The sequence below is a fragment of the Xyrauchen texanus genome, chromosome 39, assembly GCF_025860055.1.
Source record: "Xyrauchen texanus isolate HMW12.3.18 chromosome 39, RBS_HiC_50CHRs, whole genome shotgun sequence".
Lineage (NCBI taxonomy): Eukaryota > Metazoa > Chordata > Actinopteri > Cypriniformes > Catostomidae > Xyrauchen > Xyrauchen texanus.
In genome coordinates this window covers 32896729-32967672 of record NC_068314.1, presented here as the reverse complement: position 1 = coordinate 32967672, position 70944 = coordinate 32896729, and the positions used below count along the sequence as shown (strand labels likewise).

The following is a 70944-nucleotide window of genomic DNA, read 5'->3' as shown; positions in this document are numbered from 1 at the left end:
ATCGATGTAAGAGTGAGGCACTTACAGTGAAAGTGAATCGGACCCATTTTTGGAGGGGTTAAGGCAGAAATGTGGAGGTTATAATTTTATAAAAGCACTTTCATTAATTCGTCTGTTAAAACTTGTGTATTATTTGAGATGTAAATTTGTTTAAATAGTAATTTTTACAGTCGTTTTATGCTTTACTGTTGTCATGGCAACGAAGATGTAAAATTGGAAATACTTTACACAGAAAAGGTTAGTGAGTGATTTTATCACAGTTAATTCATGTTAACATGCATATTGTTTATGTCTTGTGGCTATACTTTTGAAACAGTGAGCATTTTAACGTTTAAAGATTGGTTCCCATTCACTTCCATTGTAAGTTCCTCACTGTGACCAAAATTTTTGCTTTTTTTTTTTTTTTAAAGAACGGAAAGGCAAGTCTTAATGAATTGTTGAGGTAATAAACATTATGGCAAAAATGCTGTTGATTGAGCTTAACTTGACTGAACCTGGAACATTACCTTTTGTGTTCCACAGAAGAAAGACAGTTATACGAGTTTGGAAAAACATAAGACTGAGCGTAAATTATGAGTTTAAATGAAGGAATTTTCCATTTTAGGTGAACTGTGCCTTTAAGCTTTTGTAATGCACATCTTGTGTAAGGTGAAGCATTACTACAGTTTGCTGCTGTAGATTGAAGTATACATCCCTCCCTCAAAAATCCTTCAACATATACAGTATTTTCCCACTGAGACATTCTTATGTACATAGTGGCTTTGTCAGAAAATAATATATTATTTTTGAAAAGCAGTGAGGTTTATCAAACTGTTCTGTTGTGTAGTGTTATATTGATTTGTTATGTCTTGCTATGATATAATGTGTGCATTTTTCTGTATTGATCTTACAAAGCACAATGTTGTGTTGCATTTTCTTGTGTTTTGTTTGCTGTTGCAGCAAAGCATGCTGTTGAGTTTAGCTCAATTGTTTTGTGCTGCACTGAACTGACCATTATTCTCCACCAGGCTTACTGTCTGTAAATATCAGATGAATAAAATGCAAAGTGGCAAGATGCTATTTATGTAGTTACAAAGTTTCTCTCAGTTTTACAATTACATCCCAGTTTGTGTAAAAAAAAAAAGCAAACAACTTTGAGAGGAAATGTATTCTTGCCAGGCACTATAATGTTGTAAGGCACACAGGAGCTGTTCAGGCACTGCTCACACTGTGCCATTCCATTTCCTGTGTGAATAAGTTACGTTTGATTTGCTGTTGGAACACTGACATTTGGGCACTCTTAATAGCATCCCACATAAAATAAAGGGTGACATTGTTTGTGTTGAAGGAAAGTGCGTCAGTCTAAAGCTATGAAATTATCTTTCATTCGTCTGGGCTTGGACTTCGGAAATCAAATATTGTGCAAATATACCATTTCCTCCTAGAGTCACTTGCAGTAAGCTGCCGAAGGTTGGGTGGTGGCTCTCTGGAGTTCCACTAATAATCCCATTTCATGGGCAGCTGGAAGAGTATGGTAGTGGAGAAGGGATTAATTATCGGCTGGTTAACCAAGGAACTGTTTGAAGGTGCATACTGTAGCCGGAGATATAGTCAATTAAAGAGAATGTCCTTGGATTGTCTGAGGCAGCTGTTGAAAGACATTTGGTCAATAACTACGCATAAACTCATATTCACACAATTTGTTTTCTGCATTTATTATATTCCTTAAGATAAATATCTTTGCAAAAGAAACCATGTTCCTATGAATTGCATGTTATAGATCATTGCAATGCCTCATATTAACTGTTGGAACAAAATAAATGTTTACTCTGTATTCGTTTAGTTTCTATGAAGTGCCTCTGAATTACCAAACTTCACTTCCATGTTGTTCTCATACTTGATGAACTCTCTGTAACCTTGTGCTATCTGCTATGTTTCTAATGACCAGAATATGTTGTGTTTTAATGCTGGTGTGCTGTCCCCCAACAGGCTTAACTAGTTTAACCAGCAAGACTTCCTTGGTCAACCAGCTTCACCAGAGAGATCCTGCAGATTTACCATGTTTTACAGATAAACAACAACAAAAAATTTACTGGAAGAGACATTAAACTGAGTTTCTGACTCACTGTGGTCATTCAAAACCCCAGGGCACATCTAGTAAAGAGTAGGGGTGTAACCCCGGTGTGCTGTCAAAATTCCCCCAATTGGCCATTACCAGTCATGGCCTCCTAATAATCCCCATTCATGAATTGGTGATATAACTCTACTCTCTCCTCTCCACTAATAGCTGGTGTGTGGTGAGCCTACTGGTGTGCTGTGACTGCCGTCGCATCATCCAGGTGGAAGCTGCACAGTGGTTGAGGAGAGTCCCCTGTTCACTATGTAAAGCGCTTTGAGTGTAGTGTCAGAAAAGCGCTATATAAGAGTAACATTCAGCATGGAGAATCAAGTTTAGTTCTACAAACTGTTGTTTGTCATAAGTGCCCATGGTGACACTTACGTTCGATTCATTTATACATATACAGTATAATGGTGCTATAAAAGTAGCAAAACAGTATATGATTGAATGGGCTTACAGTTACTTGTTAATTCATGCAAACTCACCAATGTGCTCACCAACGAAATTTTGGAAAATAAAGCTACCATGTCAAAACAGACAGGCCATAGCTGAGCAGTAACAAGTATAGAAACCTGGATAATGATAACATAATGAGGTTTAGCCAAATGTCCTCTTTAATCATGTTCATTATCTTGTGGCAGTCATTCAATGGGCATCATTCAGGTTCACCAACCAGGTTAATTGGATATTAATAAAATTGTGCAGTGGGTTTGAAACAAAGACAGGTGACTCGAATCAGAGGGGCTTTTTTGCCATGCATTCTAAAATGATTCACCATGGTCAGAAATGAAGTTTCCATCAAAAACAAAATATTTCACTTAAAAAAAAGACAAAGTCCCTTTGAGGCTGCGCATGGGCTCATGAGAATTAGTGAATCATGTACAGTAGGGAACTAGTTCATTTACATGATTCACTAAAATCAATTGAAATTACCTGCACTAAAAGTAAGTGAATGGTTTATGTTAATCAGTTAATTTACTTAAACTGTCCGAAAGAATCAATACATTTAAATTATTTGGATTTCCCAAATAGAGAGGAAGGATGATTTATATGAACACGTTTGAAAACTCACTTGGCTGTAATTCCGCAAGTGCAATAAATGTGATAAAGGTCATGTTTTGTGATGCAACACCGCTAATCGTTGGAAAATGCAGCTTGTTATGAGTTATAAAATATTTAATCTGCCCCACCTAATCATGAGAACATTCTTTTGTGTTTTCTGCCTTACCAGAGGTTATTTACTTACCTTCAGTTGAATTCTGGACATTGATATGGGCTATAATCAACAATCCCATGATAATTGTAATATAATGATCTGACGGTGATTCTCTTCTGAAACATTCAGAGTCTGTCAATGATTAACCGTACAAGAAAAGTTGATGTAAATGATAAACTAAACGGTAAAGAGAGAGAGACTGTGTAGCTTTTGGGGGGGATGGTAGTCAACTTCAGTCTTACTGACAGTAATGGTCCAGGTCCATACTTCGTTTTGTGTGCCCGGTCGTCTGCGGTGCCTTTCAAAGTATACTTTTGTGACCGTGAGCGAATACGAACGCGTTCGAAGCATGCCAATTCCTTCTGCTTTGTGATACTCTTTTAGTACAATCAATGGCAGGTGCATATGCAGAAAATGCGCACAGACGATGAACATAGTTGTTTTTAGTTGTAAGTAATATAATAAAGTGTAGATGAATATTTTAACCCAAACCCCAACCCTAAACCTAACCGTCAGTGGAGTAAAAATGTGATCTAAAGCTCAAAGTATAATTGAAAGCAATAGATTTTCAAAGTATACTTTATTTGACTCTTAAATGCACAGATGCAATGAAAACAAGACACGTGAACATGAAGGGAAACAGGAAGATCACATGACAAGGAAACAGGAACAAAACATGACATGGACTTTTCAAAATAAGAGACATGAAAACAGGAATCAACAGAATAAACATGACAATGTGATACTGGACAATTTCTCTCCAGAAGTTTAGAACTACAAAGATGTCTCATGAGTCTAATTCTACTAGGATATGCTCTTGATGTGCACATTCACTGTTTCTACCTTCGTCTCATGTTGTTCACTGGCTTTTATGTTGCTTCTTGCAATACTTAGTGAAAGCAAAGACACACCGGTTTGTGTTGCCACCTTGTGGACCCACTAATAGATCTGTTCAGGTTGTAGTCCAAAAATCCAGAAGAGAATGAGCATTTTCAAGACATGGTTTCCCTTGGGAGTTTTCTATGGGTTTCACTATAATAAGATCTGTGGTAAACATTACTTGAAGATACTTGGTCCTTTTTGTACTACAACATTAATTACACAAAGTCATACGTCGCATGTGAATTTTGTAGCCAAGGTGTTTTTTTATGTATGTGGCTAACAATTTAGATAACAAGATAGATAATGGTGCGTTCCATTTGTATTCGGAAGTCGGAAATTCCAAGTTCCCAGTAGGAACTTTTAACTGGAATGCCCCCTCAAGTTGGAGTTCTGACTCGGAAACTCGGAGGAACCGCAACAACCCTGACCACAGAATCCAAAATGGCTGCTCAGTGCATCAACAATAAGTGAATCCATAGTAATATATTGTTTATTAGCACTTCTGTTTGTCTGTGTCTCAATAAACTCAGTGGTGCACACATTACTATCCAGCATCTATCTGTGTGCATCTTACATTATCTCTGCAAAATAACACTTTTTTCACACCATGAAATACACAGAATAACAACTGCATCTCCTTTATACTTCCATTATGTTTTTTAGGTGGACTTCTTATTTGTTCTGTAGATGGTTGTATTCCAAAAGAGCAAGCACAACAAAGGTTTGCCAAGATGAGTCTATCTTGGTTTTCTGACTTGTGTACTGGAATGCTGTCAACTCGGGTGTGACGTCATTCCCAGCTCCAACATCCAACTTCTGAGGTAAATGGAACGCACCATAAGAACCACTACAGTTTTCTGTTTCACCAGGCACGTTCACTCTCATGCCTATGGTATCTGTAGTCCTTATCCAGCAACTTGTTAGCAAAACATTTTTTAACATGGTGGCTTCAAATTCATGTTTGAGGTATAACTGAGTGTAATGCATTAATAGGTGGATGTCCAGCAAGTTCAATAAATAAACTTCAATTGGTTCAAAATGCAGCAGCCAGAGTGCTGACTAGAACCAAGAAATATGATCATATTATCCCCATTTCATCATCGTTACATTGGCTACCAGTTACATTTTTTATTAATTTTCAAATGTTGTTAACTACGTACAAAGCTTTGAAACGTCTAGCTCTGCAGTAATTAAGTGACCTTCTACCATGCTTTATTCCATCACGTTCATTATGATCACACAATTCTGGCCTGTTAATAATTCCTAGAATATCCAAATCCAATAAAAGAGGTAGATCCTTTTCCTATTTGGCTCCTAAACTATGGAATAGCCACCCTAACACTGTTCAGGACGCAGACATACCCAGTTTAAGTCTAAAGACTCATCTATTTAAACAAGCATATACCTAATTTATCCTTCAACTCACAATTAGGCTGCTTTAGTTAGGTCTACCAGAACCAGAAACATTTATCATGATCTACAACTCTGCCAAAAATGTAATGGCACCTATGCTAATATTGTTATATTTGTTTCCCTTTCTCAACCTCGGGATTCATATCCTGAGGTTACCAGAGTCAGCCAGATCCAGCTCCATTCCTGCTTGGTGTTGGGCTCCACTGCTACTTCAGGGGATGTTGGGCTCCACTGCGACTTCAGGGGATGAACTGATGCCATCTCCAACCATAAGACACGGGATACTTCATATGCCACTGCCTGAACCTTGGACATAGGATAGACCTCACCAAAATGACCTGCTGGTTGAACTGCAAAGCACCTCACTGATCTCTGTCTGCATCACCTTGGTCTAAGTATGGACTACACAATTAAAACTGAATACATAGACTATCAATGAATTGCCAACAAAAGACTTCATCAGCCAACTAACAAAGGACAATGCATCTATGTGAACTTCTGTAGTTAATCCATGATGAACTTCAAAGACATTAGTCATTAATCTTACAGTTCATGCAAAATCATTGTTTAAACACTGGCCCATAACACTTATTTAGTTTACAAATTTTAAACCATGAATAACTAATATTGGCATTATATTCATGTTGTTTAGGCAGAGGGGAACTTGCCCCCACAGTGAGTCTGGTTTCTCCCAAGGTCATTTTCTTTACCCTGCTGAGGATGAATATTGTGTCACGTGAGTAGTAATAATTCGTTAACATACACGGAAAACATGAAGTATACTTTGGTCAAAAACAAGACTTCACACTGAGCCCTGTGTTTGCAGTGCTTAAATAGTCCATGAAAAGGGTTACAGGTGCATTGTAATCAGTCCCACTGAGGATAATGGGAATCATAGTTTGTAAGAACAGTTAATACGTGGGTTACGGTGCTCTCTGGTGGTTATCGAGTGGAGTGTTCATAACAGAACAAATGTGGGAGAAATAATTTAGTTAGCAGGCAGTTGAAGACGGAATGATATGGGAGTGATTTGTTTTATGATTTTGAAGGTACCCACATACATGGGATTTAGTTTTTTGCAAGACAGACGAAGGCATAGGTCATGAGTGGAGAGCCAAACCCATTGTCCTGGTGTATACTGGGGACTTGGGTGACGATGCCGATCGGCCTGCTCTTTCCGTCTCCTCACAGCTTGCTGTAAAAGGACATGCGATTGGTTCCACACTTCCTTGCTCCACCGGAGCCAGTTGTTGATGACCGGCAATTCCGTGGGTTCTCCTGACCAGGGGAACAAGGGTGGTTGAAATCCCAGCACACATTGGAAAGGATTCATGCCCGTGAATGGTTTCTGTAGTGAGTATTGGGCGTATTCTGCACACAGCAGGAACCGGCTCCAGTCGGTTTGGTTTATATGGCAATACATCCTGAGAAAACATGTGTGATTTCTTGATTCAGACATTCGGTTTGCCTGTTGGATTGCGGATGGTACCCAGAGGTGAGACAGAAGTTGACATTTAATTGACATTTAGTTGACGGAAGAAGGCTGTCCAGACCCGAGCACTGAATTGTGGACCCCAGTCAGATACGATGTCTTCAGGTAACCCGTAGAACCGAAATACTTGATGTAGTAGATTTTCTGCTATCTCAAAAGCAGTGGGGAGCTTGGGTAGAGGGATTAATCGACATGCTGTGGAAAAACAAATGATTACTGTTAAGATTGTGGTGTTACCTTGAGAGACTGGAAGATCAGTGAGAAAGTCAATGGTGACGTGAGACCATGGACACTGCGGGATGGGGAGTGGTTGATGCAGGCCTGCCGGGAGTATTCTGGAAGATTTGGCTGCACATGTGGAGCATTGTTTGACATAAGAAATGGTGTCTGCCTGCATGGTTCTCGATGATCTGTCAACACGAGAAATGGATGCTTTGCCCCCTCCGGCCAATGTCGCCATTCCTCCAGGGCTGCTTTCATGGCGAGTAATTCTCGGTTCCCCACATCATAGTTTTGTTCTGCTGTGGACAGTTTTCGGGAATAGAAGGCACAGGGGTAGAATTTCGGAGGTGACCCATGGCATTATGAGAGAATGGCTCCGATCCACCTCGACTAAGAATAGATCATCTTGATTCAGATGATGCAGAATGGGAGTGGAGGTGAAGCGGACTTTGAGGTCCTTGTATTGCTGATGCAGACCAACAAAGTGTGGTTCCCCCTCCTCTTTGCATGGACATAAGGGGTGCAGCAATCGTGCTGAAGTTCCTGATTAACTGTCTGTAGAAGTTAGTGAACCCCAGAAAACATTGCAGTTCCTTCAGAGAAGATGGTTGAGGCCAATTTAAGACCCTCAGAACTAATGATGTAGCCCAAGAACGACACAGATGTCTGATGGAACTCTGATGAAATATTTCTCTGCCTTGGAGTAAAGCTGGTGTGAGATTAGATGGTGGAGAATGGCTCTGACATGTCCGATGTGTTCTTCCGTGGTATTGGAATAAATTAGAATGATGTCAATGTATACAATCACCCATCGGATTAACATATCTCTGAAGGCATTGTTGATGAAGGACTGAAACACTGAAGGACTATTGGCAAGGCCAAAAGGCATGACCAAGTATTCATAGTGCCTACTGCTGGTGGAAAATGCTGTCTTCCATTCGTCCCCCTCTCTGATATGAATGAGGTTGTAAGCACTGTGCAAATCCAGTTTGGTGAAATACTTGGTGGTTCGTAGCTGTTCCATTGCTGCCGGGACTAATGGTTAAGGGTAACAAAATTTCACAGTGATATCATTGAGAGCATGATAATCAATGCAAGGTCAGAGACCACCATCCTTCTTGACCACGAAGAAGAATACAGCCGCAGCAAGTGAAGTGGGTGGTCATATGAAACCCTTGGCCAGCTCCTCCTCAATGTAACTTTTCATGGCCTTGGCTTCAGGTTCAGATAAAGGAAAAATCCTGCCTCGTGGTGGTGTTGTGCCTGGTAATAGTTCAATAGCACTGTCACTGGAACAGTGAGGGGGAAGTTGTGATGCTTTGGTCTTACTGAAGGCTTCCATCAGATCTGTGTATTCATTTGGTTATTTGGGTAACTCAGCAGTTTTCTATGTGACTGATGCAGCTCCAACAGATATAGGAATTACTGACCTCAGGCAGTTGTAGAAGCATGTGAAATCCCATTATGATATCTGTTTCTCTCTCCAAGAGATCTGTGAGTTAGGTTGCTGAAGCCAGGATAGTCCAAGAATTAAAGGATTGTGTGGTAAGCGAATGATTTAGACGTGTGAGTTCAGTGTGTATGATGCCCACTTGAAGGATGATATCTGTGGTGGTGAATTGAACATGGCCAGTCCCCAGAGGATGTCCATCTAGTACTGCCACAGCCAAGGGAGATTCACAGGGAATTAGTGGTATCTCAAATTCTCGGGCTAATTCTTCATCAATAAAGATGCCTGTAGCCCCTGAGTCGAGTATGGCATGAGTGGTAAATTACTTATTTGCCAAGGAAATTGTTATCGGCACATCAATGCATGAGGTCTCATGGAGAGTTAGAGAGACATTACTCACCACCAGTTTAGATGGTTGTGCTGGTCAGACGGGACAGGTTGCTCATAAAAGTCCAGGTTGACATGGCTTATATAAGCATGGGCTTTGTCTGATGCAGCATTCTCTCGCCTCAGAAGTCAGATGTGCATGCACTATTTGCATGGGCACAGATTCGTCAGCAGAGCATGTCGGCTGATAATTCTACAGGGGAAATTTAACTGGTCTCCGCAAGCGAATGAGATTGTCAATACGTATGTCAAGATCAATGAATTGGCCCAAGGTTCTCCCTTCATCATGACATGCCAACTCCAACTCCAACTCAAACAGCACTTTGAGCGTGTCATCAACCCATACAGTCTGTGCAGTGAGAGTGCGGAATGACAGGGTATATTTGGCGGCTGTGTTTCTTCCTTGTTGGAGAGAGAGCAGCTGATAACCAGCACTTTTCCCTCCCTCGGGATGTTCAAACACCTCGCAAAAGTTGTTGTTTGAAGCTGGTGAATTAAGTGAATTTCGAACCCTCGTAAGACCACACAGCAGTAGCCCAATCCAACACCCTCCCGGTGTAACAAGGACTCAGGTAAGTTGGGATCCATAAGCAGTTTTTATTGAACACACAGATGTAAACGGGCAATGGTCAAGCAATGGGCGAACAGGGCAATAGTAGGCAGGCTGAGAGCGAGGTGAGGCAGGCAGAATGTCGGGGCAGGCAGCAGACAGCAATACGGAGAGGCAGACGAGAGTTCAGGTAGGCAGGTAGCAGTCAATCGTGGTCAGGAGGGAAAGCAAGGTCGGTAAACAGATCAGTAATGAAGAATGTAAACTAGAACGCTCAGTAGTGTAGCCGGAACAAACAAGACTTCGCAGTGAGTGTGTGACTGCGTGTAGCTTAAATAGAGGGAGATGAATGGGGATCAGCTGTGGATTAATTAAGCCCGGTATGTGGGTTGCGGAGGTAATTTAGAATTCAGGTGAATCGGATCTCCGGTGGCCGATCGAGGAGGTGCCTTCGTAGGCGTTTGTGACACCCGGTGAGCAGCGAACATACAAAACAAATGCGACTCTGCTCCGTCGATTAAAGCATAGGCTGTTGGCCCACGAACATCAAGCACTGCATCAGAAATCCCTTACATTTAGAAGGTGTGCCGTCAAACTTATCTGGGAAGGCGAGTCGTGCATTGGTGGTGATGGGATTCGGTGTTGTCAGATTCTCCACTGGATCTGGTTGAGGTGTCAGCGGAGAAGGGTTTGTCATGGGTAGGTGAAGGTTTTGCAGCATTTTCACAATCTCCTCTGTCAACGAGTTCAGCCATTGTAATTGTTGCTGATGAACTGCCAATACACCAGCATGAGCAGAGAGTTTGTTGGAGAGCTAAAACATTTCTGCTGGATCAGTAGGTGGAGAAGTCTTCTGTAACAAAAACTCAGGAGAATCAAACAATAGATCCATTTGCAGCTTGACTTGTAAGGTCACAGAGAATAAACAGCAGGCAGAGGTCAGTATCCAAAATATACAGCAACGTAGGCAAATCCAATAATGTTGGTCACAAAACAGGCAGAGGGTTGAGGCAAGCAGAAAACAATGACAAAGAGTATTCCAGGAACAGATCAAGGTCAAAAGGCAGGCAGCAGAGAATCAAGAAGATAATAACACACAGTAGTTCAAACCCAGACAAACTATAATAGAAAAACACTTGTTTAATAGGAAAAACAAGACTTCGCAATGAGCCCTGTGTATGCAGTGCTTCAATAGTCCATGACATGGGTTACTGGTGCATTGTAATCAGTCCCGCTGAGGATAATGGGAATCGTAGATCGTAAGAACAGTTAATACTTGGGTGACAGCGCTTTCTGTTGGTTATCGAGGGGAGTGTTCGTAGCAAACACAATGACGTCTTAAGCTGCGTTCACACTGCCAGCTACTTTGTCGCTGCATGTCACCAATGGCAGGTGGTTAGGTCGCTAATGGTTTGTATGGAGAGTCTAATCAGCACTGTTTCTTTACAAATAATATTATTATTAAAATATTAGGATCTAGAGGCATACATACGAAATGGATACAACTACCATCACAACTCAGCAAAATACTCAGAAACCAAACAAACGGAAAAAGACATCATCTATCGACACAAACGATCTACAGTCTACAGAAATCGAGGTCAGTGTACTTACTTCAATCAACAACAAACCAGAGTTATTGGTCACACTACACAATGAAATAAAAGAGCTCCGGTCAAGCCTGGAATTCGCCTACAATCAATACAACTAGAAAAACTACTACAAACTAGAACAATCCAACAACTCCCTTCAAGCAACTGTCAAAACATACAGCAAAAAAATGGACTTGGTCATAAAAGAAAACAAAACAATGAAATAAACCATATTAGACATTCTAACTAGAAACATGCGCGATAACCTGATTTTTTCCAGCATTCCCGAAAATCCGGCCGATAACCCTGAAGAAATGATCAAAGATTTTATGGAAACTCAACTCAAACTCCCACCAGAGAAAAAACAAAATCACCTATTATTGTTTTTATTATTATTACTGCTACCACCACTACTACTATTATTGTTATTATTATTATTATTATTATTATTATTATTATTACTAGTATTATACTACTACTACAACTATTATTATTATTATAATAATCTAAGTTTAAATCTATATCTTTCTTTTTCTCTCTCTCCACAACATCACCAGAAAAAATTTAATTAATAATAATGATTACTATTATATGACATTAAATGAACCTAGTCCTTAAACTTATCACAGTACATGTAGACACTACTATATCTATACATCTATAATTAAGTTTGTTTGTTTTGTTTTTTTATTGTTTTTTGTGTTTTTTATGTATATATATATATATATATATATATATATATATATATATATATATATCACTGGTCCCTTGTATAAGCTGCTATGTCTTGTTAATTTGTGTTTTGTTCAATAAAATAAAAAAATTTAAAAAAAAATAATTATAGGATCACGTGAGCTCTACCATCTTCTCTCATATTGGCTGTTGCTCCCGAAAGTTGCTATTCATTTGCATAAAGTTAAACATTTCTTAACTTTGTCGCAGCGCTGGACATGCCCACATCCGGTCGCTAACGGTCGCTCGTGTTGCTGCAAGTCACCAGCTCTCATTGAAAATGAATTAAACGAGGTTGTTTTGTTGCTGCGTGTCTCTTGCAGTGTGAACGCAGCTTTAGTCTAAACTCTGACTTTTTCTGTGTGTTTAGTTTGTATTTCCTAGAATGGGCCATTCTCCATTCATTACATGAATAAGGCTGTCTACTGCTTGTATACTGTTAGTAAAAAACATTAAATGGATGCCCTCTATAAGTCTCAAAAGAGGTGTACTGTTATTGGAGAACTGTGCAAAAACGAATAACACTTTTTTCAAATATCCTGCTCCGCTTCCAAACATTTGTTTTCAATCATGCATGTTCAGCCTGAGAGTCTGGTGGTCATTTTACTGAAATCTCAGTCTCTTTTTCTCACACTCTTTATCTCTCTGTTATATCAGTCAGCATGTAAACTGTTTTAATTATTGATGGATCCAATGTCTTTTATGAAAACAAAATTATATTACAGTCTCAGCCTAAAAGACATCATAGTCTCACCCAAGCCTTAAGAAAGAGATGGGTAAATCATTTCACACAGAAACTCCATCCATACCAATTGTTTGTATGTTCATGGCTCATAAGCTGAAAACACAGTAATGACATAAAAAAGCATATAACAGCAATAAAAGCTGTGTTATTACCACAAGGTCTCTCTCCTTATGGAAACCATTAGCTAGTGTCACAACATTGCTGACGACACCTCTACCGTAGCTCACACACAGCTTTACTATAACCGGTGAGTCTCAGCACACAGCACAGATCTTCAAAGAGCTATTCCAGAGTTCTTACCTTTAAAAGATCTCACATTCTCTTCTATTTTTGTTATTTTTTCCATTTCATGGCGAGCAAATCAGAATCTATACAGCTAAGCATTTTCCATTCTATTAGCAATCGTTATTGATCAAGAAAAATTGTAAGCAGTTTCAAAAACCTCTCAAGAGGACCAGATCCCTTCCTGTTATTATCTCAGATCACCAGATCCCATTATTATCACAATTTTAATAGCATCTTGAACCCTGTTATTGTCAAACACTCTACATGATTATTATGGCCAGGTCAACGCAAATACATTTTCGTTGGAAAGCGAATTGTTTTCGTTGTTTATGCCTCTCATCCACACTAGAACTGCGATTTCCTCCACCTAAAACTGAGGTTTTCAAAAAAAACGCTCTCCATAACCCAATAATATGGAGCATGATGACCTTAGGAAAACGGATGTGGACTATGTCAGCCTCAATCAATTTCTTCATAGTTTATTAACAAATGTTTGAACTCTTTTTGCACTGTTATGTTCTTAAAACTCAAGTATCTCTTGGTTAATCAAGACCAGTGACCGAAGTTAGCATTTTAATACTAACTGTTACCACAGCAGTAACATAAAAAAGAAGTTTACATAGTGCACCAATAACAAACAGCTGTCCTGTAATGTACATTTACCCCTGTTTGACTCACATTTGGATGTCAATAATTGCACTTCAAGTTCTTCCACCACAAGAGACTTTAACAGAGGACAGTAAACGTTTGATAAAGAGTTACCAGAACTGTTTGGCCATGACTACACAAAACCAGGGGTGTAAAGTAACAAATTACAAATACTCACATTACTGTAATTAACTACTTTTCCCCAAGAATTGTACTTTTTAAGTAGTTTAAAAATGGAATACATTTACTTTTACTTGAGTACATTTTAAGTGCTGTAACTGTACTTTTACTTTCCCACCGTCTATGTCTGCTACTTCCCTGTCCTGATTTTATTTGTATCTATCAATATGATTGGCTAGGGAGTTTCAATCAAATCACATGTAAAAAACGTCAACAGCAGCTGCAGATCTGGCGCCAACTGTGGAGAATTCCTCAAGCACAGTTTACAGATATATACAGATTTACAGAACATAACCGGCCGCACCAGGAAGGGATTTTCACAGTGAAAAAGGTGAAAATCATGTCATGCCAATTGCTTAATCGTGTCATGTGAGTTTAACTTGCTCAAGCCAGATATCAGCATTACTGCTACCTCTAATTTGAAGAAACATATCAAGGTAAATTTCATATTTCTGCTTACTAGATTCTGTGTGTCTATAACGTAGCCTGCAATGTTATCAACAGGTCTGGGTGATAAAATGATCTAGATGTTTATCAGAAAAAAGAGAGATGTCCTTGATCAGTAGAGTAGTTTTCTATATTTAGCCTATATTCTACATCTAGAAAAGGGGTGTCCATTGCATTGATCGTGATAGCAAGAGCACCACTGGTTGGTTGATCTAGATTTAATATTAAAGATTGACTTTTTATTTCCTGACGTCTGTCGCTGCGTGCTGTTTGATTGACAGGCGGCTAATGTTTGAGCCCTAATGATCAAATACACTTTATAATTCCGCCAATGCCTGTCTTGATGAAGCATTAATTTAAACACAGTCGTTTATGTCTAAAGTGAACTTAAACAGTGGGACATAAAGTGTATTTTGCATCAAAATGTTGGACTTGAAGTGTACATGTAACCGAGCACTGTCTAGAATGTTATGACATACTGTATAAGGCTATTAATCAAACAACAATAACAAGGAAACGAGAAAACCGCTCACAACTTTTGGCCAATAATGCTTGTTTATTCTGATCATGTGTGAAATTGGCTTTGATTTTAATTTCTGTAACATTGTTTAATATCGTTAGTATATATTAGTTATTTGATTTATTCAGACTTTCTCTGGAATCACTGTGACCGGTAGATTGCTATAGGGTACCATTGTTACCGCAATGTATTAGACCAGGGTGTAGACCATACTGGAGCTTTAATATAGGAGATACCACCTAGGATAACCAGGTAGGGGTAAGCCATATAAAGACTCTCAGTCACTGCTCACTGCCCATCTTAGCAAGTTGTATGGACGTGACTAAGCGGCAATATCGTCTTGTTATGAGACAAGCCAAACCAGACAACATTAGTTAACCCTACAATCACTTACTAAGAATGGGACTGGCTATCTTGTGATCAGGAGGTCTACGTAATTTAATAACGGTCGGCGTGAGACTCCAAAGAGACAATTGAGTACTGATGGAAAGGACAATGAATAGAAGAAGATTTAGAGTAATCAATAACTTAAAAACGTTATATTAAAAGAATGATCAGAAAGTAATTAAAGCTTTAATCTAAATTAGAGGTTAACTTATATTGAAGTCAGATAAATTAATAACAGAATCAATTTGCAAAGTGTAAATTAACAATAATTGCTTTACTTCAGCGCTCAGAAAAGACAGAACAACGCAGAAACCTTCAACGGGCAATTTACTGAAGTTCCACTCTGTACCGATAAGTGTTCCCTGTACATTTGCATAATTGTGCTTTAATGCTAAAACACTGGGTTGAACGTATTTGTTAAAGATGAATTATTAGTTGCTTCAAGAATCAACCTCCTAACTTGTTCTTATGATTTCTAATGAAATACCTCAGGAGAAATACTAATAGAAAACAAATGAGAAAATAAAGAATTAGAGCTATAACATTAATATGGAAAGCATAGCTCAGATAATTTGGTCTTTATTCTTATAAGAATTTAATGAGAAAATGTTTGTTCATTTTAAAATCTCTGAACACTGATTACAGACTTTGGGGTCTTGGTCAATCTGAGCACAGTTTGAGACATTGTAGAGATCTCTTCTGATTTCTGGAGTCTTTGTCTCAGGAGAAGCATGGAGACTTCTGCGAAAAATCTCTATTTGCTTTCCATTTAGTCTCGGTGCTTACTAGCAGAACACGTTGAGATATCAAAGAGATCTCATTTGTGATTTTTCTTTCCTACAGGCGAGCATACACCTGACAGTTCATGATTGTTCATGGATTCCTGTTAAAGGAAGCATTGAATTTATTGTAATGGTAATGTATGTATTATATAAGCTGATAAATCCACATGAATAGTGTTTCCTAAAAAAAAACCTCAACCTAGTGCCTTTAGAATGGACCAAAGTGTTCATTCGTGAATTCATTTTATGTGTCTTTTCATCTGTGGACTCATTTGTGGCCATTTCCTCTCATTATTCTCATTATTCTGGGCTCCTATAAAGAACAAACCAAAGCAATATGTGGGGGAGGCCAAGCATAACTTTTTGCCCTTCTAAATTAATTTAAAGGCTCAGGCAAAACTCACCCCTGTGGCTTTGCAGAAAGACAAAACTTGTTATTCTTTGTTTATAAAGAAAAATGATGTGGGCCAGAAAGGGTATTAGACAAATAAGGATCATGCCATTGAAAATGAATGACTTGAAGACTGATTGCTTGGCCGCTGCAAGTAGCTGCGAGTGTAAACAAGGCTTTAGATACTGTGATAGTTTACTGTAATTTGCATTTATCAGTCTTTCAACTACTGTATACAATTCTGAAATGTATATCCATTCTCTTCAATGGAATCTTCTGGAAAACAATATTGTAATATATATTTTTTAATATGAAATAAGTGTGCTTGTAAAAATCTGGCAGTTATTCTCAGTTGTTGGAATGTGTTAGTAGTTAAATGACTATTTGTAGGGCCAAGGGTCAGGCTAGAGAATAGGGTAGATATTCAGGTTTGTGTTATGTTCATAACATTACTATGCAGACTGCGTGTAAGATGACTAACCCTATCATTAATCAGTCACATTTCACAATTCCAGATTTCAGAATTTCCAATTTCAGAACAAGCAGGATACACACATTGGATCTGGCATCTATTGTAGAAATGTAAGAAATGTATGATCTATACATACTTTAACAAATGTAACAAATAGGGTGATATAGAGTAATTTGGCAGATTTTATGCACATTCGACCACAATTTGTTGTGATTACACTAACATTGGGGACAATCAAATGAGACTTGATCACATGAGAACCCAACTAGAATATATATTTAGAATATATACATTGTATAAAATACTGTATATTAATAATAACGTGGTCTATAACTTATTTAATGATTAAAATGCTTTTAATATAAATGGAGAAATAAAAAAGGAACATTTATAAGAGTAAATAAATGTAATAGGGCCACAAATTCATTAAAACTTCATGTAATTAATTACATGATTTGCCTGATAATTAATACATAATCAAATACATAGCATCACATATGCATATTGTGGCAGCAGACAAGTAAAGCATTTATAAAATAAAAAAAGGCTTTATAGATCAAAATATTGTTTTATTTCCATATCATTGAACATAACCCCATTTTTAATAGTTGGTGATTGTACTCATGTGTTAGATGGGTGCTTTTGGAGCATTGCATATCACTAATTTTTTAGGATCTCTAGTCATAAACTGAGCGTTTTAGGAAGCTGTCAATTTAAACATACTTTGAAACCTTTAAAAACTGCTCACGTTGGTTCTACGAGGCGAGCTACCTGTACAGCTGGAGTTGCGCTGACTGCCCCCTACTGCTCTAATGGTAGAAGCATTCCTTAAAAAAGTATTTACATACAGCTGCATACATTTTTTCATGAATTAGTTATAATATAATTAAATCGCACTAAATTAATTTTTCTCTCCACCCTCTCTACTCTGGGCATCACTGGAACTGTGCTTGGCTGGTTCAGCTATATCTCTCAGATAGGTCCTTCGAGGTAGCCTGCAGAGGTGAGGTATTCAAGCCACATCATTTACTTACTGGGGTACCTCAGGGATCAGTGCTTGGGCCACTTCTCTTCTCCCTATACACAACGTCACTAGGACCCATCATCCAGTCACATGGTTTCTCTTACCACGCAACTCTACTTGTCTTTCCAGCCCAACGACCCCACAGTGACCGCTCGAATCGCTGCCTGTCTGGCAGACATCTCGGCCTGGATGAAGGAACACCACCTGCAACTCAACCCAGCCAAAATGTTGAACACAACATCAACGTGCAGCTGGGTACAACTACAGTATCGCCTTCCAAAACGGTCAGAAATCTAGGGGTAACCATTGAAAACAAGCTACATTTTACAGACCACATCTCAAAGACTGCAAGATCATGTAGATTTACACTCTACAATATCAGGAAGATAAGACCTTTCCTCTCTGTACATGCCACACAACTGCTCGTTCAGTCACTTGTCATAACTAGACTGGACTACTGTAACGCTCTCATTGCAGGCCTTCCTGCATGTGAAATTAGACCTCTGCAAATGATCCAGAATGCAGCAGCACGTCTGGTCTTTAATGAACCAAAGAGAGCACATGTTACACCACTCTTTGTCTCTCTCCACTGGCTGCCGGTTGATGCACATATTAAATTCAAGGCCCTGATGCTGGAATACAGAACAGTCACTGGGTCTGCTCCAGCATACCTGAAATAATTTATGCAGAGCTACGTTCCCACCAGAAGCCTGCGGTCGGCTAAGGAACATTGCCTTGTCGTACCAAAACAAAAAGGCACCAAAACACTTTCCCGGACTTTCAGTTTCATCATATCACGTTGGTGGAATAACCTTCCCAACTCCATCCGTAAAGCTGACTCACTCTCTATCTTCATAAAACGGCTAAAAACACATCTTTTCCAAGAGCACTTAATCAGTCACTAAAAAGAAATATATATTTAACGCGTTAATAACGTGCGATGAATTTAACAAAAAATAAAGCGCATTTAATCGCAATGCTTTCCTGAGAAATTCAAGCGTGTAGTACCACCTGTTTATTCCAGAGGGCAGTAAGTGAAATTTCAGCTGTGTGAGCAACACACAGTTTATTACAGTTAACAAAACATTAACAACCCTTCAGTGGACACAACACAAACATGCATTACGTTCTTGCGTTCAAAACACTTGAAGGAGCGCAAATGCGAACTAAGGGATCTCAAGATGTGTTTAAAGATTGAGTATTAAACTATATTTAACTTGACACAGTGACCTAAACATTTTATTTTTATGACGCAACACACCCGAGACGCGACACAAGCATGTCTGACGCAGGTCATATGGTCTTTACCTCACAAATATTTAATTACCAACAAGGTTAAGGAGGTGTCCTTTAAACTGTTACACCGTTTTTACCCAGTCAATCTTTATTTAAGAAACATGCTCCCTGAAATAGATCCACTTTGCTCCTTCTTTAATGCTGTAGATGAATCTGCCCCTCACCTTTTTTGGGAATGTGTCCACGCTGTAGTATTTTGGAGAAAATGTTGTTTGTTTGTACGTACCTCTATTTTAACTAGTTTTTCTTTGCTTTATAAAGACGTTTTATTTGGTGTTCTCAGTTTTGATAACTTAAGTTAATATTTTTTCTGTAAATGTCTATAAAGCCCCTATTTGCACTTTTTTTTGTAAAGACTTGAAATATTATTTAAATACTCTTTGTACCTCCAACAACTCCAAAGCATTGAAAACCATTGCACTTTGTAATGAATATAAAGTCTTGGCATTATTGTAAAATATATCTGTAGTATTGTGTACTATGTATACCCCTGGCTTGTTTCTAAAAAAAATGTCTGTTTTGTATACTATTCTGACGATAGTGAAACTTTGTAGTATGGCAGTTTTCGTACCACTGTCTCCTTAAGATGATTCACTTATGTTTTCCTCTTTTGTAAGACGCTTTGGATAAAAGTGTCTGCCAAATGAATGAATGCAATTGTAAATGTAAAGACATTAAGAACACAGTGTTGTATCTTTGCCTTTTTGTTTGATTTTAAATTGAATTGTTTGTTTTTCACCTCCGAGCTGGTTGGTTTGGTTCATTGCTTAAAACTGTTTTTATGAAAGAAATTAATGGGAAATATTACTGCACTTACTATTTAGCACTATAACAAAAAAAAATTCCTTGTCTGTCTATTTCTTCTGTGCTAGGTTCTGTACTACTTCAGCACAAATTGCTGGCTACAGTATGTTTCTAATTTGTAAGTCGCTTTGGATAAAAGCATCTGTAAATTACTAAATGTAAATGTAAAAAAATACTTTCAGGGGGCCTGGGCAACTCAGCAAGTAAAGACGCTGACTACCACCCTTGAAGTTGGAAGTTCGAATACAGGGCGTGCTGAGTGACTCCAGCCAGGTCTCCTAAGCAACCAAATTGGTCTTGAGCATTGGGAATTGGGTAATGCAAATAGTGGAAAGAAAAAAAAGCACTTTTGTGCTCTTTTGGAGTTTAGAAAGCAAGGCTGGACCCATCTCTCTGACATTCTTATTGGTCAGTGGATGCCTATGTCAGAGTGCATTGCAGGAAATGTTAAAATGCTCTTAATATTTGGTCGAATGATGTGAGCGTCACTTTCACAAACGTTTGCGATTCCATGCTACATCCTTGCATGTCCCCTTTGAAAATGATGAATTTGTAGTATTTAGGTTTGTTTTTACGCAGCATAAACTTTTGTGTGTATGTGCCCTTACACATTCATACCCATCAAACCTTGCATCTGAGCTTTCTCTAGCCTAGTGTATAGTTACATATAAAACATTCAGAGCTGGTGGTGCTGACTTGGGAGTATTTTACCAAAATGTTTTGCAATACTTCCTGCTTATGCAATTGTCATATTTAATGGAAACACATCAGAGCATTGAGGTCAGAATCTGATAAAATATCTTTCTTAAATGGCCTTGAAAATGTATGAATGTTGCTTTTACACATTCTTTTATAACTTATCAGAATCATTTTTAATGACTAAATGTCAACATAAGCTATATTCCTTTTCCCATATTGCTCATTAAGGGCCATTTACTGTGGCTATAATCTGTGCATTTTACTAAAGCCACATCAGTGAATGAATGCCATTTGAAACAAAATGACACATGCAAAAAAATTTCTCTCCCCTATTTATTGGTGAATAGCCAATAAACTCTGGAAAACAAAAGAAATACACTTGAAATGAAAACATCCTTCATTTACATTGAGTCCACATTTTTGTGATTATTCACATGTATTTCATTTGAATTGTCTACATTCATTGAAAGGCTCATAAACTGCTATAGATACGAACATGCAACAATTGCACATTCTGTACTGTCATTCAGATTCAAAATGAAAGGAAGTGAGTTCAATACATTTCAAAAGATACACCACATTCAGTATGATGATCAAACTAGATACAGATAAAGTTTGATTTCAGACCCACCAAACAAAGTTTAAGATTTCGACAAAATGACATCTTCCAGATGATAACACATAACTCAACAACACACTCTCATGCAGAAATCGTAAGGATTCGTACGCCTTTTCTAAATTTGGCTAATTCGTATGAATTCATCCGACTTTCACTACAGCCAATGACGTCACTGGACATCGTTTCCATCTAATTCAAGAGAATTACTTATTTCTGTCACACACAACAGCTTCCTGTCATGTTTCCACACTCTATTGATTGGTTAGGTTTAGATAAGGGGTTTGTGTAATGCCTTGTGCACAGAACTTGTGCTTATTTTCGCATTTAACATCTGAGCATTTGTCAAGAAATCGTAGGAATTTATATGAACAAAATTGCAGGGAATCATATGAAATAGCCAACTCGTAAAATATCTAAAAATTGTCACGAGATTGGGTTGTAATTCAAATAGATCACTGGGCTATCAGGGTGTACTGTTTGTATTACACAACATTCTTTCCTGTTATCGGCCTCCTGATGCAGCACAATGCATACTACACAATCAAGTGCTAATGAAGAGCACAAATTACATGATATTTCACCAAAAATGATCCCAACCAACATCAAAACTAACTAAAAATAAAAGTTGCCCATGTGACCATGACCATTTTCCGTGCAAAAATGGCGTATTGTGTACGGAAACTCTCAGAGGACAGTAAGGGCATTTCTTTTCTGAAATAGGTTTGTGTTCCCGCCAATAGTTTGCACTCCATTCGAATGTTTTGCATTCCCTCGCAATAAATTAACCATCATAACCAAAAATCATAACCACAAAATGTAGTTACTGTAGTTTTACTACAGTAACCATATTTTAACCATAACATTTGTAGTAAAATCATAGTAATAATACAGTAAAACCATGGTAGTATAATATGGTCACAACAGTTTTACTATTAACACTATATTTAATTTGTGGTACAAGTATGGTTTTAAAACCATACAACCCCAAAAATAAAAATAAAGAATCATATCTTCAGAATCATTTTTGTAATAAAACCATAGTAATAATACCAGAAAAACCATGGTAATAAAAAAATGACCATTCTGTCCCCAAAACAGCAAAAAAAAATAAAAACATGATTACATCAGTTTTATTAGTAACACCATATTTAATTGTAATTTAAGTATGGTGTTTCAAACCAAATGGTTTCAACCCAAAAATTCAAAAAAAAATACAAATAAAAAAAGGAAGGAAAGAAAGAAACCATAGTTTAACCATGGTAATTGTAATAACCACAAAATTAACCATGGTTAATACAGTCATCGTCACTACAATATTACTATCGTAAAAACATGGTTTCTGCCCAAATAAAAAAATTGTTCCCAGAGTCATAGTTACTACAATATTCTTAAAGTAAAGCAAAGGTTAATTTACCAAGGAATGCAAAACTATTTCAGTAAATAAATTCCCTCCCTGTCCTCTAAGGGACTCCGTAAATGTGAGTCTGTTTTAACTTTAACTCGCAAGACAAAATTTGTCCACATTTTACTGCATTACCTTTTGTTACCATCATTGCAAAAATACATATGAAAAAAGACAATTTGTTAATGCGATCTTGATGAATTTACGACGGAAAATGATGTTGTGTGAGCTTTTAAAGGGCAAGTAAAAATAGTACTGCACTGCTTTTTCTTTCCATTATTCCAATAGAATATCAGAGACATTCCTCATATTGAAAGTATTCTCTTCAGGCTCTTCATAATGCCCAGGCATTGGTCCTAGGGTTGATAATCTGTTGTTAAGAAAAAGTCATACAAATTCATACAAAAATGAAAGAAATCCACATGAAGGAATCAGTTAGGATAGTTCCTAATCTAATTACAGAAGGTTGAGTGATGATTCAAAAAGCAACAGGTCAACACACGAGCAATGCAACTCCGAGAAGAATTGGCAAAATAAGGGAGACGTGGTTGACAGAGGTGGCCACTCCAGATCTTGCCCAGCAGTGGTCTTTGTTTTGACCGATGCATGCTGCGTAGGCCATGACATGGGGAATATAATGCTGCTCCTGGACTCCATGAAGAAGATGGGCCATGGGACCTTTGGAGAAGATGGCCACGTCCTCACCCCCATGAGTCTCCGAGCGCAAGGGAACAGCAGACTGTGCCTGATAGTTATTTTGCTCTAAGGACAAAAGAAAGTCAATGGAAGGGATGACGATGCACTTTACATTATTGTTTTTGGGTTTTGTTCCGTCAGTGAAAACGGCAATAAAAATAGACAAATCTATGCAGCAGAGTAGTAATAAGGCAAACAGGAGAAGGCAGAGAGTAATGGGGATGAGAATAAGAAAAGAGAGTTAAAGAGAGAGAGCGGAGACGGATAAGAGAATAAGAGGAAAAATGAGAGATGAGACCAAGTCGAAAGAATAGACATAATTCTATGACTTGTCAAACAGATAGAGAGAGAGAGAAAGAAATATAGGGATAATGGAAAGAGAGAGAGACAGGCAGTTTTTCATTATTCAACTACGTGGCGGTTGACTTGTACTGTATGGCCTTTAGAGTGCCGGCTTTTTGATTGTTTCAAAGCAGTGTAAATATGGAATAAACATGGTTTAAAACACAATTTGTTTTGTGCTTTGCACTGTTGGCTGCTGGGAACGTATAGTGAACATGTCATTTGGGTTAATAATTTGGGCCTATGAAGTTTGTATTAATGTCAATGTTTGAGTTTAAGGGCATTTTTGCAGTGTGGTCTCATAGAATGAAAGTTACTCTATATACATTTCACATGCAAACTGCAGCCAAACATGTAATGAAGCACATAATTTCAGTTTTGCAAAAACATTGCAATGCTACATACATTTAATGAGACAAGGCTGCAAAACACCATAAGATGTTGGTTAATGGAGAAAAATAACATTGGGAGAAAGTCTTTGAAGTTCATCCTGGATTAACTGCAGAAGTGCACATAGATGCATTGTCCTTTGTTTGTTGGCTGATGAAGGCTTTTTTTGGCATTTAATTGATAGTCTATGTATTTCATTTTAAGAGTGTAATCCATCATTTAGTCAGTAGTTTAGTCGTGAAGTGTTCAGCAGTGAGATCCTTTCACAGCGTGTTGAGAGTTAATGTTGTTCTGTGTAATGTGTCTCCAAAATGAGATCCACGTAACCCATTTGTCATTGAGTCTCTTTTAATAATGTGGCAGGGAGGAGGGCGGGGCCGGGTGTTGATTCTACACACCTGGTCCCTTATCAGGCTGATCAAGCCTCCAAGAGGGATAAAGGCCGACTGCGGAATATGGTGCGGGAGAGAGAGATCGTTTACAGGTATGTCCGTCGTGTGTGTTTGTGTCTTTTGTTTAAGTTTATCATTAAAACAATTATTTATATTGTCAAGCCGGTTCTCGCCTCCTCCTTTCCCTTAAATCCCTTTACACTGATGTCGAAATCCGGGAAGGAGGAGGGATGCCCGTCGGGGAGTCCGCGACACTGCCGTCCATGGGATGGAGTAGCCCGACCACCCGGATGCGGTGAAAGGCCGCCGTCCGCGAGGCGAGTGGGGACTGGATTCCCCGACCGCCTGGAGCGATGGAGCCACTGCCAGGGGCGGAGGAGAGCCCTGCCATCCCCCAGAAATACGGAGGGGTCGAAAGAAGACTGCCGTCCACGAGGGGAGGAGGGAAGTGACTCCCTGACTACCTGGAGCGGTAGGGCCGCTGCCAGGGGTGGAGAAGTGTCCCCACGAGTCGCCGGGAACGTGGAGGGGCGTTCTGTCCACCAGGGGTCGTGTGTATGACTCCGGTCTGCCCGGGGAGGAGCGGCTGTCATCCACCTGAGAGGGTGGAGGAGTGATCGAGGACCATGCGACGGTATATCAGAGAACTGGTGAGTAAGTTTTTTTGGGGGGGAATATTTATTTTGTAAAATGTATATTTTCTTAATGTACCTAGTCAAAAGGTCCCCTGTATAATTAACTGTTACTAGTAGTACCTCGTAATAGAGTAGGGATTCATATTCTGATGTTCCAATTGAACTGCCAGTAAAAATGGGCAAACCCCAGAATCTGCTGGACTGCTTTACAAGAGTCAGAGGTCGGCCAGTCGACAACTGCCTTTACCTTGGCTGGGTCAATTCGGATGCCATCAGGCTAAAGGATGAATCCCAGGAATGGAACCGACTGTGCATGAAACTTGCACTTCTCCACCTTGACAAACAGATGATTCTCCAGCAGCCACTGAAGCACCTGCCTGAGGTGTTGCACGTGGTCATAGATATTACGGAGAAAATCAAAATGTCATCAATGTCACGAATCAGTTGACCATGTCCCGGAGCATGTCCTTGACGAGTGCTTGGAAGATCAATTGTCTGACCGTGACAATTAACAGCATTAGCTGGGAGATCATTTCTTTTATATGTAAGCAAAAAGGACATTATATTGAATCGATATTGAATCTAATCTATCGAGAGCTTGTGAATCGGAATCGAATTGAATCGGGAAATCTGTATCAATACCCAGCCCTAATTTTTGCATATACTTTATGCTAAACAATGTTGGTAATGTGTTGGTCACCACTCCAGTAGCAAAACCAGTTGAGAACCACTGGTTAAAAGCATTAAATCAATTATATATCAACATTCCAAGTATCCCAAAAGTACATCCCCAGGCTGTTAAAAAAAATCACCAGGAAGCGATAAGACTGCAATTACATACCATAGTCCACAGTCGAGACATTTTCTCTTCCACTATTAACCAGTTTGAACCCTGGGCCATTTCCATACAGAATGGATGTGAAGGGTTTATTGTCAACATCACTCATCATGGGGGCTAAACCTGCAGAAAGACCATTAAAACTTTGAGTATGAACCCTTTGTTTACATGAACATCAGAAAGTCTGTTGCTAGAAAGCTGCTTAAGACACGAAAGCCCAGTTTGCGTTTGCATATGTGTGAGAGGTGTAGGGTACAATGGGGCTAAAGTCTCAATGGGGTAAAAGGATTTTATTTAGTGTTTTTTTTCTCCCAAAACACAAAATAGCAACAAAAACTACCACGGTACTTTCCTAAACACCTGTTTTCACTATGCACTGCAAAATGTTCCTGATCCATGAGATCTTTGCATGTGGTGTCTAAAGGTTGATTTTGAGGCAATTTGATCAAATAAAAAAATTAAAAAATGTATGTTGCAAATTTATGTAGCTAATGTAAATCCCTGAAAATAAAACATTTATTTTATGGTAAAATACTTATTTATCATTTTCAATTTTGCTTAAGGTCATTAAATCAAAAAAATTTCAACAACTGTCCAATAAGTGAAAGGATAGTATTTGGGGTAAAAAGTCCCCCCGTTGCAGGGGCTAAAGGCCTCTATTAAACACATTGTTTTTCTTAAGTGGGGTGAATGGATTTGTTATGAAAATTTTCAAAGTGGGCTCACAATGATCCAATCGTAATAGAGATTAGTTTGTTTATAGAATCCTTAAGAAGTAATAAAATGGCAAATGTGTTTGAAATCATCTTAAATTGTTACTCAAAAAAACACCTTGGTGTCTCAAAATGATCTGCATTAGTTGACAAATTTTGCACAATAACTATTACCTCTATATCTACAAAAAATCACTTTAAACCCCCACATTTGGGATAATAGGCTCCCTCACCACCTTTGTTTTAAAAATGTAATTTTAATCTTAAAAACCTTCAGTTAATATTTATTTAAATACATTTTTTACCTTGATACATTGTGTGACCAGAAATGCGATCTAAGGGATCTCAAGATGTGTTTAAAGATTGAGTATTAAACTATATTTAACTTGACACAGTGACCTAAACATTTTATTTTTATGACACAACGCAGCCGAGACGTCTGACGTAGGTGTAAATTGATGGGCCCTTAAACAAGCCGTCAAAATAAATCTGATATATATAAGTGGTGGTGGTGTAGTGGTCTAACCACATAACTGGTAAACTGGCAATCAGAAGGTCGCTGGTTCGATCCCCACAACCACCACCATTGTGTCCTTGAGCAAGACACTTAATTCCAGGTTGCTCCGGGGGGATTCTCCCTGTAATAAGTGCACTGTAAGTCGCTTTGGATAAAAGCGTCTGCCAAATGCATAAATGTAAATGTAAATATATATATAATTTTTTTATATTTAAAGATAATCATTATATATTGAGTTATTGTTATATGAGGGGCTTTCTCAGCAAATATTTGTATATGTGGTTAATCGCGATTAATTAATCGGGACACCATGTAATTAATTTGATTAAAAATTGTAAACGATTGACAGCCCTAATTTTGACTCATCCCTCTTTTAAAATAAAGCAATAATTTGGCAAACATTTAGCAACAAATGCTGTCAATTAAGCTTCACTTCTATTGAACCAGGAATATTCCTTTAAAAATGTTAATTCTTGATCTCAAAAATGATGTAATTACTCACAGAAAAACATTCTTGATGTCAAAAATGGAATTTCAACTAGTAAAAAAAACATTCTTGATATCCGTAATTGCATTTACACTAGTACAATTTCACAATTATCGGTCAATCACATTCAAAAACATCAAGGGGATTTTTCCCCCCTTTTCACCCAAATTTGGAATGCCCAATTCACATTGCGCTTTTAAGTCCCTGCGTCACATAGTGACTCGCCTCAATCCAGGTGGTGGAGGAAGAATCCCAGTCTGAGACCGTCAACTCACCAAGCGCCCCACTGAGAACGAACCACATTATAGCGACTACGAGGAGGTTACCCCATGTGACTCTACCCTCCCTAGCAACTGGGCCAATTTGGTTGCCTAGGAGACTTGGCTGGAGTCACTCAGCACACCCTGGGATTTGAACTCCAGGGTTGGTAGCCAGCATCTTTACCACTGAGCTAGTTTTTTAGATTTCGGTCTTTCCTTATTAAAGTTGATAAAAATATCTGTCTGAAACCATTACAAATATGGACAGAGAGTGACCTGATGGCCCTTCAAGGGACTTTTGGCCATAAACCAAGAAAAATCACATTTGTTCTTGACAACTAAAATTTTTCCAGTATGCCTTGAGCCTTCATTACCAACCGAAAATTGAGTTCCCTCGTGGTGTGTAGCCTCCAAAGCTGAAGACATGAGAGTGGTCAGCCGTGACAACAGTCAGGGTGTCATGGAGGCTGGTGAGGAGACCAGCTCGGGTAATGGCCCGGTCCATCTCCACGGCCTCGTGTAAGGCCTGCTTTGCTTTCCCCTCGTGGTGTCCATGGTCAATGCGCCCACCTGTGAGCAGATAGCCCCATCAGAAATCTCATATTGGAGATAGCATGTAGCCATATATTGCTAGTGTCAAAAAAGTAGCTTCCCCAACACTGAGGATTGCTATATATTACTAGTTTAAAGGTGCTGTAAGCAATTTTAGCTGTTTTACTAACTTCCGCTACAAGAGGCCCTATTTTAAGTGCGCTAGCACTAAGAGCAGCAGCCATAAGTAATAAGCACAAAAGTCAATGGCCGTGGCCATGAAGTTTTGGTACTTTTGTGCAAACCTGCGCTAAGTCTAGGGGCAAGCGGGTTTGGCTAAATCATGCACGCAATGCGCTTATGGGCATACACTCACAGATAGCGCTAACACTCCCATCCTATTGCACTTTGCGCTGGCATTAAAAGTATTATTAATCAAATTAGTGCTCTCACGAAAATTGGATAAGACGTTGCGCACGGTTGTTGTGCATAACACTGTGCTTTTTGCACTCATGAAAATAGAGCCCTATAGGGTGCATCTCAATCAGCTACCTAGTTCAGTATTCAGTGTACTAGCCAGGGAGATGTCCATTTCTAGGGCTGTCTTATTGTCAAAATTGCTACAGTGCACTGAAATACCCTAGAAATTCACAGTAAAAACAAAACAGTGAGCATCAGCTGCTCACTTTATTCAATTACTAGAATTGTCATTATGACTTCTTAAAGGGATAGTTCACCCAAAATGAAAATTCTGTTCCTGATTTAATCACCCTTGTGCCATTCAAACCCATCTGACTACCTGTGGAACACAAAATGAGATGTTATACTCAGTCACCATTCATTTTTTTAGTTTGACAAAAAATAAATGCAATGACCGTGCATTTCTTTTTGTGTTCCAAAGAACAAAGAAAGTCATGTGGGTTTAAAACAACACAAGGTGAGTAAATTATGACAACTATCCTTTTAAGGCTCTCAAGTCATAAGAGGATGAGCGCAAGTGTAAATGTATGAAATCAAAACCTTCTTTTCTCTCTTTTAAAGATATTTTTATCGTGGCATTAAAAACAATTGCTTAAAGCACCTGTACTTAGATCTTGATAAGGCCTCCCATTGTAAAACTGCTATTAAATGAACAGTGATTTACACAATATTCTTACCTTCCACAAGCAAGTAGAACCCACGTTCATTTTTTTTGAGAATCTTAATGGCCACATCTACCATTTCGGTGAGGGAAGGGTCTGTGTCTTTGTTCCTTTCAAGTTCATACGCAAGATCTGCCGGCTCAAACAGACCTACAGTACAATTAGTGCATGAATAGTTATAATTACAGTAAAGCAATATCTCAAACAAGGTGATTTAATCTGATGTTTATGAAACTCACCTAAGAGATAATTCACATTGTTTGGGTTCAAGGAAAGCAGATCCTTCCTATTCCATACATATTGACCTCTCTGATTACCGAAAAGTTGGGAGGGAAGAAATAGGTTATTCAGATGCTTGGTCTTTTGTCAAATATAGAATGCATTACATTGTTATGATCCAATAACATGCAATCAAATGTCTGTAATACAGTTTCAACACAAGTACAAATAATATCCATTTGTTATTAACTGCCAAACTGTAAAGCCTGCTTTAGGGGTCTCAAGAATATGAGATCATCATCAAAAAAGCCAGAGCCACACAAACAGAATGAGAAGATATCTGTCGGCAGATGCGTAGCATGGAAGCTTTGAATTGAGCATGACATTATAAATGAAAAGATGGAATGGAGTGCCGTTTTTCCACAGGTTCATCTTTCACCTTGTCTTTCACTCCGTCAATCCACTCTTCAAGAAGGTTCCTGCCATCTTTGCGTGTACCGTTGTGTTTTATGTCTGTAGGGTATTCCACATCTGATGTGTTTCTAGGGTACATGTATCTCCGCCCACCTCCCATAATCACCTGCCCATCCAAAAGAAATATTAAGATATTTATTGGTAACATTTACAATAAGGTTCAATTTGTTAACATTAGTTAATATATTGGGTATTTATTTATTAATAAATAATAATAAATGTTCATGTATCACAATACTATTATTCAGTCTTAGTTCATGTTTTTTAACTTACGTTAACGTAAAAAAGGTTTCCTACTTTTCTTTTTGTTATTATTATAATTATATGTTGAAAATAACATTAACCAAGATTAATAAGTGCTGCAGTAAACTACATTAACTAATAGTTAGAATAGGAATATTCCAGGTTCATAATGGCATAAGGTTTATTTACCACCAAAAATAATTTATACTCGTTCCTTCTTTTCTATAAAAAGCAGAAATTAAGGTTACAGTGAGGAACTTACAATGGAAGTGAATGGGGCCAATTTTGGAGGGTTTAAAGGCAGAAATGTGAATCTTTTTTTTTTTCTTTTTGATTAACACTTTATTGACTCCAACACATGAAACAGAAAAACAAAACATATATGTACAGTCAACTTTTAACTGAATTATATTTGTCTGAACTCACATCAATGCCAGGGATGTTTTCGAAAAGTTGTCGGGCAATGTCTTTGCAGCCACCCTGCAGTGCCTCGGTGGGCATGTCCCCATCTGAATACCACTCCCGATCCACACAGTGGGCATATGCTGCACTGGGCGTGGCGTGGTTCACACGTGTTGTAGTGACAATTCCCACTGATTTGCCTGGGGAAACATTTAGGAGTTGTAAGTAACAGTTGTTTATTGTTCCCGTGTCCTTGTTTAGGTTCAACCACTTGACTTATTACATAATTAATTCCTTATCCACTTAGTGACTTTCGGTTACATGATAGAAAACTATTAAGTAAGTTACAAAGGAACAAATGCACTGCATCAGCTTTGCAATCCTATGCTTTACAGGAAGTCATCAGCACCTCTTGATGTTGAAGGGGTAGTTCATGTCATTTTAGTTTTTGGGTGAACTATCCCTTTAAGTATTTTTGTCTAGCTAAGGTTATGCAGTAGTGCGGTACTATATTTTAATGCATTCTCTGTATTTTCTCTGTCCTCAGATCAGGTCAGGTTATCACTTTGACACTGATTGGACCGTTAGTCCTTTCCATCTTTTAAACCTCTCAGCTGGATCTTTAAATGTTTATTCTTGTCATGTCCGACACGTTACAAATTCCGCTCCACTGCATCCATTCACCTTCAGTGGAGGACTTTTGGGACTTTTAAAATGCATCATTTGTTTTTATTTTCAACATAAGACAAAAATATGAGCAAGCTGTCTATGTGCTGCACTCATCAGTCAAACTGTCGCTCTTGTAATTTATTCATAGTCTCTGGATAAAGACTCAATCTTTCCTCAATCCTTTATCTGGTCAACCTGTCTTTGATCCCAGTGTCAACTTTGTTTCTTAATGTTAATGTATTCCTATTACAAAAAATGCTAAATTTTCCCAGAAACAAATATCCCATCTGTATTGTAATTGGCAGAGAGTCGAGGCAAAGATTTATTATACAGTCTGCAATGGGGGCATGGTTTATCATGAGGGAAAACAAGCCCTGGTTGCCATGGTTACCTTTTTATTTTTATGGGGGGGGGGGGCTTGAAAATTAGCATGAACATTTACTTTAATTTGATTACAAGTAAAATATATAGTACGTTCAGCCTGATGGGTTTCCAGTTCTTGAAAAACTCTATAGAGTTGTCACAAATTTGCTGCAAACTTGCCACACTCATTATTGTGATGAGAAGGGGGTGTGGCCGGGCCGTGATGACGCACGCCTGACGCTGATTTGACTAATCTGCGGGAGAGAGATAAGAGGGGCCGGAGACACCAGTTCGAGAGAGAGAGACAGAGAGAGAGAGAGAGAGAGAGAGAGAGAGACATTCTAAGCTGTGTGTATGCATCTTTGTTTGTTTTGCAGTTAATGTTATGTTTGAGTTCAGTTGTTTATTAAAGTTTCACATTGACTGGTCAGCTAGTTCGCAAAGGTTTGTTGCACTGGTGCCAAAACCCAGGAAGGAGGAAGAATGTGCTGTCGTTGTGTCCTCGCCACTGCCATCTGCTGGGAAGTGGAAGAGCCGCTGCAATCCGCCAGGAGAAGGAGCAGCCGTTGCCATCCGTCAGCAGACAGAGGACTCGCTGCCGACCGCCAAGTGAGGAACAGCTGTCATCCACCAGTGTGCTGAGGAATGGCTGAGGACCAGGCGACAGCGTGTCTGGTGAACGGCGAGACAATTTTTCTCTCTCCCTTCTACCTCCCTTCGTCTCTCTCAGTTTCCCAGGAGGCAAGGAAGCCCGGCTGGAGGAAGGACTCCAGGAAGGGAGGGGTGGAGTAAGAGGAGTGTGATGAGGAGGGGGGGCATGTCCGGGCCGTGATGATTCATGCCTGGAGCAGAGTTGACTAATCAGCGGGAGGGAGATAAGGGGGGCAGGAGACGCTAGTTCACGCGAGAGAGAGAGAGAGAGAGAGAGAGAGAGAGAGATGCACAAAGCTGTGTGGGTGTGTCTTTGTTTATTTTGCAGTTTATGTTATATTTGAGTTCAGCTATTTATTAAAGTTTTACGTTGACTCTTGAGCTGGTTCCCGCCTCCTCCTTGCCCAACTTAAGAACCTTCATTACAATTATTTTCACATGCTAATGAGCTTTGTGGCAAAATCTTCATTGTCATCAAAGGTTTGCTGGAGGTTCACCACTACCGTTGAAGAGCTGCAAACTTCTGACTAGGGCTGTCACGATTTTGAAATCGCGGATGATTAATTTTCAAACAAATAATTGGAATTATGAACAACAATTAGACAATTAATCGTCTGTTCTAGGGCTCTCGATTAGACAATTATAAGGCTTTAAAAAAATCCAGAATTATGAATGACATTAAAAATAACATTTTAAATATCAAAATATCAGTCTCTCTTTTTTGTTCAACGTTAGTCTTGGTCCATTTTGCATTTATACTGTTGTTGCTTGAACCCAGCCAACCTAAATAGCTAGTATATTATATTATCATATTACATTATTATCATATTATATATCACATGTATGCAATTGTAAAATATTTCTTCTTCACTTTCACACTTTACTTTAAGGCTCTCCAATTAAACCCACAAGCCTTTATTTCTCATGAACAAAGACCTTTGAGATTCTGTGTTTTTAATTTGATCATCTCCTTAGCAATAGAGTCAATGGGCATGACAGAGCTCCTCTGTGTCATTACATGTCATGTGAGTATGAACCCACAACTTCAAATAAAATTTGCCAGTACACGATCGTTAAATTAAAGAGACACTGGAGCGCTTTCCCTAATAATATGTTGGATGATGCAATTACTCTTAATATCTGGCTGGCGGAAGAGATCAGTTCTGGATTTTTGGCTTTAAAAGAATGTTCTGGGTTTAATACAATTTAATCTCAGTTGACACCATAGTACAATGTTGATTACAACCCAAATATTCTCATCCCACCTTTACTAAAAAAAAGCAACAGTCCCTGTTACAGTGAGGCACTTACAATTGAAGTAAATCGGGCCAGTCTGTAAATCTTACTAAATAAAATCGCTTACAGGGTTTACTGACATTGTGTCGTCATGGCAATGAAATTGTAATATTGGATATATCTTTAAAGTGAAAAGGTAATAAAATGATTTCATCACACTAAAATCATGTTAACACATAAAAGGTTTACATCTTGTTGCAATACTTTTGAAAGAGTGTGTATTTGAATGTTTATGTAAGTTCCTTATGTAACTGCATTTTTTTTTTAATAAGCAACGAATAAAATATATTATTTGTGGTAACCAACATTATGCCACAATTGCTTGTCTATTTATCTTTGCGAAACTTGTTTTGAACCTGGGACATACTTTTAAGTGCAAGAAACACACAAACTTACAGCCTGCCCACTGTATGTATTGTTTTTGTGCAGGTGGATTCACCTGCTTCTTTGGCCCATCTAAGAATGGAGGTGACCTCGTTCCCCTGAGTGGTGTTACACTGGGATCTGACAGATGCTGCGCTCACTCCTACTGTCCCCTCGTTGGCCTTCACCCCGCACAGGAATGCTGTGGCGGTGCCCGCACTGTCTGGTACTTGAGCGTTGGTGTTATATGTCTGTGAAACAAATAAAACCAAATTAATTTTGCAAATTAAGGTCTATTACTTCTAAATTATGTTTTTTTATGCAACAATCTTGATAAGATTATAAGTGGACCTCGGAGAACAGTACAAAATAAAAAAGGCAGTTCATGACCCCTTTAATATAACAATTAAAATAAAATCTTAATATGAATAAAAAAGAACTATTTCTAGCCATTTTAAATATTTTAGAGCCAAGCATTCACATTTACTACAGAGTTCTCCATGACTTTTTAAGATTGTGTTCATTTCCATGACTTGTTCTGGAATGGAAATCCCAATTTTTTAATTCCCAGGTTTTTCACAACCGCGGAAATCCTGTTATTAGTGTCCATAATAATGATCTACCATTATTTATAAACCCAAAGGAAAAACAGCTGAATCAAGCACTAGATTATAATTTACCTTCTTTCAAAATGCTGCTTATCATTTTAAATAACAACTTACAAATCTGTGAAATATTTAACTACATGAGTCATCAGTCATCTCTAGAGAAATCAAACTATGATTTCAATCTTTGTGCTCTGTGGTTGGGAAGGGGATGTTATGCGACTGCATGGATTATGAACACAAAGGAACGGCATGATGGGATTACAGCACGTGGGCCGTACCTTAGAGAGGGCAACGTAGGGAAATTTGTCCATCTCCAGTTGTGTCTCCTCGCCACTCTGTCCATTCAGTTGACCCTTTAATATCCGTGCTGCCGTCACTGTAGGTACACCCATACCTACATACAATAAAAGATGGCATGTTACAGGTTGTCTATCTTTAACAAGATGCCCCTTCCCTGCATGTATAGTTATGAGTAACATGGCCAGCCTGTACCTCCAAACTTTAAAGGGATAATTAACACAAAAGTGAAAATGATGTCATCATTTACTCACCCTCATGTTGTTCTATACCCGTATTCCTTTCTTACCTCCAAAGACAAAAACAAAAGGTTAGACAGAATGTTAGCCTCAGTTACCTTTCATTTTTATTTCCATGATACGAAAGTGAATGGTGACTGATGATAACGGTACCTACTGCCAAACAAGGAGGATTGAAAGTCATTTGGGTTTGGAACAATATGAGGGTGAGTAAATGACAGAAATAAAATATTTTGGGTGAACTCTCCCTTTAAAATTGCTTCAGAAAGCTGTTTATATTCTTTTACAAACGGAAAGTTATATAAAAGCAATTAGCAATGTGAGTCACGGTTTATAGTGATTTTACCACAGTAAAGGAGCTTTACCGCTTTGCATCATTCCTATAAACAGACAATATCTAAAATCACTGTAATGCATGGCCTCTCGTGACATTAATGAAGTTTGAAATAACAGATGTAATTTTGAAACTCTGAAATGAAACCTTGAATTTTGTTCAGAAGTCCATGTTGAAACAATCAACCTTTAACTTGTCACATAACCTGTTTGGGACAGGAGTGTTCTTTGTATATACATTTGAAGTCAGACGGCTGGATGTGTGTGTGTGTGTGTGTGTGTGTGTGTGTGTGTGTCTCTGAGAAAGAGAGAGAGAGAGAGAGAGAGATGGAGCATGTGCAAACCTGTTGCCACACCCAATCAGAGATGCTATAAGCTTTCTCAGTGGAAAATATATGTCCAAGCGGGGATATTCCTCTCTATTTATCAGTAGCTGTGTGCAAGAGTCATTCACTATAGAAACTCCTAACAGATACACTTTAGTTTAGAACAGCATGAATGCGGAGTGATCCGTGGTCCGTCAGATTGCTGATGGTGTCAGAACATCAGTGCTCATGGAACGTCTCTCGTCCAATCAGATTCGAGGACCGGAAATAACTGTGTTTTATATATACATATATATTATATTTATATACACTGAAATATCACTATTTATAATTATTTAATCATTATATATATATATAATCATTTTTATTTATATTTATATTTATGCATTTGGCAGACGCTTTTATCCAAAGCGACTTACAGTGCACTTATTACACTTATTATTACTTATTAACTCCCAGAGCAACCTGGAGTTAAGTGCCTTGCTCAAGGGCCCAACAGTGGCAATCTTGGTGGTGCTGGGGCTTGAACCCCCGACCTTCTGGTCAGTAACCCTGAGCCTCAACCACTGAGCCACCACTGCCCACTATTTAAGGGACTTTCCCAGCAAACATCGGCATATCATGCAATTCGATTAAATAATTTAATTGTTTGACAGCCCTAATATATAAATAAAACTCATCGGGCAGTGTCGTGTAAGTTAGTCAAAAAGTAATCCACTAAAAATTACTAATTACTTCTCTAAAATTGTAATAAGATTACTGATTACTTCATAGAAAGTAATCATAAATACACATTGAGTATTGAGGCTCACCCTTCAGCTGTCACAGAAATGCAAACAGATGAGCATATGAACATATACATTCATATTTGACATATTTTATACATAAATAGTATTATTTTAGAAATATGTGTAACCCAACTAATGTGTTTACAATGAATGTCCTTAACCAAAAGTCATTCAATGTAATCTGATTGCAAGAATTTAAAATGCAATGAGTTGAACTACTTCTTCCAAAAAGGTAATAAGATTACAGTTACTAATTACTTGGTGACCAGATAACACTGAACACTGCCAGTTCATAAGAAAATGGCTCAGTGCAATCACATATGCAAATAAAAGAGTTTATGGGGGTTGTCTTGAAACCTTATTATTGTATCAAGCTTAAAATATAACATGATGTGTGACAGAAAGCAATTCTTCAAATATGTGTTAATGTTGAATTATGTTAATAAAAATAACAATATGTTAATTAATGAAATGAAGTTGTTTGGTTTTGGTATTGACATTCCATCTTATGGTCCTTGAAATTAAAAACACCAATTACACTCCACTAATTAAATCTAATTGAGACTCCAATTGAATACTCTAAATATGCACATCTATAATACATAATCATGCTTAAACATCTTTGTTTACAACATATTCCAATCTTCAATATAATGAAACTATGTAGCCTTGTGTAAACATAATTACCAATGCAAATCTACACTGATCAACAGAACCCATGAAGATGCAGAACTTGCCTGGGAGACTTCCAGGAAAATTACAGTCTTAATAGGTCACCCGGCGTTTCTCAAACTAGTATAGATGGATGAACAAGTCAATGTGTCCACGTGTTCTTTTATCTCAGTTTCAAGCATGTCTTCTACATTATCCTGTAGGTAATATATTCCTTTATGTGTCTGATATGTGGTTTTTGTAGTGGTGGATAGTGAGTATGTGGCAGGGCGGAGCCGGGTTGTGATTATACACACCCGGTCCCTTATCAGGCTAATTAAGCCTCCGAGAGGGATAAAGGCTGATGGCAGACAGTGGTGCAACAAGCGAGAGATAGTTTACGGACAAGTCAGTCATGTGTGTGTTTGTCTTTTGGTTTAAGTTATTCATTAAAATATGAGAACCAGCTTGACGATACAAATAATATTTGTAATGATAAACTTAAAAGACACAAACACACACGATGGACATGCCTGTAAATTATCTCTCTCTCCCTCTGGGAGGCTTGATTAGCCTGATAAGGAACCGGGAGTGTATGATCACGACCCGGCCCCGCCCTCCGCCCTGCCACGGAGTACTGTAATAAATCTAGAAGACAGTGGTTGAACATGACATAACATGTATTTTTTAGATTTTTTTCAAACTGGTATTTTTTATTGCCAATTCTTTCTTATGGGTGTGGCCAGAAGAAATATATTGTGCAATCTGAAGCCCAACTTATTCGATCTGTTTTTCTCCTCAACTTGCATCTGTCACTGCCCATTTTAATGCTTACATTTGAAGCTGGGGCATGTAGCAGGCTTTAATATGGAATGTAACAGGCTTTATAAAATTAACAAATACAGAATAGAGGCACATCTGTATCATTTTCTCTGAAATGTACCATAACTGGTAAAAACTAATTTCTTTTGAACTCTTAACAATTATGTACATTTGTGCTCTTTGCATGTGCAAAGCAATTCATTCAAACATTTTAGAAATGCATGTTAAAAGTGGATTAATCCAACCGAAATTTGGAAGTACTTACCATCACCAAGAAAGAGGATGATATTCTTGGCAATGTTCTTGTTGAGATTTTGAAGGTTTAAGGCATTTTTTATAGAGCGCTGAGCCTGTTCATTCCAGAACGCAGGGTTCTTCTCTTGCTCTACAAGCCAAAAGAAAACATGATTACACTTTTGCATGATTACCCATATATTATAACACATAACCACCAAAAATGCTCCTGTTCACCAAGATAACAATCTTGGCCCAAGACCGGATGTCTCCATTTAGAGACCAAGTTATCGCTCTTCCTAAACTAAACTGAAAGGATTTAGCATATCCAATTGGACAACAATTGTTGACGGATATCCCATGTAGTCCATTTCATCTTGTTTTAAGATTATTTTGATAGTTTGACTGGAAAAACACTGCAATAAACATTCCATGTAGTCTTATTCAAATGTCAGTATGTACTGTATAACTTTCATAGGATAAGCACATTTTACTGTATAACTCACTACATCAATACAATGGCAGCGAATTAATTTCTATTTTATGCATCTTTTCTTCAGACCACATAAGCTTCTTAAGCCCACAATCACATAAATGAACATATCTGCGGCCATCTGACTTGAAGGTCCAATCTTCTTATGAAAGATAACATACATTTGAAATGAAATGAAATGACATTGTACTATGTCCATACTTATGGCAAGATCAAAGAGGGATATTAACTATTGATGGCCTGAAACACTATTTATGAAGCACGTGTCTGACATTCAACTCTTCATCAAATAATATTCTGTACAGTTACAGTCATAAAACTGTAAGCAAATCCCAAGTTCTCCTCCAGGACAGTTATATTAAACTATATATAAACTTGCATATACGCGACCAAATTTAGAGTATATTTGGTTTGTGTAACTCTAGTTGAGCCGTGATAAGCTATAGTTACATTTACATTGCATTTAACGAGGTCAACTTTGATTTTGGTTCAACTTTTGGTTCGACTTTTCACAACATTCTCCATTTTACAATGTATGACTCTGCAGACCCATGTAACACATCGGTTGGACTTTCTATGAAGGTGAAAGTGTTGCTAAACTCGAGAACTTTAAGAAGTTGTAGGTTAGGGACCAACTGTTCCTGAACACCAAACGAGAGCCATCTGGACTATTTTGACATTTTTTGTGCATACAACATGAATTACACAGACATCTTTGACCGCTGTCGTGTTTAACGTGCCGCTTTTAAAAGAAGCGGTGTCAAGTTACAACTCAGAAGGAAAAGGAAGACTCCGTTTGGCTTCATTCAGCTGCTCTGCGTCTTGCTGTTCTTGTGCCCATCTGCACTATTTTGTATTGTTGGTGTATGTAAATAACCACTAGCTGGACGTATTTGACTGTTTAGATGCGTTTCTGCCGATTTGTGAAATGTGTGAGCATCATGTTTCACCGTGCTATGGACTGTGTTTGTGCGGCTAATATCAGCATCAAATGCTTGTAAACCAGTCATAATACGATTCAAGTTTTGTAAAGGAACTGTTATTGAAGAATGGGGCAGTTAAAAACACTTCGACTTGACAGCAAAACTGTGAGTAAACAGTTTCATTCATGAATGTTTCAAATGCCATGACAGTTTAATAGTTTATGGTGCTGATATGCTTGAATGAACATTTTAATATATTCAAATGCAATGTGTTGGTTGTGCGTTATGTATAAACACTGAAATTAAGTTTTATAATGCTGTGGACAGCTTGTTTATTCCTTACCGATTGAGTTTAAATATGGCTGAATTGGAGAGGCTGCAAGATGTAGCGTATCAGAACTGTGGCATAAACCGAGCGTTTCAGTCAGAGGGCCAGAGACAGGGTGGAAAATTATCATATACTAATAAACTATGACAGTTTTCATGGAAAAAAAAGCTTTACTGACATTATCAGTGGACCTCAGGGAAGATAATACAATTTTTCAATACAAAAATACAAAATACATAAGTTTGCTTAATATCCTTTTCAGTTTTCAGTTGCATTCCGCTTACATGTCATGTCTAGGGATCTGCTGAACGACTAATTACACTGATGTTTAAACGGAAATTTTTAGACCGACTAGTTGACTAGTCTAAAAAGAAACCAACCTTCAGAAAACAATAAAAAATATATATTTATGCGACCCATTTCAAATTCGTCATTTATTCCAAAATCTAAGCTAATTTCCACTGAAAAGGGGCATTTATCTGCGACGTGCTCGCCTTGCATTATGATCATTGTTAAATATAGAACATGACAAGCAATCACTGAATCAACGTTTATTGATATTTATTGAAAACAATTGAATGAATAGTGCAGGACCAATAGAGCAGCCCAGCCTGCTCTAAATGGAATTCACCATGTAAAAGTTACTTAACATATAAAATTGTTAAATTGTGCATTAGCCATTGATCTAATATGACTGCTGTTCAGTAAAGGATGTTAACCAATAACAGTTACGATATAATAAAGGAGCTATAGGATGGCAAAAATAGGCCTGTGATGTAGCCTACAATAAACCTGATGTACTCTAAGTACGACGTGCTCACATAATAAAAGAGAATCAGCAGATTTAAAAAGTGGCATACCTAGCCTAAAACAGTCATTTTCTAGACTACTTACTCAAAAGCATAACATTTTTGATGAGCAAAATTAACACGTTGACATGGTACGGTAAAATATGGGACTTGACTCGCCTGAGGTGACTATCCTGCGCTTGAAAAAGCCTGCTCGGCAGAAAAATAACTTAGAGGGAAGAAGCACGCGCAGCCTGAGGTGAAATTAAACTCTGTATCTGCTCCAGATATCCTCTTTTTTCAAATAATATTTGTATTATTAATTATATAAAAAAGAAATTACATTAATATGACTTAAGCGCAGCCTCTGCAAAAATATAAAGCCTAACGTAAATGTGTTAAAACGATGATCTGTTTAATGGGGGGAAATATTAACCGACTAGTAATTCCAGTGTCGACTAGCAGCATCAGAACCATTTAGTCGACTAGTCGACTCGTCTCACACATCCCTAGTCATGCCAAAAGTCTGGCAAAAATTTCAGAAATGTACCAGACAATGCGATTCTTTCTCCAGTGTGTGTGTGTGTGTGTGTGTGTGTGTGTGTGTGTGTGTGTGTGTGTGTGTGTGTGTGTGTAGAAGGTTGATTAAATAAAATAGTAGAAATGGCACAATTAGCTTATTAGTGCCTTAACTGACCTGGAAACTTGACTTGACTTGACTTGACTTGAAATAAAATAGTAGAAATGGCACAATTAGCTTATTAGTGCCTTAACTGACCTGGAAACTTTCCCATGCCTACCCACACCAGGCAACTGAGGATAAAGAGTGCTGCAACCTTCATTTCCTTGTCTATCTACGGCTGTTTGCAGGACAACTCTTACATTCCAAGGCTGGCAGAAGGCTGTAAGATCTGCAATGACAAAACGGGTGAAGCTGTGAAGTATAGGAACATCATTTGTATCATAGTTACAAGATGGACGACAACTGTTTACCATGTCAAGCCTTTTTTTACCATCATAATCTTGTTGTATTCCTATGCAAAAGCAATTGAAAGAATAGGGGGTTGTATCGGCCTTGATTGGCCTTGTTGTATTAGCAAATATGCATATATATATATATATATATATATATATACACACACTATAGTTATCCTATAACTATATTACCATATATACAATATATATATATATATATAGTAATACAGTTATAGTATGATTATTACAACTTTGTTGGCATGACGTTGTAATGCCATAAACCCTGGAATTAGGGTTGCAGCGGTATACCGGTTTCACGGTATACCACGGTTTGAAAATTGACGTTTATCGTACCATGTACATTTGCTTATCTACGGTATTGAGAAACAAATGCAACCGGATGGAGAATCTCATATGAGCGTGAGCATCTTCTTTATTCCTTGTCTGCCTGTCAGACTCATCAACGTGCAACACACACAAACACACACGCATGCACGTGCAGCGGAGAAAATGTCTGAGAGAAGTGTGTATGAGAGTTAAAGCAGTGTTTCTCAACTGGTCTATTCGGACTGGGTCGACCATTCTTGAGATTGCTTGTGATGTTTGGTGCTACTAATTTTGCAGGTAAACCTTCTCAGTGATGAAATTAAATATAAAAGTAGATCAAAAGCAAGCCAGAGAAGAATATGTAAATGTATTTTTTTATTTGTGCAATTTAGAAACATTGAAGTCCCTTCACGCATGTATGTTACTCTAACTAGCTATTATTTATTTTTCATAAATATATTAATTTATTATTATTATTACTATTATTATATAAGACTAACACACTGACCTAGCCATGGTAATGAGGAGCCTTTCCTTCTGTGTTATATGTGTCTAAATATGTAATATTAGGTAACAAACGGGATAATAATGGGCTCATATAAGTAAATATGTTCTTCAATTTTTAAAAGGGGAGAGAAAACTTCCTGTAGATTTTGTTGTTGACATCATCAACAAAAATAATGACACTTGATGCATGTCCTTGTACTGGAAAACCATGAACAATACTATGCAACATTTAAGGAAATGCAACCCAGGATACATTAAATACAGGTTATGTTTAATCTATGGCAGGTCGACACTTGATTTCCAATGTAAAATCTGTCCTGAAGCAAAACCAGTTGAGAAACAACTGTTAAAGGTACAGACAAGAGCAGTCTGGCCTCACCTACAGTATATGTTAACTGTTAATAATCATGGACATTACTTTAAAAGCTCACACAGCTGATGTTATTTTTAATTTAGTAGTTAATTGAACATGCTATGATAACATGTAAACTAACATGCTTTATTTATATAACACGTTATAGTTACATTATATTTTTTATCATGTTTATAATTCTGTTTATTATAATTCTGATAGCTTTCTTATTTTTTCAATTTATTTATTTTCAAAAGGGAGACTTTCTTTTTTCCCGTATTAGGCTAATTATGCCTCCGTGAGAGTTAAAGGCTGACTGCAGGGGACCGTGCGGGAGAGAGAGATCGTTTACGGACATGTCCGTCATGTGTGTGTTTGTGTCTTCTTTTAAGTTTATCATTAAACTATTATTTACATCGTCAAGCCGGTTCTCGCCTCCTCCTTTCCATTGAATACCTTTACACTGGTGCCGAAGCCCGGGAAGGAGGAGAGATACACGGTAGTAGAGTTCTCGCCACTACCGTTCACACCAACGGAGCAGCCGCGGCCATCTGCCGGGGGACGAGGAGCCCAGCCGCCTGAACGAGGACGATGGCCGCCGACCACGAGGAGAGAAGGGGCTCCTAGCCGACCACCTGGAGCGGTCAGGGCCGCTGCCAGGGGCACAGGAGTCGCCTACTGGCCGCTGAAACGCGGCGGGGTTTAAGACCGCCGACCGCGCGCGGGGTGGGGCTCACTGGCGACCGCCTGGAGCGAGAGAACCGTTGCCAGGGGCGAGGGAGACCCCTTCCATTCCCCGAGAACGCGGCGGGGTGTTCCGTCCGCCAGGGGCTGGAGGACTGCCTCTGATCCACCCGGAGAGGCTCGGCTGTCGTCCGATAGAGGGTGGAAGAGTGGCCGAGGAACAAGCTGCGGCGTATCGGAGAACTGGCAAGTAAGAGTTTTTTTTTTCCACCTCTCTCTCCTCTCTCTCTCTCACTGTCGCTCTGCGTTGGCCTTTTCCCTCTTTTAAATTTTACAGTTTTTTGGGGGGTACTACACTATCCCCTCCCTTGTCCAGGTAGATGGGGATGACCAGCCGGCAGACGGCACCCGGGATGGAGAGGTTTGGCGACCATGGTGTGCGCACATGTTAAGTTTGTACATTTGTACAGAGATGATTTCATCTCTAAAGAACTAAATTGTGCCAAAAAATTACTAAAACAGCAATTTCGAGTGGGGTGGTCAATGGGGTCCAATGGGACCCCCTAGCTCCGCCACTGCTCACTGTAACCTCAATTTTGAATTTTTTTTAAAGAAAAGCAGGGAAACATTTTTTGTGGTCAACATCATGCCTCAAATGCTGTTGATTGAGCTCAACATGTATTGAACCCGAATATTCCTTCAATTAAGTGTAAAATGACGCCATGCAATTTTTTAACTCATTTTCTGTCTAATAAAATGTTTAAAATCGTACGCAAATGTACCTTAAAAATCACATATTCAGTATGGAAAAGACAGTCGTATCATAGAATGACTTAAGAGAGCCTGTTACAACTGGGGAAAAGTGAAAGTGAATTTTTAAAAGGGAAATTTCATCATCATAAATCATTTGGTATAATTATGTTCTTTGCAGATTAAGTCAGGCAGCTAACGAAAAGTTCACAGTTTAAAACGTGGCATGGCTGTATTAGTATTAAAGCTCTCTCTCTTCCAATCTTTAGTCAAGGTCACTTTAATGGGATTGAGTGCCACCGCACAGTTCTTTAACAGGCATGACAAAGCTGATTAACTGGACACCTCTGTTCAAAGGCACAGGACCATAGGATTTCTATTACAAACACACACCTCCTCTGCTTACTTTAAATCCTTTTATTGGGGTCTTTAGTCATTGCGCAGGAAGCATCAATCAGAATCAAAGCCGTGTGCTCAATCAACCTATGCACAACCTACACTTGAGCTTTGATTACTTTGTATTTGCATTTGTAAAACGGGAAAAAGGCCATGGTGCTGGTCACGTAATGCACTGAAATATTCATCGTTGATGAAACACTTGCGTGAACGGACAGTGTTCACACAGCTGTATAAAATATATGACCAAGCTAGAAAAAAATCAGCTTTTATTTGAAGTGCAGTGTAACGAATAGCTTTTCTGTTTGCATTCTTGTATATAATCTTCTTTAAGATGCCTAATCTATGGACAAAATGCCTGAGGCTTAATTCAAGACTTGTGCTTATCACACTTTGAAATAGTTAACACAGGGCCATTCTTAACCCTGGTAAAATGCAATCCTGGGTTATCTTGATCCAAGTTTTACACTGGTTATACTTTGTGTTGGGTAAATAATTATTCCTGGACATTCAGGTTATCAAGATTACACACTATATATTTATAAACCCTGGGCTTTCTCTCTTCAATCAGTGCATTTGTCGTTGCTGTTTGACATTTTTGACTGTTTCCCTAAGATGCTAAAAATAAAAAGCATGTGGAAAGTTTATGCAACTGTACAAAGCACATGAATGTATAAATTTGTATAAATTGTCATTTCCCGGGATTATTTTATCACACTAAAATAATGTTAATATGCATATTTTTTACATCTTGTGACTACGTTTAAAACAATGAGTATTTTAACGTTTACGGTTTGGCCCCGTTCACTCCCATTGTGAGTGCCTCGCTGTAACCCAGATTTTATCTTATTTTAAATAAAAGGAGGTACAAGCCGAAATTTATTTTTGTAGTACTCAACATTATGCGACGAATGCTGTAGGTTGAGTTTAACTTCTATTGAAACCGGAATATTCATTTAAGCCCTACACTGAGTTCTGCCACAACAGCAAGACTTTTACCATGACTTTATGCCCAGTCAAAAATGTAGAGGGGATCCAACAGGCAGTACTCTTGATGTTAGTCTGCAGGTGAAGAAACACAGCAGTGCCAAAACACAAAGGAACAGCAAACCGGAGAAGACAACTGTCAACCAAAACCAAACTCCTTCTCGATTCATGGCATCAGAACTCAGACACGTCCGTTTCTTCCGAAACACGTTCAAAACAGAAACACAATCAACCACCAATCCTTATTTTCAAACTGAGACACGCCAGCCAAGTCGTAGCCAAACTGCATCAGTGAATGAGTGGAGGATGATGAGCACAGAAGAAAAAGGATTAGGATTATTACTTATTGAGGCAATCTATGTTCACGCCTTCATCTTATGAAGAGACTGACTTTGCATTATCTTGAAAGGCATCTGAAAAGAAAGTAGCTGTCGAGATGTAGGCATTCTGAAGGATATGCAATTTTATTTCCTATTTTTGCACTAAAGTTGTGCTGTTGTTTTGTCAAGGTCTCCGTTTTTTCCAAGAAGCAGCACCACTAGTTGCATCAAATGGAAGTGTAAAAAAACAGCTTTTCGAACACTCTTAATTCTGCTATTAATTGCAATGCAATCAACCGCAGAATTACAAACAAACAGAGCAATGCTTTGATAGCGCCACAGAGACACAGTGTTACACTGGCTTACTTAAAGTTGCCTCTGCATATTATACTGGACCAGGATAGGAGGAAACAGTCAAATGTATTCAGTGTAACAGGATTTACATTTAACTCCTGCTTACACTCCAAAGCACATTCAATCGCAGAATATCAGATGCTGACAAGATAACAAGGATTTTATTTCAGGAGTCTAAATATGTTGGGCTTTCAATAGCTTGCTTAATACTCACAATGCTTAAAAAATAGAATCTAATTAAGCTGGTTTGTCTGTCTCTCTAAACAACCAAAATATTTCAAGGAATTACAAACGTTTTAAAGAAGACATCCTCAACATATTGGCATTCCAATACTGCTATTGTTACATCTAAAATGACATTAGTATGGTTGCAAACAAATCAGTTGGACACATGATCAATAAAAAGCTAACAAACACATTCAATGTCTGGGAAGCACTTAGGAATTTGTAAAACAAAACCTCCTCTTCCTGTCCTTGCTGATATTGTTTTTTCTTAAAGGGATAGTTCACCCAAAAATGAAACTTCTCTCATCATTTACTCACACTCATGCCATTCTTAATTCAGCAGAACACAAATGAAGATTTTTACAAGAATATTTCAGCTCTGTAGGTCCATTCAATACAAGTCAACAGGGTCCAAAACTTTGAAGCTCAAAAAAGCACATAAATGTAGCATAAAAGTAATCCATAAAACTCCAGTTATTAAATCTATGTCTTCTGAAGCGATATGATGGGAGTGGGTGAGAAACAGATAAATATTTATGTCCTTTTTTAAATATAAATTCTCCTCCCTGCCCAGAAGGCAAACAAAATAAAAAGAAGGAGAGAAGAGCGCTTAGGAGGGCTGTGTCAGGATACACACTAGGACAACAAGGTTAGAAGGATTCAGAATAACTTTTAATGAAGCTTTCGTAGGACAGTAGGGAAGTTCAGATGCATCAACGGGCGCTGTGAGTATAATACTGATGAATGACCGTCTTTTCTCTTGCAGATAACGGCAGGCTTGAGTGTGGTAATTATCACAATCCAAAGGACGCGGAGTATGAACACCAGGGAGATGGAGGAGTCTCTGGACGAGGGAAAACAGGTAAGTAACACAAGGGTGTACTGAGGAAACAGACTGGAATAGTCTCAGGAACAATCGTCTGAAAAGCACAGAGAGCAGGTTAGTGGATATTTCCTCGTTCAAGGTTTGACAGAGACTGGAGGTGAGTTGTGCTCTTAAATAGTGCTGGTGATTGCTGGATTGCTGGATTGATGACAGGTGCAGGTGATTAGTATTCGGGTGAGTGTGATCTTTGTGTTGTGGATGTGAGTGAGCCTGATTGCCTCCTGACATTACCCCCTCCAGAGTCAGCGCCAGCGATCGAGGACCCCGACGTCGTGGTGGTCTGCCTCGAGGTCGTGGGGCTGGTCGATGTGGATGTTGTTGGTGGAATTCAGTGAGAAGAGTCGGGTCCAGGATATCGTCTCGAGAAACCCAAGATCTTTCTTCTGGCCCGTAACCTTCCCAGTCGACAAGGTATTCTATACCGACCACCCCGACGTCGGGAGTCCAGGATTTCGTGGACTGAGTAGATGGGGTCCTCTTCAATGGTAGGTAAGGGAGGGGTCTGGTCAGAATCAGGCTCTGTAGTGGGAGGAAAAACAGAAGGATAATGAGGTTTCAGGAGAGATACATGGAAAACTGGGTGAATCTTGAATCAAGGAGGTAGGTGAAGCTTATATGTGACTGGATTGACTTGATGGAGAATTTTAAAAGGTCCAATATATCGTGGGCTCAATTTACTGACATGTTTGGCGTGAGACGGATGTCTCGAGTCGAGAGCCAGACAAGTTGACCAGGTTCAAACACAGGGTGTCATTTCGACGTACATCTGCAAATCTTTTGTGTCTGTGTATGGCCCGTTGGAGATGATGATGGGCATCATTCCACACTCTTTCACTTTCTCGAAACCAGAAATCAACTGAAGGGACCTCGGAAGGCTCACCGGACCATGGAAACAGTGGTGGCTGGAAACCTAGGAAACATTGGAAAGGTGTTAGCCCTGTGGTGGTCTGATGCAAGGAGTTTTGGGCGTATTCTGCCCAGGCAAGGAATTGATTCCACGTGTCTTGATGATCTTGACAGAACGTCGCGGAGGAAACGATTAATTTCTTGAACCTTCCTCTCAGTCTGCCCATTAGCCTGGGGATGATATCCCGATGTCAAGCTTATCGTCACTCCGAGAAGAGAAAAGAAAGCTTTCCAAACCCGAGAGATGAATTGAGGTCCTCGATCGGACACAATGTCCTCAGGGAGGCCAAAATGACTAAAAACCTGGTTGAAGAGGCTCTCGGCTGTCTCAAGAGCTGTAGGAAGGCCTGGTAAGGGGATCAGTTTACAGGCTTTGGAGAATCTGTCAACTATAATGAGAATGCAGGTGTTGCCTCCTGATGGAGGTAAATCAGTAATGAAATCAATACACAGATGCGACCACGGCCGTTGAGGAATAGGTAGAGGTAATAGTTTCCCAGAAGGTAAGTGACGTGGAGTTTTAGATATAGCGCAAATTTGACACCCCTGGACTGAGCGTTGTACTTCCTTTCTCATGCCTGGCCACCAATATCGTTGCTGTAGGAGAGTGTAAGTCTGTGTCGCTCCAGGATGACCCGTACCAACTGACGAATGAGCAGATTCGATGAGAGGTAGGCGATATTCGTCTGGGACATACGTGAGGGTGTCTGGGCATTCTGGTGGAGTAGGTTCTAGTCTCGTGGCTTCCTGGATTTGATCATTAATGTCCCATTGAATGGGATTGACGAAAACTGTAGTGGGCAGAACTGGTTCAGGTTCATCAATGGTGTCTGGAAGGGCATGGAGTCTGGATAAAGCATCCGCGACGGGTATTCTTGGATCCTGGACGATAGGTGATATAGAAGTGGAACCGAGTGAAGAATAAAGCCCAACGGGCTTGACGTGGGTTTAGTCTCTTGGCTTCTTTGAGATACTGAAGGTTCTTATGATCGGTAAGTACCGTGAAAGGATGTTGTGCCCCTTCGAGCCAATGTCTCCACTCTTCCAAAGCCAATTTGATGGCGAGGAGTTCCGGTTACCCACATCATAATTCTGTTCAGCTGGGGATAATTTTTTTGAAAAGAAGGCACAGGGAAGAGGTTTATGGGAATCCCCCTGGTGCTGAGAAAGTATGGCACCTACTCCAGTTGTGGAGGCATCGACTTCAACGATGAAGGCGAGGTCTGGGTTAGGGTGGCGTAGAAGAGGAGCAGAGATGAACTCGTTTTTCAACATCTAGAAGGCATGGTCAGCTTCAAGGTTCCAGGACAGGAATTTTGGTTTCCCTTTCAGGAGAGAGGTAAGAGCAGAGGTTATGGTACTGTAATTGTTAATGAACCTGCGATAGAAATTTGCGAAGCCAAGGAATCGTTGGAGCTCTTTTACTGTTTGCGGAGTGGGCCATGAGGTGACTGCCACGACCTTTCCTTCATTCATCTTCACCCCCTGCTTACCCACAATGTACCCAAGGAAAGTAACCGAATCTTGATGGAAGATGCATTTCTCTGCTTTTAGGAAGAGGGAGTGATCTCGTAATCGTTGGAGAACACTGGAGACATGTCATTGATGTGAAGATTCGTCTTGGGAGAAGATAAGAATGTCATCAATATATACTATCACAAATTTGTTGAGGAAATCACGGAGTATTTCGTTCATGAAATCTTGAAACACCGAAGGGGCGTTGACCAGACCATACGGCATAACAAGATATTCGTAGTGGCCAGAGGGGGTAATGAATGCGGTCTTCCACTCATCCCCCTCTCGTATCCGGATTAGATTATACGCACTTCTGAGGTCAAGCTTGGTGAAGATACTAGAGCCTCGTAGCTGTTCGAGTGATGTGGGTACGAGAGGGAGTGGGTACCGAAACTTGATGGTGATCTTATTCAAAGCCCGGTAATCGATGCAAGGTCTTAGACCACCATCTTTCTTTGCCACGAAGAAGAAACTAGATGCTGCTGGCGAAGTTGATGGACGAATGTACCCCTGATTTAGGGCTTCTTGTATATACTCTTCCATGGCTCGTTGTTCTGGGATGGAGAGAGAATAAATGTGGCCATGAGGCACCGATGTATCAGGTTCCAAGTCAATAGCGCAATCCCAAGGTCTGTGTGGGGGAAGATGAGAGGCCTTTTCAGGACTAAATACGTCTGCAAAGGAGGCATAACAGGGTGGAATTTCCATGGTCCGTTTTGCTTGAGGGCTCTCGATAGATGTCACAGCAATGGAGATAGTTTGAGACGAAGTAAAGGCAGGTCTTGGAAGCTTAGGGAAGCAGGTAGAGAAACAAGTAGAACCCCAGTGCAGAATTTCTCCGTTGTTCCATGAGACATCAGGATTGTGCTGGATGAGCCAGGGTCTGCCAAGAATGATCGCAGAAGTGGAATTTTCTAACACCAAAGGAGTGAATGGTTCTTCGTGTAGACAACCGACTCTTAAAATGATTGGTTTTATTCTGTGTTTTACATACCCAGGATTCAAGGTCTTTCCAGTCACTGATTTGGCTGTGAACGGGGTTGAGCAGAGGATTTTCGGGAGTTGAAGTTGCCGGCAGAGGTCGCCCGAGATGAAATTACCCGCTGATCCTGAATCAATGAGGGCTGTAACTGAGATGGTAACATCAGTAGAATGAAACGGTGGTGGATAAAGGAGCAATATTGAGGGGACTGACTACCAACGAACTCACCAAGAGACGAGGTGGACGGACAGGACAACCACCGATGTAATGAGAGTTGTCCCCACAATACAGACAGAGATTATGGGTCATGCGTCTGGTTCTTTCTGATGGAGAAAGACGGGTATGGTCAATTTGCATAGGCTCAACCCGCGGTGATCTGGGATATCAGCAGGCCTAGACGAGGAAGCATATGATGATTGGTGAAGATCTGGGTAACAATTTTGAACTCGAGCAGAGACTCGGATAGATTGTTGAATAAACTTCTCAAGGCCCATGACATCATCATAAATTGCGAGTTGTAATCTGAGGGCTGGATTTAATCCTTGACGGTAGGTTGTCATGAGTGCTCTCTCATTCCATCCACTCGTGGCGGCAAGGGTTCTAAACTTTATAGCATAGTCAGTTATAGACATTTGTCCTTGTTGGAGGTGATATAACTGCTCGCAGACTGATGAATCACCTACAGGACAACCAAATACTTCTTTAAAGTGTGTTATGAAGTTTTGAAGAGAGTCAGTAACCGGTCCTGTCTGATTCCACATGGATTCTGCCCATTGAAGTGCTCGGCCAGATAAGAGTGAAATAATGAAGGAGATTTTTGAACGTTCAGTTGGGAAATTGTATGGTTGTACCTCTAGAGCGAGTGAGCACTGAAGGAGAAATCCGTTGCAATCCTCCTCCCGGCCAGAGAAAGGCACTGGTTTCATCATAGGGCAGAAAGTAAACAGCGGTGGTGGAGCGTCAGATGCGGAAGTGGGAATCGCTGCAGCTCTGCACTCACCGAGCTCAGGCGGGGAAATTCCAGCTGGATTAATCACAGGATTAGTTTGTTCGAATCCATAGCGGTTTTGGTCAAACCTTCTGTCAGGATACACACTAGGACAACAAGGTTAGAAGGATTCAGAATAACTTTTAATGAAGCTTTCGTAGGACAGTAGGGAAGTTCAGATGCATCAACGGGCGCTGTGAGTATAATACTGATGAATGACCGTCTTTTCTCTTGCAGATAACGGCAGGCTTGAGTGTGGTAAGTATCACAATCCAAAGGACGCGGAGTATGAACACCAGGGAGATAGAGGAGTCTCTGGACGAGGGAAAACAGGTAAGTAACACAAGGGTGTACTGAGGAAACAGACTGGAATAGTCTCAGGAACAATCGTCTGAAAAGCACAGAGAGCAGGTTAGTGGATATTTCCTCGTTCAAGGTTTGACAGAGACTGGAGGTGAGTTGTGCTCTTAAATAGTGCTGGTGATTGCTGGATTGCTGGATTGATGACAGGTGCAGGTGATTAGTATTCGGGTGAGTGTGATCTTTGTGTTGTGGATGTGAGTGAGCCTGATTGCCTCCTGACAGGCTGTTTGAAAGTGGAGATTTATAGTATAAATGTCAATAAAGCCATGTTGAATTTGAATTTAAGAGAGACAGAGGGAAAGAGACACTGGCCTGAACTAACTAAATCTAACCCCTTTTTAGCTGATTTACCTGACGAATATGACAGAGAACGTACAGTGGAAATAAAAATAGAGTGAATTCAGAGAGATCAAGTGTAAGCAACAAGGTTGGAATTCATCTAATCTTTTAGCCAGTTAGAGCCATATCTAAAAAACAAAAAAAAGATTTGTTTCATCCCTTATAAATTCTTAAAGAAATGTTAATGAAATCATAATTCAGAACCAGTTCTAATGGGATCAAACACTTATTCTATGAGAATAAACAAATATCCTACAGGATAAATTCCTACTTTTCATTTTGTTTCCCAAGTTTATTCAGTAGGATCTTAATGGATTCTTAAAGGACGCTCAAACCACTTTGGATTGGTTCTAAACTTCTTTTGGATGAAGTATGAAAAAATGCAATTGTTAAAGGTAAATTAGTATGGATAAGAAAGGCTCTGCCATAAAAAGTTATCAATCAATAATAAACATTTGCAATCATATAACACAGTGGTAAAATATTTAAACATGATATAGGGTACAACTAGTCTAAAGCACACCATAAGAAAAAATAGCAAAATGTATATACCATGTATCATCTTATATAAACCCCACACTTAGGGGGCTTTCACACTTGGTTCGATTGCCTGTTCCGAACCAGAGTTCGATTGCTCCCCCCTCCCCCCGATGGACTGTGTTCACATTATATATTTGTATCCAAACCGCGGTACGCTTGCCTCATCAAGCTGCAGCTGGTGCGTAATAGTGTTGCTTGATAACCGCGAAATGAAAAGGCGTCAAAATTCAATGAATAGACTTGCTCGGTTCACATTTGTTCTTCTTTTTTTTAACCTTTGGTTTTGTTTTCAACATCAAGATACAGAAACATACTTGCGTCTGTCTGCCGCAAAAATACTGAAATCCTTCAAAAGACAGCGGGCTGTCCGCCGAAGACAATTTTTGCGAAGGCAAGCAGAAATCATCTCTCTGCTTGCAGTGCGTGTGCGTGTGCGTCAATCCCGCCTTTCGTCAAGGTAAGTGTATACACACACACACACACACACACGCACGCACGCACCACGCACGAAAGTAAACCCTTTCCGCTCATTTTGAAAGTGACGCGTGTGAGACTGACGACCACATTATACGTCATCAATAGCGGTTCACTTCCGCGGTTTGGTTCGATTGCGTTCATATCAGCAGCGAACCGTAATGGAGTTCACATGAACCGTACCCCAGACCACCTTTTTAAGCGGACCCGAGTATGGTTCACGGGTGCGCACCCGAGTTCGGAAGACAGCGTTCACATCATCCAAACGAACCGAACTCTGACGTCATTCGAACCGGGGTGCGCACCAAAAGTGCTAGTGTGAAAGCCCCCTTAAAAGGCCCCCACATTTGCAGTAAAAGTACCCAAGGTGATTTATAGCGATATTGTGTAGATTTAGGGACAATAGTGCAAAATTTCTCAACGTAGCCAAACACTTTTGAGACAGCAAGATGCTTTGAGTAGCAAATTAAGATAATGCTTATTAACAAATCTATTCGCCACACATAAGACAAACAATGTGTTTAACAGGGGTCTTTTTTTTACCCCAAATGTTATCCTTTCATTTATTGGACAGTTATTAAAATACTTGTCAAATATTCAAATCAAATTATCTAAAATAATCAAACTTTAGAAATGGCATGCAATGATCTCATGCATCCATGAATATTTTCCAGTGCAAAGTGACAAACAGGTGTTAAGGAAAGTTTGTGGTTGTTTTTGTTACTGTTTGGTGTTTTGGGAGAAAATTAAATCAAAAGTGCCTTTAATCTGGAGGACCTTCAAAGCCCCGTTGTACCCTACATTGTGAATTTACTGTAAAATATATTATAATTTTGAAATGAAAATTCATTCTGTGCTTTCACTTTTTAGTGCATCCAGGCAGCAAACGATAAATTGTTATCTATCATAAGAGATCCAACTTTTATATCTTAAAGTATTGCACTTTAACCACACAGCATTGTACAGAGCAAAATATCCTGTTATGTCTGTCTTCATGTCCAGACTAGAACAAATGCAAAAGATGTGTTATTAATTAAAAGGTGAAATCACAATTGCATGCATAATACTTTATGTATATTCATTTATTTTGGATGATGTATCTAGTATCTAAACTGATTAGATGCCTCGTCTTTTCATTCATTACACAGTATTTATTGACTTGCCATCTCAGTGTCTATTCATAACAGGATCCCTGAGAGATGTGCATCATGTGCAGTGATGCAAAGGAATGGAAAGCGCATTTCCTTTCAATTATATCCTCTCATTTGTTAGATCATGCAATGAAAAAGAGATTCGAACTCTAAAACAACATGAAAATCACCAGCATTCTCCCCACTGCAGATGCGCGTAACTGTGGTATGGTATTCTACTTCATCGCAATGAAGTTCGTCGAACGTCTCGCCGTTATTAAATGGGAAAATGAGATCACAATGCACACCCTATGCAAATTATAGTGACTTACTTGAACGAGCAAATGTGATCACAGCACAATTCTGCAACTCTTCCGATTGAACTCGAGTCACGCGAGTGTTCTATCAACAGCGACATTCTGTTCGAAGCCCACCAGATAAGTGAATCAAAAGAACACTTACCCCTCTGTGATTCCAGCAACACAAGAGTCAGATTCAAATGGTCTCTCGTCGGACTTTTTATACCACTATATCGTGCGCCAACCCAGGAGAGACAGAGAGTGTGTGTGTGTGTGTGTGTGTGTGTGTGAGAGAGAGAGAGAGAGAGAGAGAGCAGCGACCCTCCGTTCATTGAGTTCTATTAATTAATCTGAAGCGAGAGCTCCTCCTGTTGATAAGTCACATCATATCCATTGAACGCATTGAAGAACCTCCTATAGGCTGTGATCAGCCACAACGTTAAAACCACGTGACATGCCCAATATTATGTAGCTACCCCTCATTCCTCCAAAAGATATACTTCTCACCAATATTGTACAGAGTGGTTATCTGAGTTACTGTAGATTTTGTCAGTTCAAACCAGTCTGGCCATTCTCTGTTGACCTCTCTCATCAACAAGGCATTTCTGTCCACAGAAAAGCCATTCACTGGATGTTTTTTTGTTTGTTTTTTTGGCACCATTTGGAGAAAATTCTTGAGACTGTTGCGTGTGAAAATCCGAGGAGATCAGCAGTTACAGAAATACACAAACCAGCCCATCTGGCACCAACAATCATACATATGATTTTCTAATCAGACAATCGTCAGCAGTGCAGTGCATCAAATCACGCCTATACAGTTCAGAATCTTCAATAATGTTCACATCAACCATCAGAATGGGGGACAGATGTGATCTCAGTGATTTGGACCATGGCATGATGGTGTCAGGTGTGCTGATTTGAGTATTTCTAATTCTAGTAACTGCTGATCTCCTGGGATTTTCAAGCACAACAGTCTCTAGAATTAAACTCAGAATGGTGCCAAAAGAAAAAAACATCCAGTGAGCGGCAGTTCTGCAGATGGAAACGCCTTGTTGATGAGAGAGATCAACAGAGAATGGTCAGACTAGTTCGATCTGTCAAAGTCTACAGTAACTCAGATAACCGCTCTGTACAATTGTAGTGAGCAGAATATTATGCTGGTTGTCGCTGTTTTGGAAGCATGAGGGGGACCTACACAATATTATGCAGGTGGTTTTAATGTTGTGGCTGATCGTGCATACAGTATACAGATTTCCAAGGTTGAAATGAAATGGAAAAGGGATGGTTTTGAGGAATAATGAGGGCTGGGGTCACTAAAGACCCGAGGTATACATTTACCTATACATCTCTGAGTTGTCTGTTTTAGATCTTTTGATCTGGAAAACATCTGCTAAACATCTGCTAAACATCTGCTAAACATCTTAAAAAGATTAGATTTCTGAACATTTCAAGTCATAATAAACGTCTCAAAGACATCTGCCGAATGTCTATAGACATCTGAGAGGAAATGTCTTATAGACGCATTGCAGATGAGCAAAAAACTTATAGATAAAAATAAGTCCTTCAGATGTAAACAAACACATAAAATAGACGTCTGGGTGATGTACGTGTGCTATCAGGAAAATGAAGCTCAACTAAAGTAAATTAAGCAATTAAAAAGAAACATACATACAGTAAATGTCTGTATATAAATAATAAAAATAAAGTGTACATGTGCAACATTTACTCATGTTTCATTATTACCTAGAATTCATTATAGGTGTTTTCCTAAGACAGCATTGTATTGGCAGAAAAACAACATGGCCTCACTCAATCAACAGCATATGTGCTATAATGTTTACTACCAAAGATAAATTTGATGCATCCCTCCTTTTATTAAAAAAAGAGAGCAAAAATCTAAGTTATCGTAAAGTGCTTACAATGGAAGTGAATGGGGCCAATGTTTTGAGAGTGTAAAGGCAGAAAGTGAATCATTTTATAGAAGCACTTACATAAGTGTACAGTTGTTTGAATCCTACCGTTTTAGGGTTACGGCTTCATGATGACAAAGTTGTAAAATTGGAAATAACTTGAAACAGAATAGGTTTGCAAGTGGTTTTATCATACTAAAATCATGTTTACACACATTGTTTACGTCTTGTGGCTAACAGTGAGTATTTTTTACATTTATGGATAAGCCACATTCACTTCCATTGTAAGTGTCTCACTGTAACACAAATGTATGCTCTCTTTTAAAGACAAGGAGAGATGAGTCGAAATTATTTTTTAGTGGTAATCAACATTATGCAACAAATCCAGTTGTTTGAGCTTAACTTGTATTGAACCCAGAATAGTCCTTTAAGCATTTCAATATTCATGTGGTTAGGCGTTGCTAAGAATGTGTATGAGCAATAACTTGTGTTTACATTTAACTATTGTCTGCTGAAAACAGATCAGACTAACCACAAGATGTCACTATACACTTAACAATGCGCTTGATTTGGCTCCAAAATCAATGAACCATTGACAAATAATTCACAATTCTGTCTGACATTTTGACTGGTTAACAGTGACTAAGTTCTGTTAACGTGTGCATGCGTTTTAACCGGTGGTATGAAGCAACTGGGGATCGTGTTAACTGAGGATGTGCGTGTGCATGTGAATAATTTGACATGCCTTTTCAGCAGATTCGCTCAATGTGAATCGTCAATGAGTAAAGACAATACGTCTTGCACATTAAAAAACATTTTGGCATCATTATTAAATTGAGTTGTTTCATTGATGTCTGTTTTAATGAATTTGACACAATTTTAAGAGCGATTTTAACGGTTTCACAGGGTAGGCTAACATCTGGTTTCCCATCATGTTAACGTGGAACATTAAAGCAGGCTGATGTGTGTCAATAATATGCATATACTCTTAAATTACTTCAATTTATAAAAAAAAATATATAACAAAAATAATACTAATTGATTTATAAATTTAAAGGTGCAGTATTCAGATTCAGAAACCCTTGTTATTAATGACACCTGTGGCCGTTAAGTGAACTGCAACCTGTTTTTCGTGCGCGCTCACATACTCCATGGGGACACGAGCGTTGACCAAAACAAAATAGTTATAGATTAACATTGACATTAAACTGACTTTTAGTATAAAGAGAAGATCGTTGAAATTATGATCCCCAAAACCGAACAAAGGTCACTCCAGGAATCAAATGCACTGCCAATGTTGACTCTCGACCACGATCACATTCCCGCTTAGCCAGAGAGGATTCAGTAGATAAGAGTCGGTGTTTGCCGACGGGAACGTTTGCCGGGACGTTTGCCGGATTCCATCTCTAAGATAACGTTACCTAGTGTTGCAGACTGTCTGTTGATGCTGTTGAATAGCAGAAGACAAGCTACTCTCTGAGGCAAGGCTCTCGGGAGTGCACATAAACATAACATCCATTGGATTTTCCCTGCAAAAGCGACCCGATCCTTTCACATGAAAATCATTCTACAGGCTTTAATAGGCAACATAGGAAGTCCGCGAAGGGACAATTTTGTTCATTACACACATTGTCAAAAAAGGCAAATATTAAAATTAGCACCTTTAAGAAAATTATTGTTTGGTCTAGTGGTAGCGTTATTATAACCATTTGAATAGACCCAGTTTCAGTTTCCCAATAAACATTTGTCAATTTAATTAAATTGATACAATAATATCCTTTACTTTTCAAAGGTTTTGTGCATGAAAATGTCATATATTTATGATTACCCATGACATTGCCAAAAGATGATATTTCAGAAGTGCAATTTTTTTTTGTGTGGAGACTGGAGAGCATGAACAAAGGCCAAACTGATTAAAGATTATTTATACTCTGAGAAAGTACTTCAGAAACAATGATTTAGTTTGTTTGGCAAAATCTTAAGATCTTAAGATTTTATCTAAAGTAAATTGTTTGACAGTTAAAAAAAGCCTGTATACGATAGACAGCGTAGGTCGTTATTTTTCTTCTCAGTAATTAAATCATTCTCACAAAATTCAGTGGGATATACTGTGACCGTTATTCATTATAAAGCGGAAAAAAAGCAATTGAAAGTATATTATTGACACACATCAGCCTATGATGCTTTAGTGTTGTATATAAATGAATTCCTCTTGCGATTTTCATGGGACAAACACCATAAGTTATCGTAATCGCTCTTAAAGTGTGTCAGATTCATTAAAACAGACATCAATGAAACAACTCTGTTTAATAATGATGCCAACATTTTTTTAAATGTGCAAGACATATTGTCTTTACTCATTGACAATTCAAATTGAGAGAATCTGCTGAAAAGGCAAGTCAAATTATTCACATGCACACGCACATCCTCAGTTAACACGATCCCCAGTTGATTCATAACACCGGCAAAGTTTAAAAAACTTTTTAGCACAGCGGTGATTGTAGAAGTTTCACACTAGCCTATATATTGACATTTATGTGCCATTATGATGGATGCTACACCACTCAATGCCCTAGTACTTATACAATTAAAACAAGTATGACTGCTAAAAATAGATCATGATCATCTGTAATAATCTAATCTCAGCACAAAACACCACTAAGACGTGCACATCCATGTCAAAAAGCTTAAGTGACAGTGAAAGTAAACCACAAATAAGGCAAATCGTCAAAGGGTGTGGATATTATCTCACTAACTCGAATGAACAGCATAACAAAACGAATCAAAACGACAGGCCTGCAATATTAAGCAGTCATTGATATCTAATACAAACCAATGCACCAACAACAACACAACACCTCAACACAATGGCATACAATTCACTTAAATGATGAACGGTGCTTAACTAATCCAACCAACAGCCAATTAGAAAAACAAATAGCTTTAAAAACTTAATAAAGTTATCTACGCAGGTTTGCTGTCAAAAGTGGTAACTTACGATGCTCATGTCAACAGCTGACATAAATATGATCGAAGCTTTTGATTGGCTCTTGGGCAAAGGCTGCTCATTGCACATGCGCATGAGGTTCTCCAGATCTCCGTCGATCAGCATTTAGGATGAAGTGCTAGCCCCATGCATATCAAATGTTTTCTAATAATAATTAAACAATTAAATTAGGCTATTTAATCATCTGAAAATAAAAAAACAGTGTCTTTTCATAGACTTGTTTATGAGATCTTTAATGACATTATGATCTGCCACTGATGTTTTCAGCTTTAATGAATTTATTATTACAACAATTAAAACAAAACATTGGACAAACAGGAAGCAGCTAATGAGACAGGGGAAATTTGCTTCCAGTACATCAGCACTGGTGCCCTCAGTGATGTGTGTCTCCCCACTACTCTTCTCCCTGTTTACCAGTGACTGCATCACTAAGGACCCCTCTGTCAAGCTCCTGAAGTTTGCAGATGACACCACTGTCATCAGCCTCATCCTAGATATACAGACTATATACAGCTGGTTCACTGGTGCAGTCAAAACAACCTGGAGCTGAACACGCTCAAAACGGTGGAGATGATTGTGGACTTTAGGAGGAACATTGACCCCCCTCACCATTCTAAACAGCACTGTGGCAGCGGTGGAGTCATTCAGGTTCCTGGGCACTACCATCTCTCAGGACCTGAAGTGGGAGACCCACATTGACTCATTGTGAAAAAGGCCCAGCAGAGGTTGTACTTCTTTCGCTAGCTGAGGAAGTTCAACGTGCCACAGGTGCTGCTGATACAGTTCTACTCAGCAGTCATTGAGTCTGTCCTCTGCACTTCAATAACTGTCTGGTTTGGTGCAGCTACGAAATCGGATATCAGAAGACTACAAAGTACAGTTTTGACTGCTGAGAGGATTATAGCCCCCTCCCTTCAAGAAATGGAAGAGCAGCGTAGTTCTAGCGGGAAGACTAGCAGCTGTACATCATCACATCATTAGCTGGGTAATTCCTAGCCAATCGCATGCAATCTATCACATTGCTGTTTCTGTGCGCTAAAACTGCAACCTCCACCACCCCACCACCACCAGTTGAGCCCCGTCCCGCACAGGGGTAGGCTCCTCGCCCCTGCCTCCTATATCTGGCAGGACATGACGGTTCCGGGTACAACTCCCTCGGGCTGCCGGACGGGGCCTACGCCAAAGAGAGACATTACTTTCTGTTCTACATCTATCAAATAAATGGCATCTTAAACTTCACTCAAGCCTGCGTGTCTTCTCTATAGAACTGTACACTTCCAGTACACTTTGTATTTTGTACATACTTACAAAATATATATAATATATATATATATAAAAGTGAATATAAAATATAAGTATATATAGAAATACCCAATTTGACAAAAAAATATATATTTCTATAATTCTTTTTTTTTATTTTTTATTATTTGGTATTTCTATATATACTTAGATTTTATATTCACTTTTAATTTTATTCTATTTTTTATTTATTTATTGTGATCTCTGTCTTATTGCTGTATTGTTTGTGCACTGGAAGCTTCTGTCACCAAGACAAATTCCTTGTATGTGTGAGCATATTTGTCAATAAAGCTGATTCTGATTCTTTCTTCACATATACAGTAGTTGTAGCACTTTCTGACAACGAGCAGTTAATTCTCCCTTTTACGTGCCTGGACGCCCACTGATATGTTATCAGTACCGCCCACAAATGAAGTACGATTGGTCAGAAGTTTAACGTGGGCACCTCCTTTAAAATGTGATTGGTTGACAAAACTTACTATTATAATCCCGACAGAATCTGACAGTGGAACAGTTTGCTCTCATGTGAACGCTGTACGGGTCAGCAATGGAATATTGACGACGACATCCAAACAAATGTATATGGGAAATATAGATTGAGAGAGAGACAGAGACAGAGAGAGAGAGAGAGAGAGAGAGAGAGAGAGAGAGAGAGAGAGAGAGAGAGAGAGAGAGAGACTAACAAAAACAATGGTAAGTAAATTCAACGTTTACTTGTTTGTTAAAATAACCAAGTTGTTAACTTGTTGTTACAACATTGCTGAAGCCCAATGTATGGTAGACTATATATTTCAGTATGAATTACAAATAAACTCCATGGTAGGTAGAGCTGTATAAATGTAACTTTATATAAGTAAACAGTCATGTAAAGGGTCTTTCTCAATTTTAGCAGTGTCAGCTAATGTGCTTAGACAGAAAATACTGTATCTTCCTGCCATAAGACAAATCAATGTAGGGACATCATTTTATGTCTATGTGGGACACATAGTAAATAAATACTCCCTGTGGATTGTAATTATGGTGGTCACGTTTGGGAACAACTAATGGTACAAAGCAATCACATCTATTTGTTGTAATGCTTTGATATTGAGACATTTTATTGCAAACGAATTAAAGAAATATTCTGTATTCAATACAAGTTAAGCTCAATTGACAGCATTTGTGGCAGAATGTTGATTAACACAAATATAAGTATTACTCGTCCCTTCTTTTCTTTAAAATAAAAATTGAGGTTACACTGAGGCACTTACAATAGAAGTGAATGGGGCCAATTTTTGGAGGATTTTATATTTGGAAACATTTTTTATAATGTTAAAAAAGCATATGCATTAATTATTCTGTTAACTTGTGTGCTATTGAAGGTTTAAAGTTTATATTAACTTTAAACCTTCACACAATAATTATATTAACAAGCATATTGTTTACTTCTTGTGGTTATACTTTTGAAAAAGTGAGCATTGTGACGTTTACGAATTGGCCCCATTCACTTCCATTGTAATTGCCTCGCTGTAACTCAGATTTTTGGCTTTTTTAAAAAATGGAGGGACAAGATGAAATTAATTAATGTGGTAATCACCATTATGCCACAAATGCTTTCAATTGTGCTTTACTTGTACTGATACAAATATTCCTTGAAGTCAGTTCCAGTGTTCTGCATAAGTTTGAACACAGGTTAATTATTACCAAGAATTCAACATGTGTCTTTCCGTAAGGTGAACATTCACAGCTGTACATTCTGACTAACATCAAGAAAGAAAACACGGCATGTCTTACGACTCTTAGTCGCTTGTGCTTTATTTAAAAAAAAAAAAAATAGTTAAGTAGCTTTATGTTCACATGAATATGTATTGCAAAAGGTGTGCTTAAGCAAATGTTTGCATCAAGACATATATTAAGTATAGACTTCATTAAATCATTAAGCTCTTAAATAATTTAGTTTCATATTATAAGTATTAGAGTATTTTATTTGATAGCATTTGTCTTTCAAGTTTCATATTGATAATTTAATTTCTAAACTGAAACTTATACTAGGGGTTTACTTTACAAATATAACTTTATTTTCTTTTAGTGCAAGAATATACTTGGTGTCTGCAACTCTTACGACTGTTAGATTATGGAGATCTGCTTTATGTGAATGCCCCAGCACAACATTTAAAAAAACGTGACATTGTTTTTCACAGGACCTTACATTTTTAGGGGTCAAGCCCCAAAGGGGCGAAAGATCCCTACTGTTTTCGTTAGTTTTCTTCTTATTATTATTCTTCCTCTTCTTCTTCCACTATTGAGTCTATGGCTGCCCATAGAACCGCTTGAGGGAAAGTTATTAAATTTGGCACACAGATAGAGGACAGTAAGATCTGTTATCACAGTAAATTTGGCGTCCCTACCTCAAACCCTCAACTGCCACCAACTGCTCAAACTAACATTTATGCTAATAACTTTTGAACTGTGAGTCCTAGAAACAAAATTCTGCCCTCGGATTCCTTGGCTCAAGTCGATTGCACCATATGACGTCATTTTCCATCATGAAATATTTTCTACCATTTAAAATTTTCTGAAAAACCTACTTTTCAAACTTGTCCAAGGCGTTTTTTTCCGATTTGCACAAAAATTGGCCTGCATCATCTAGAGACACTCACGACAAAAAGTTATTCACAGAATTTTGATAAACCATACTGTTTTCGAATGGCACTTCAACGAATTAGACAAAGAACGCACAAAATTGAACTTGAGGCTGTATCTCCGCAACGCTTTGAGGGATTGGGACGAAACTTGGTACGTGTCATCACCATTACCGTGCGTTCAGACCAGAGGTGGCGAGAGCATCAAAATTTGTTCTGGCTGCCCTCCCAACAACTCTATCGAAAATTAGTGGACGCTCTGACATATTTGAAATAGGGGGCAACGTTCATTGAGAATGCTTGGTTTTGTGAACTATATTTAAAGGGGCCGCAAAACATCCAGACATGTCGACCGGTATCTTTTTGACGACATATCACAAGTAGCGTATATCCTCATGAAATATTTTAATATATTATTATATAATATTATATAAACCATAATATCCACTTCATCAACTCACCTGGCACACTAACAATTTCAGACACCTTTGTCCACTCATCGTTTTTTAATTTTATTTATATCCCTGAAAGCAAACGGGGACAGATCAAATATTACAGGAAAACCCGCCACGGCAATAATCAGTTTCTCCTCCATTTTGTCTTCGGAACTATTGTTTGGTGGGAACTAAAGTTTACACGGTTGTGTTCTCTAGACTCCGTTAGAGCGGAGCGCTTCTATATTCCAATAGGTTGCCTCCGAACCACATCAAAGCTCATTACCATAATGTTGGCTGCACTTGAACTTTCCTCTGATGCCCACACCGCCCAAGACTCACCGCGCCGCTCTCTCGCCGCCGAGAGATGCTGTTTGTCATAGAAAATTAATGACTTCCGGTCGATTTGATGCTCTCGACGCCTCTGGTCTGAACGCACGGTTAAGCCTTGATTTTACCTGCAGTGTTTTGGCACACTGCCCCCTACTGCTCAGGAAAAATGGCTATGTTGGCTTATAACTCTTGAACGCTTTCCTGTATGATAACCATCATACCCAGATACTACCTGAGAAGTTTCAGAACAGCACCACATACTGGACAACAATTCTAAGAAGATGCTATTTTTAGTTATTTTTAAAATAAATGTTTTTTTTATGATTGAATGTTTACTTTTTCTAACTCTTCATACACTGTTCATCGAACTAATCAAAAACATGTCACAAAGCTTCTTTTGCTGCTCACAGTGCCGATTACTGGCTTGACCCCGGTATTGCTGCATGCAGCTATATTATTACTGGTTGTACTTATCAAACACACCATTGCATTCTATATGATAAGGCAGAGTTGCCACCTCTGGAAACACGGAGACGTTTTAACTGGTATTGGTTTATCTATAAGTCCATTTGTGGTTTAACTCCCCCTTATTTTTCTCTCAGCTCATCCAATACAAATGTATGCTATAACCTTCGTTCAAATGACCTGTTATATTTTAATGTTCCTCTGGTCTGGACTGAGCTTGGTAAAAAAAGATTTTAAGTATAATGCTCCTGCCGCTTGGCATAATTTACAAAACATTTTAAAGTTGTCTATGCTCCTATCATTAAATTAATTGAATGTACTTTTAAAAGATATGGTGTTTTATCCTCTTGTGAACGGTTGTTGTTGTTATTGTAAATTGTTCTTTATGTGACTTATTGCTGCCCTCTTGGCCAGGTCACTCTAGTAAAAGAGATTTTAATCTAATTGAGTTTTTAACCTGGTGAAATAATGGAAAAGAAATAAGAAAGAAAGAAAAATGAAAATGCCTTTATGAATTCTTTCAGTCAAAAAGCATTGTCCTTATGAGAATATTAAATATTTGCATTAGCTGTTGTTCAAATGACAGCATGGCTAATAGAAATGGTTTTTTATTTGGCCTACATTACATCTGATCTAAATACAGAGTGTAGCCAATGCAGAACATGGCTGCTTATGTTCTTTGCACAATTGACTCTAGACATATAGTTCTCAGAAGACCGCACCGGAGAATCTCTGACGTCAGAAGTTGTGACCTTTCCTGCTGTCATGAGACTTAATGTTGTCATATGTTCCAGAGCGAAGCACAGTGTGTTGTTATTGCTCTTCTGCATTGCTCCACCTTCTTAATCTTCATTTCGGATGTGTTATGAAATGTGGAATCCCAGGAATTTATCAGTTTCTATTTGAATGACGTCAGAATCTGTTATGGATGGTGTGCTGGTTTGTTAACTTGAAGGGGGTATCTTGGACTTAAAAATGCCGGCCGTTAACATAAGGCTTGTTTAGAAAATTTGAGAAGGTTTTATCTTTTAGTGACGGGACATTATGGAAGTGCAAGAACAGTCATTTAGCTTCTTGTTTCACTGGCAGACTCAACAGCACTATTCACAGTCATTTTTGCCATCATTTGCATACTCAATTTTTTCAATCTTAATAATATATGAAACCACTTTTCTAGAGCCATGTTTCTGTATTATCATTTTGTCATCTTTTGAAAGAGGACAGGAAATTCTGGGGAAATCAGAAGTAACTGGAAATGACATGACTCCAACTTGCATTGCCTGCATGAGCTCCTCAGCTCAGCAAGTCAGAGCATGTGCTGATTGTGCTCTAACCACTAGGCTGCGGCTCTGACATTAGATTAAGATAATACGATTGTAAGTAATTTGAGGTAGTTATATTTTTACAGGTGATTATTACATACTGATTTAGTTCAATTATTCAATTATTCTCTCATAATTTACTCTCTGTCATGCATCTCAAACTCATATGACTTTATTTCTTCTGCGGAACACAAAAAAGATATTTTGAAGGATGTATGATGCATTTTTGTCTATAGAATGTAAATCAATGGGGTATAAAACTTCCAAGCTCCAAAAATGGTAAATGGTAAATGGTCTGCACTTATATAGCGCTTTTTAACCTTAGCGGTTTTCAAAGTGCTTTACACTCATTCAACCCTGCAATTAGCGGCCAACCCGCTCTACCACCTGAGCCACAGCTGAACCAAAAAGCATATAAAGGTAGCATAAAAGTAGTCTATATGACATGTGTGGTTTAATTCATGTCTTTTGAAGCGAGACGATAGCTTTGGGTGAGAAACAGACCAAAACTTAAATCCTTATTCACTATGAATCTTGGCATTCGCATGATTGGTACACAGTTCAGGCTTAAATATGGCGATTCTCTAGACCAGTGGCTCCCAACCCTGTTCCTGGAGAGAACACACCTGATTCAACTCATCCGCTCATTAGTGGAGACTCCAAGACCTGAATTGGATGTATCAGGAAATTGAGATATACAAAATGTGCAGTGTTGGGGAGGGGGGGTAACCTCCAGGAACAGGGTTGGGAACCACTGCTCTGGACGCTACATGCGGTTGCCAGGTACTCAATCCCAGCATCGTTAGACATAAATAAGACACTGCATTGTAATTTTCTAGTGTTTATCACTAAAATTTTGGCAACCACATTGGCAGAATATTTTTGAAGTATACCAAACAAACTCAAACCGAGATAAAAAACTGCAGATGTGATGACGTATAGTGAATAAGGACTTACATTTTGGTCTGTTTCTCACCCAAAGCTATCGTATCACTTCATGAACCACTTGAGTTGTACTTATTCCTTTAATGCTGCCTTTTTGTCCTTTTTTGAGCTTGAAAGTTTTAGAACCCAGTGACTTTTAGTGTATCAATTTTGTGTGAACTGTCCCTTTAAATATTTATTTTTTGGTACAGCCATTATCTGTCATTATCTGTTTATATATATATATATATATATATATATGTATATGTTAATTGGCTGTGATAGATTGGAAATGACAGGAAATTATGTTAAGAAAATATGGAAACTGGAAATAATGTGAGCCTAACGGAAACTTCTCCCCCAGTTCACACTCACAAACACACTCTCAATCATACCCACATAAATGGTGCACATACACATTCTCATATTAGCATAGAAATACACATGCTCACTGACAAACAAATGCTTTAGTCATACCAGGCAAATGCTTTCATGCCATAAACAATTGAACAGTTCAAAGGATCAGTGTCAAATTACTGACGCATAGCTGTGGTTTACTGCCATGCTCAAAGGCAGCATATGAAACATAGTCCAAGAATCTTGGCATGTTTTGTATTTTGTCTTTTACACTGATTTGTGACACTTTTTTGCATAGAAAATTAAGGAATTGATCCCAGATCAGCTTCAAACTAATATAGGACAGGCATCAAAGTACAGGGCTCATCAACTTTTTTTTTTTTTTAATTAAAAAAAAAAAAACACAAAGAACAATACAAATGAAAAAGAAAACTAGTTAACTTCCCTTAATACAGTGTGTCTATTTGCAATAAAGTAGTCAAGGGTGTTCAGTTGAAGTTTTATTAAGCTGGGGAATAAACTTCAGCTATCAAAAAGGTTGATAAACTTATTTGAAAATGAAAATATATTGATTATTTTACTATTTTAGGGCAGTTAATTAAATTTAAAAACTGAAAACAGAAGCTACTCTTCCTATTTCTCTATAATCCTCTGATCTGGTAAAAAATAAGAAAGCGTTTGCCTTCCTGTGTCCTGCCAATTTTGTGAATTTGCTCACTAGTAGTTGTTAAACTCACCGCTAGGTGTTCTTAAATTGACCATGAGTTTGATGGAGTGCTCTGATGTAACAGGTAGCGCAGCGATTTCATCAAAATCAAAAATGATTGATGGGCTGGATTTGGCTTGCTTTTGGCTGTGCTGTACACCTGCACAGTGTATTTTTATACTCCTTTTACAAAAGCCCTTGACAGGAAACAGCCAGGATTCAGAGCTTCCAGCCAAACTTTCAGTGAGTAATGCTACTGGAAAGTAACGTGAAGGGAAGTGTCTGTTGTCATTGCCGGTTCCTGACATGCTTTTGGGAAAAAAGGGCTGTTAGCAATTAAATGACTGCACATCTGCTGGGGAAGACCTGCCAGGAAAGTGTCTAAATATGAGTGATGGTGTATGGATGCAGAGTAGATAGAATTTTGCCAGCAGACAATAGCTATTTGTGTTGCGAATATGAAGGATGTGTATAAATGTGAGTCACTTTCCACGAATAGGGTACAAATTGGTGTCCCATTCAACATGATCACATTGGAAATTGACCAGTTGCTACCAAATATTCTGGTACCCTGAAATCGAACCCATTCTTCAGAGCTACTAAGATGCACCATCTCCCATTAGACATTTTTGTATTAATTAAAATGTGATTACCTATTATGATAGCAGCCTCAGAGACACTGGTCCCATGAAAACCAGGATGGAATCACGTTCTCATAATCAATGATGAGCATGATTCAGAGTTTGCATTTTAGCTCTACAATTACATTTTCACTCCACTGATGATTAGGTTTTGGGTTTGGGTTAGGGCTTATGGTTAATAAAGATGCATTCCTGTTGACTGTACTTTATAATTTACTTAAGTACAACTCCCTTTTAGCACCACTCTGTGGACATTTCACATGGAAACTGTAGCTCACATGCGTCCGTATATTCAACAACACTTCCAGCATTGGCCACAAGGGGCAGTAGTTAAAATTTCGGTAAGCACAGACCGTTTTCAGCAGAAGAACTTTCGATCTACCATTGACGAATTCACAGTGAAATCAGTATTACCATTTTTTTTTTCACCTGTTTCTGCATAATCCCCCCAATTAAAACAACTGAATATTCCATAAAAGAATGATCCCCATGAAAAGTAACATTACTTGTAATTTTTGCACAGTTGTAGATAAATGATGTAGGCATAATCTGCTTTTGTTCTTCTGTTCCTTGAATCAAATGCTTAACCTCTTGAACCTTTTGGCTGTAAAGTATCTCAGCTTAAAGTATTGTAAATTACCAAAACTTATATTAAAAAAAACATTCAGCTGGCTTCTGTCAGTCTCATTGTTTCCAAATCACACCTCAAAGTTGACCCATAATTCAATATTTTCTTTAATCGCCAAAGAGACTTGTGCTTCCTGTGAAGTTGGAAGAAATTCTGCCTTTTCTGTCATTACTTCCCTCATCTGTTACTCTCCCACCCTGTTGGGGTCATAAAATTACAGGGCTTTACCTCTCTGAGGTCGTGAGAAGTAAGTCTGGCCAGAAAATTCTATACTGTGGGTTAATGGTGCGCCCCGGTTGTAAATCGGTTTGGATTGCTCATGTTGTGGTTAATATTTCACAATTATTTTCGGTGTGGATTGAGGACCAGGGTCTGAACTGTGTTTTAAGTGACTGGTTAAAATCTAGATTTGGCTAGAAGTATATTGGGATGAGAGCACCACCCACACAGTCTCTTAACAACTTGTAATAATTTGTACGAGATAATGAAATCATAAGATTGTACAACTAGGCTAGCACAAACTATTATCTCTATAGAGACCAACCAATCAAATAAACAGAATCACAAATCAATACAATACAGATATGATATTTTAGCTAACCTCCTATCCAACACATTATTTTAAGAATAGAAACATCTGTGCACAAATTTGGTTACTCATGCCATATTTAAGTATGCTATACAAAGTCTCGTACCAAATCTTTCTTTTGTCATGCAAAAAATAAAATATGTAGGTTTGGGTAAGGGGTTAGACTTTGTGGTTAGAATTCGGTTTAGGTTTGGGTTTTGGCTTAAACTTAGAAAACATCA

The 70944-nt window shown here is 38.7% G+C and overlaps 1 protein-coding gene across 2 annotated transcripts; it reads right to left on the bottom strand.

The window, feature by feature from the left end:
• Nucleotides 1-21042: 21042 nt before the first annotated feature.
• Nucleotides 21043-55777, bottom strand: LOC127632891 (alkaline phosphatase-like). 2 transcript variants are annotated; one of them, XM_052111713.1, is made up of 12 exons: nt 55651-55777; nt 41967-42099; nt 38688-38807; nt 35245-35360; nt 34435-34609; nt 31041-31216; nt 30337-30477; nt 29918-29987; nt 29694-29828; nt 28384-28575; nt 26032-26151; nt 21043-23497 (listed from the first exon to the last, which is right to left on the bottom strand). In XM_052111713.1, the coding sequence occupies exons 2-12, from the start codon at nt 42028-42030 to the stop codon at nt 23229-23231; spliced, it is 1578 nt and encodes a 525-aa protein (XP_051967673.1). In that variant the 5' UTR covers nt 42031-42099; nt 55651-55777; the 3' UTR covers nt 21043-23228. The 2 variants fall into 2 exon arrangements, with proteins under 2 accessions (XP_051967673.1, XP_051967674.1); XM_052111714.1 differs by lacking the exon at nt 55651-55777 and adding an exon at nt 46179-46454.
• Between the last annotated feature and the right edge of the window lie 15167 nt (nt 55778-70944).

Excerpts from the sequence above, each read along its gene's own strand:
- LOC127632891 (XM_052111713.1), bottom strand. The coding sequence starts at position 42,030 with ATGAAGGTTGCAGCACTCTTTATCCTCAGTTGCCTGGTGTGGGTAGGC. Across the intron at positions 29,988-30,336 it reads TTGACGGAGTGAAAGACAAG|AGAGGTCAATATGTATGGAA; the intron begins GTGAAAGATGAA and ends TTCGGTAATCAG. Across the intron at positions 26,152-28,383 it reads ACGAGGGAACTCAATTTTCG|GTTTAGCCCCCATGATGAGT; the intron begins GTTGGTAATGAA and ends GTCTTTCTGCAG.